The 72,089-nt window shown below is 37.1% G+C and overlaps 1 protein-coding gene across 1 annotated transcript; it reads left to right on the top strand.

The window, feature by feature from the left end:
• The first annotated feature begins 23,681 nt into the window (after positions 1-23,681).
• On the top strand, positions 23,682-60,378 carry SLC35F5 (solute carrier family 35 member F5). The gene is made up of 16 exons (XM_019454121.2): positions 23,682-23,972; positions 24,844-24,934; positions 25,083-25,224; positions 28,886-29,029; positions 31,843-31,905; positions 33,835-33,916; positions 34,702-34,892; positions 40,064-40,145; positions 40,750-40,837; positions 42,576-42,640; positions 44,571-44,675; positions 47,827-47,986; positions 52,388-52,478; positions 56,531-56,685; positions 57,201-57,294; positions 59,513-60,378. The coding sequence occupies exons 1-15, from the start codon at positions 23,933-23,935 to the stop codon at positions 57,274-57,276; spliced, it is 1,575 nt and encodes a 524-aa protein (XP_019309666.2). The 5' UTR covers positions 23,682-23,932; the 3' UTR covers positions 57,277-57,294; positions 59,513-60,378.
• The last annotated feature ends 11,711 nt before the right edge of the window (positions 60,379-72,089 follow it).

The following is a 72,089-nucleotide window of genomic DNA, read 5'->3' as shown; positions in this document are numbered from 1 at the left end:
TTTTGTCCTCTTCTAGAAGACAACCCATGGCTTAACAATGATATATTTAAGGTCAACTGTAAACATATGAATCGCTTTATATTTTTTTCTCCTTTCACATTAAATGAAAGTTAAGTGGTCTGCCAAGATGATCATTATATAATCTCAGAAATGTCCTTTTGGGAGAGCCAGTAAAATTTTCATAGAACTTGCAACACTATGCCTTCTCTCCCTAGATACTAGCTTCAGTACATCTGGTAACATAGGAAGATTTAGGAAGAGTGAAGTACAATTCCAAGAGACAAAACATTGATTTTTTTTCCCGAACAATTCTCTTGCTTCACTGATTATGCCATTTTGTCCACCCAAGTTGAACTGTGGTAGACAGAGAAAAGACAACTTAGCCTTCCTTCCAACCTTTAAGTTTGTTAAAGGGAAGAAGCTACATAAGTTTACAGTGTAGTTTTGAGTTATTTTGTGGCAAGCAGCAATATATATGCATTAAAGACCATTTGTTCATTGAATGTTTTGTTACATTTACCATCTTTGAGCAACAAGTGCTCTACAGAAGATGTGAAATAGACAATGAAAGATTTTCTTCCTTGAAATCAAAGGAGTCTCTGATAAGAAAACATTCAGTAGGGATACTGCCCAAACAAGAGATAAAGCCAAGTTGAGCACAGTTGGAAAATGTGGCACCAAAATTATAATATGAACAATGGACCAACAGTCAAATCATTGCTTTCAAATCTTCAACAAATACGCTGAGCAGCCATGGACCAAAAGGCTCAGTAAATATAAATAGATAGTAATCAGAATAAGGAAGATAAACAAAGACAAATGGAAACAAGGTGAGATAGAATATATTAAAATATTTAATGTATTTTAAGGGATAAATGAGGTTAAAATAAAAAACCCTATCCAAAAGTATGTGCTGAGATGTTAAAAAAAAAAAAAAAAGGCTTTCTCATTTTCTTTCCTTGGTTGACAGCTCTGAATTTTATTTTATTTTTTTTTTTTGAGGAAAAAATTTATTTATTTATTTATTTATTTATTTTTTAAATTTTTTAATATATGAAATTTACTGTCAAATTGGTTTCCATACAACACCCAGTGCTCATCCCAAAAGGTGCCCTCCTCAATACCCATCACCCACCCTGCCCTCCCTCCCACCCCCCATCAACCCTCAGTTTGTTCTCAGTTTTTAACAGTCTCTTATGCTTTGGCTCTCTCCCACTCTAACCTCTTTTTTTTTTTTTTTTTTCCTTCCCCTCCCCCATGGGTTTCTGTTACGTTTCTCAGGATCCACATAAGAGTGAAACCATATGGTATCTGTCTTTCTCTGTATGGCTTATTTCACTTAGCATCACACTCTCCAGTTCCATCCACGTTGCTACAAAAGGCCATATTTCATTTTTTCTCATTGCCACGTAGTATTCCATTGTGTATATAAACCACAATTTCTTTATCCATTCATCAGTTGATGGACATTTAGGCTCTTTCCATAATTTGGCTATTGTTGAGAGTGCTGCTATAAACATTGGGGTACAAGTGCCCCTATGCATCAGTACTCCTGTGTCCCTTGGATAAATTCAGCTCTGAATTTTATTAATGAATAGTAAGGCTTGGGTATATGTGACATAAAATGAAACCACTGGAAATATCTGGTGATATTACTATGGATCAATAACTACCCAGAAACATTTTTAAAATCAATTTAATATAGACACATGACTTTTTTGGAATGGTACCAGAAGAAACAAAAGTCGTAAAGGTTTGGAAAAGCATAGAAATGATCTGTCCCTTAAGAAAAATGGTAGGACTCTCCCCCAACCCCCATCCCAGCACTCTTTATCCTGCGCTTGTAATCTTTTAGTTGTTCCCTTTGTTTGTTACAGTTCATAGAGCTGTTTCTGATTTATCGGTTTTAGACATTACAGGTTTTTATCGTGGTTCATGGAGATTGAATTTTCCTAGCCTTACTTTTGATTGGGGAATTATATTAAATTCAACCATTGAATATATTAACTACTTTAAGCCATTAACACTTTAATGTGAATAAAAAGCCCTTCAAGTTTTTCCATATTTGATGGCTTTGCTCAGAGAACTTCGGAAAATGTTTACCATCTAGGCAGAAAAATAAGCCTAGCAGAGAGACACGGTGAAGAGAGAGGAAAATGTGGTGATTCTACTCTCTTATCTGATTGTTTTGGTGTTTACAGTCAAATTTCTAAGTAAGCTATCACAATTTTAGACATAGTCAAAGATTATAATGAGCTGTAGTATGGGACAGGAACTACTGTGTCTTAGCTGGGCACAGCGAATACCATCTTAGTTCTAATGCAGTGGGAGAAGAGAGAGCACCTACTGAGTAGGCAATGAGTAGTCACTTCCATGTTCGTGTGATTAAAAATATTTTTCCTGTTTTTAAAAATTATGGCTTCTGATTTTCTAAAGAAAAATGGTGGAGAATACTAAAGGGATTGAAAATGAAGAGTCCTTTTTGAACAGAATAGCTCTAGCTATCCTCTAAGAAAAATATTTTTATGTATGTTGAACACTACTTCTAGTAATATGCTTATAGAGAGTTATAAGCTTTCAAAGTTGTTTCAAAGAACATTATATTAAGTTGATGATCCTACCAGTCCCATGTGTAGGTGGGACACAGATTATAATCTTTATTATATAGATATGAAAATGGGGCACAGAAATAATAAATGTCTTCCCCAGTGTCACATGTCTTTGAGTTCTAATTTATTCTCTAGTTTTTCTACTTCAGCATCACGTGGAAACATTGTGAGAAGAATCTTCCATGAAGGGCTGTGGTAGCGTTGGGATGGGGAGAGAAGTTGGCGAATACAAACAAGGCACCAATGTCAAAGTTATCTGCATTCTCCTCAAGTTATTCTTCCTGTGAATCACTGCATATTTGTCAAATAAGTCTGGAATTCCCCTATCTGCTGTTCAGGACTCCCTTTCACTGTAGTGTAGCAATAGCAGTAAGCCTTGACATCAAATCCTGTTGTACAGGTATTGTGTAGTTTTGAGATCCTCCATAAGGCACAAAACCAGCTTGGTGGTTATAGACATTTGGCCATATAGTTAGTAATGTAAATGTTAGTGGCCTGTCCTCCATATTTTTATACATAAAGATAAATCAACAAGAATAATATTATTAAGAGTTGCAGGTTGTTCAAAAATAGACTTAGTGAATATGAAAACAAGTGGCTACATGGAGTTTAGGGAGAATGAAGATACTTTATACATTTTACACATTCAGATGTCCTGCAATTCTTGTTTTCATTTAGTTCACTTAAGCTGTGCTTGCATAAAGACTTTATGACAGATCTGAAAGGAAGGAAAAGAATTCAGTCATATTACGTCTAAAGGAAAAATGCAGTTATTAAACCATGTTAATTTTTAACTGAAAAATAGTTGATTGTTTCCCTGGATTTTACCACTGTAACTATTTAAATGTAAATTTTTAAAACCACATAAAAGCACCCAGTTAAAGCTTGTGCTGTACTAGGTATTAAAAGCTCTTTACAGGGGTGCCTGGGTGGCTCAGTGGGTTAAGTGTCCAACTTCAGCTCAGGTCATGATCTCACAGTTTGTGAGTTCGAGCCCTGCATCAGGCTCTGTGTTGGCAGCTTGGAGGCTGGAGCCTGCTTTGGATTCTGTCTCCCTCTCTTTCTGACCCTTCCTCGCTTGTGCTCTGTCTCTTTTTCTCTCTCAAAAATAAATAAACATTAAAAAAATAATTTAAAAAATAAAAGCTCTTTACAGACCACAAAAGTTACTGATAATATTTCAAATAGAAGACGTCTGTAAATTCACACCATATATACTATTGCATACTAGTAATCTGAGGAAATGAAACGTTCTCCTTCAAATTCCTATCCATAATAATAATTTATTTAGACCCTCTCAATGTGTAATATCATTGAAGTTACACCAAATACACACTACCAGAGGTATTTATAGTGGTATTTTCTTTCATATTACATAGCTTCCAGGTAAAAGAAAACTCTACCCTATATTTATAGCTTTCTTATTAAGGATAATTTTCAAACAGAATAATGGAAAATAGAAATAATATAATAATACAGGGAACCCTCACACACTTATCATCCAGTTTCACAAGTGATAAATTCATGGCTACCCTGTTTCATCTTTACCCTTATCCTGTGGTAGATTATAGATGGTTCCACGTTTTTTACCATACCTTCCATTGAGAGATGAAGCCTAATTCCCTTCACCTTGAATGTGGATTGATCATAGAGATCTGTTTGACCATAGAATGTGGCAGAAGTATCTTTCTGGTTATTTCCAAGGTGAAGTCTTAATAAGCCTTCAAATTTCCATCTAGATCCTTTGGGACACATTCTCTGAGAGCCCTGAGCAGCCATGTCAAGTCTGACAACCATGAAACTACACTGAACACATATAGGTGCCCTGATCAAAAGTCTCAGTTGAGCCCTGGCTTCCATTCTGTCTCTTCAAGGGATGTTTGTTTCATCCTCAAACAAACAAATAAACAAACAAATAAAATCGTCTTGAACCTTCTCAACTTGACCATGGGCTAATCAAATGCTACCTAGTGACTTCAGATGGAGTAGAAGAATCCCACAGCTGAGACTTGCTCAAATTCCTAACCCACAGAATTTTAAGATTTAATAAAAATGTTTGTTGTTTTGAGCCACTAAATTTGGGGTTTATTATGCTGCAATTGGTACAGTGGAACAATTACATTACCATTATCACCCCTAAAATAATTAACAATGCCCTAAAATATCAAATATCCAGTATTCAAAGCATAAATCATCTTTTTGTTGCATATTTTTTTAACTTTTTTTTTTTTTATTTTTAAGTTGGCTCCATGTTCAGTGCAGAGCCTGACACAGGGCTTGAACTCACAAACCATGAGATCATGACCTGAGCCAAGATCAAGAGTTGGACGCTTAACTGACTCAACCACCTGGGCACTCCTTAAATATTTTGTTTTAACCAAGATCTAAATGAAGTCCACACATGGCAACTGATTTTTATATCTCTAAATTTCTCAATCTATTGGTTTCCATTTCCTTTTTGTTTTCCGTCTCAAATCATTTGTTTAAGAAATTGGATTATTTGTCCTCAGTGTGTCCTACAATGAGGGACTTAGTGTTATTTAATGAGTTCTATCACCTGTGGTTTAGATATAGAGACTTAATTAATTTCAGGTTGGATTTCTGGCAAGGCTGTGTCACAGGTCGCATTATATACTTGTGTCAGGAGGCACATTACATCAGATTATCTCTTGTTTTGTGATGTTAGCAGCCATTAACAATCGGTGCCTAGATCCATCCATTAGTCAATGTGGGATTGTGAAATGGAGATTTTATCGGCCATCACTACATAAGAAAGGATCAAAGTATCTCTGCGCCATGACTTTCACTTCATCTTGTTTCCAAAGCAAGTCATGTGGCCAAAGCCAAAGTTAGGAGGTAGCAACACAGTTCTGCCTGCAGTAATAGGTGAAGAGTTAGGCCCCAGGCCACAACTCTGTGTGCGACCTCTCAGACCTATGGGCAATTACAAGGCTTTGCCAGGAAAGCCTCATAGGGGGGAATTGGCCCTCCCCACACCACACTTGGTACAAGGCACAGTCTGGAGGTGCAGAGAGGGACTCAGGCCCCTCCCCCAGAAGCCGTGCTCTCACACATGGCTGCTTTCTTAGCCCAGGTGCCTCCATTCAGACTTCACTTTGCAGGAAACTCAGGTGAGGCCCTTCCCAGGTATAGGCTCCAAGACTCATCAGGACCTTTGTTGAGGCGTTTTTCTCCACTTGGACTAGTACTTTTGTTCTCTGAGCCCTTCCCTCTCTCCTTCCTCTCAGTCCCTGGGTCCACAAAAAGGCAGGAACCTTGGGTCCAGGCTTGTTGGAGTGAGCTATTCTCCCCATCTTTAGGGCTTCTACTTGCCCCTGGGCCCGTGTAGTTCCCTAGGGAAAACCTGAACACGGGGGAGCTGGTGCCTTTCTCTTTTGCCTCTTACCTGCGTTGTTGCCATAAGTAAATGTGGCTGAACTGTTGCTGTCAGTTTGGCTGTTGCCCTAATGGACTACCTTGACAACTGTGGTTCAACAAGGAGCATTGCAAAGTCGCATGAAAAAGGATGTGGATCCTGGAGACAGTGAAGAATTGGGCCAAATGTATCAAATATTATTCTTTCCTTATTAATTAGCTAGAATATTTCCTTTAAAAGATTTTTAAAATTTTTATTTAACAATTATTCATTTTTGTGAGATAGAGAGAGACAGAGCATGAGTGGGAGACGGGCAGAGAGTGAGGGAGACACAGAATCTGAAGCAGGCTCCAGGCTCTGAGCTGTCAGCACAGAGCCCAACACAGGGCTCAAACTCATGAACCATGAGATCATGACCAGAGCTGAAGTTGGACGCTTAACTGACTGAGCCACCCAGGCGCCCCCCCGCCAAAATGTTTATTTACTTATTTTGAAAGAGAGAGGGCACACTTGCTCACAGGAGGAGGGGCAGAGAGATCGGGAGAGAATCCCAAGCAGGCTCCCTGCTGTCAGCACAGAGCCCAACTCACAGCTCAAATCCACAGACTGTGAGATCATGACCTGAGCCGAAATCAGGAGTCAGATGCTTAGCTGGCTGAGTCACCCAAGCGCCCCCAGAATATTTCTATAAAAAGAAACTTACTAGTTTTTCAAAATAGTTGGTTGATACTTAGCATGTTCAAAAGCTAACAAATAAATCTTGTAAGATTTTTTAAAAATTAACTATGGATTTCAAACATATTTGTTACTTCAAAATCTATTGCAATTATTAATCTGATTTTGCTTAAATGATTCCATCTTTTGCTAGTGAGAACTTTATGAAGTTACACCTGAACCTTTCTTATATGACCAAGTAGTCTTTGATAGCTTCATTGTTTCTGGTATGACAGGATGCTTCAGACTTCACATCAGGCATTCAACACTTAATTTTATAATATATAGACAGATCCAGGGATGGAGGGTCAACTTAATTTTTAATATATTTGAAGAGAGTTTATTTTCAGTTGGAAGATTAAGTAAGTTTGTGACCAGGACAAATTGTATATAAAATATGCTTTAAAAATTCAAAATTTTAAATGTGGTAGTGAGATTGTTTTCACCATGTTTCAGGAGAGTCAAGCCATGTCTGGTGAGGGCTAACTTCAGAGAGAATAAGGGGGACAATCATCATTGTGTCTTATGTCAGCTTCATCCTCCCTTCAGTACTGAATCCAGGGCCCAGAATGTGACATCTTGCTATCATTGCTAAAACCTAGTATTCATCTTTGGCTTTACCCAAACCTTTTAGATGGCACATACATCTCTCCTGTAGTCAAACGTATTTAATTCATCAAGTACTAACAAGTACTAACTGAGCTCTACCATTGTATAAAAGCAACCAACTGGGGCATGTGGGTGGCTAAGTCGGTTGAGCATCCGACTTCGGCTCAGGTAATGATCTTGCAGTCTGTGAGTTCGAGCCCCGCGTCAGGCTCTATGCTGACAGCTCAGAGCCTGGAGCCTGCTTCGGATTCTGTGTCTCCCTCTCTCTCTGCCCCCTCCCCTGCTCATGCTCCGTCTCTCTCTCTGTCAAAAATAAATAAAAATTAAAAAAAAAAAAAAGCAACCAACTGGGCTCTGTAAAATACAGAAGAAATATATGAGAAAGGTGAAATATATTCCCTGCTTATACAGTCAGGCTGGAGAGACAAGATACAGGAAGAATTAGATTTTGATCCCAGATAATATGTTATTATACGTTCAAACAAGTGACACTAATACTTATTGCTATGGGATTTCAGAGGACAGAGATTAATTAGCTTAGGATGGTCTGAGATGGATTTATGGAGGATTGTTCCTTGATCCAAATACTGAAAAATGAGTGTCATTTCCATGGGTTGAAGTAGAAAGGGAGTGGGGAACATGAGCAGTTTATAAAGATGAGAGTAAAAATGGCCTGCAGGACAGTGGGGGTGGCTGGCTGCTTTGCAGCAGAGGGCACAGGCTGGAAAGCTGAGTAGATACATTGGAATACATGGGCCAGAATCAATCTCCTGGCAATTTGAATGCTAGGCTGAAGAGCTCAGATTTCAGAAAAGCATTTGCCCTTCGTCTCAGCTGCCAAGGTCTTGTCTGTTAACCAATAGCTAGCATATTTATTTCAGAAAAAAATCCAAGTGTATGATTAAAGTAGGAAAAAACTATCAGAGTTTGAAGTGGTAATAGAGTTTGCAGAGTAGAGACTTAAGTGAATGGTAAGGAAAATAAGGTAGTAACCTCAAAGAGAAGAGTCTACTCACTTATGTAACAAATATTTATTTAATACAAACATGTGCAAATCATGGGCTAGGCACTGAGAATGGAGAAGAGTACCATTCATTAAGAACTTATTAATGGTTTGAATAATTGAAGAAGAATCAACACCTTAATATAGATGACTTAATAATTTATTTCCTAACAGTAGAATTTCAGGCTGTGTACTAGTCCACGGAGGAGGTGTTTTTTGTCATACTTGCCTTTCCTGTCATCTCAGGTGATCCAACATGCTCACGCCTACACTACACCCATGTGTTATGCCACACTTGAAAAGTGAATTGAACTCCTCCAAACTGTTAATCTCATTCTCTACACTCTCGTATTCTTGGCTTTTAAGAGCTCCCAGGAGGACAAGGGAGCAGTAGAGCAAGAGTTCTGAAAAGTTGAAGACAACAACATTAAGCGTAAGCTAGCTGCTCTGGAGCGGGGACCTTATTTAGGAATATTTGTCAGAGAGCATTTATCATGCACTCATTCCATCAGTAAATATTAATCTAGCTCCTTTTATATTTTAGACACTGATCTAGATGCTGGGTATACAGTCGTGAACAAGACTGAAAACCTTCCTGTACCCATGGAGCTGATAATCTGGTGGAAAACAAACGAATAGTGGTAAGTGCTATGAAGAAAAGTATACAGCGAGGCAGGGTGATGAAGAGTGACGGGGGTGGGAGTGGGTGCAGTGATGGGAAGGCAGTAATTTTAGATTGGGTGGATTGGGGAGAAACCTCTCTGAGGAGATGACATGGAACACTTCAGGAATAGTGTTCCAGGAGAAAGAATGGCAGATACAAAGGCTCTAATGCAGGAAGGGCTAAGCATGGCGGAGGTACTGCAAGAAGGCAGTGTGGATGGAATCCTGTGAGCAGGGGGATACATGGCAGGAGAGGGAGGTAGGGGCCAGTGTATCTAGGGTCTTGTAGGTTCTGTAGGAATACTGGATTATTCAGTGTGATAAGAACTGTGGATGGTTTTGAGAATGGGAATGATATGACTTGATTTATATTTTTAGATGATCATTCTAAATACAGTCTGGAGAAAAAGACTGTATAGGGGAACCGTGGATGCAGGTCTGTAGATGCACTGTTGGTAATCGAAGTGAGAAGTGACAGCGGTTTGGACTAGGGTGTGGGGGGAGAGGTTGTGAAAAGTGCCCAGACTTTTGAAGGTGGAGCTGGCAGAACTTGTTGATGTACTTGGGTGTGAGAAAAAAGGTGAATAAAGGCTAACACTCCCCTACCCCAGGGTGAATGGTACGCCCATTTTCTGAGATGGTGAAAGGCCGGGGGAGGAGAAGGTTTGGCACTTATTATTTGCTGAACGATCCAGTAAATCCAACAATCAATGATGGTCCAGAGTGAGGTAAGATGATAAGTGCATGTAGTGGCCGGGAATCATTCTAGATCATCAGAGAATTTCAGGCATTGGGATATAGAAACCCTTGAAAAAAGAGAATTGACGAGTGCCGTGGCAGAAAGAAAATTAGCTAGTAGTTAGCACTGGACTGAAGCTCAGAACATTTTCAGGGTTTGAAATAAGGGATGGAAGAGAAAGAATTAGGCATTTCCCCCTAAGGCCTCTAACTTTTACGTTGACCGTGTTCCTCCATTGATCTACTATTTTAGACGCTCAAGAAAGTAAATTTTTTTCTTGATTGTGTAGGAATAAGCTGCCCCTTCAGCTGGAACAGGGAGCTAGAGTATCTCTCCATCCAAGTTTTACAGGCTTTCATCCAAATCTAGCATTGGCATATGTTGCCTAATAAGAAAAGCACAACACTTCCTGAATTGGCTTAACTCCATCTCACACGTGAACCTTGCTGTAGCCACATAAGTAAACCATGCTTATAGCAGATGGCGGAGGTGTAGTTTCCATTTGAGCAAACTGTCTTTCACTCTTCTCAGCTGTATGCATTCAAGCAACTGCCAAGAGTAAGTTAATTTTCCTTATTTTATTTTGCACATATGTAATTTTAAAATTCTTTATTTTGAAAACTTTAAATTTCCAGAACATTGCCAAGAATTGTACAATGAACTCTCATATACTCTTCCTCTAGACTAATTGCTGGCATTCTGCTATATTTGCCTTACCACCATCTCTTTAGATGTATATATTCATATAACTACACATACACGTGTATTATTATTACTGCTATTTGTGTTGTGGAACCACTTAGTGTAAGTTACAGATACCATAACCCTTTATCTTTTCCTGATGTATTTCCTGATATTCTCTTATATAACCACAGACAATGACCAGGTCCAGTAAATTTAACTTTGATACCCATTACCATCTAATGCACAGTCCATATTCAAATTGTACTTGATGTCCTAGTAATGGCCTTTATAGCTTTTTTTCTTCTGATTCATTGCACTGTATTTAGTTGTCACCTTATGACATATTTGATGTTCTTCTTTTCCTGTCTCTATAGTCATAACTTATGTTGTAAGTCTTTCCCTCTTTATTTAAGTCACTAAGCCATTAACCATTTAAGGGGAGGGGAGGACAAGGCTAGGGGAGGACAAAAAAGTAGAGAAGAAATTTCCCGTTATGTTATTTCTTGAGAAGACAATACTTCCATTCATGACATGACAAGACTATAGATTCAAAGCTTCAAGTGTGAAATAAGGTATATGTAAGAGCTCAAGGAATTTGGAGAATAAGGGAGGAAAGAGAAAAAGGAAGGAGGAAAAGGAAGAAGGAGAGACAGAGAGGGAAAGAGAGGGAGAGGGAGAGAGGGGGAGAGAGAGAGAGAGAGAGGCAGAAGCACCATAGGGTCAGGGTTAGCCTTCAACTTAGAGAGCCCAACTCTCTGAGGTGGGCTGGGCATTTCTTTACTGGATACTAAAGTAGGAGTGTAACCTGCACCAAAGGTTTTAATTCATGTAATTCTACCTTGGTCCTTAGGTTGAGAGTCATTGTAACACAATCCGAAAACATCACGGTAAGCCAAACAAACTGTTCATCCTGTGCATTCTTCTGATGTTGGTTGGATCTATTTTGGTTTGCAGGTTTGAGACGTCTATATTGACCTCAAAACACATCATTCTACATATGCATTCCCAGTAGGGGCAATCCTCCAGGGAAAATTTAGTTTACTGTTCAGTAAATCTGTGAGTAACATATTTCCATTCATTACACCAAGGTATCTCAGCCTCAGCACTATTGACATTTTGGGATAGGACCATTGTTGGCACTACCGCCATTCTTTGTTAAGGGGATATCCTAAGTTTTAAAGGTGTTTAGTACCATTATTTGCCTCTACTCACTAGATACCAGTAGCACCTACCCCATTGTGATAACCATAACCTATCTCCAGAGGTTGCCACATGTCCTTTGCAGGGTTAAAATCAGCCCACTGAGAACCACATTAGACGGAACTCCTCAGGGATGGGGCCATTTCTGATTAACTTATTATTGTGTGATAAGCACCATGTTTGCTACAGAATAAGTATGTGGTAAAGAGCAAGCTAGTGAATTAAAGTGCTATATTTGTGCTAATTTGCTCAGTATCCCTATTATGTTTGTACTCCGTTGTCTCCACTACAGACTTTCTCAGGGATTGAACAAGGAAGGGCTGGCTTGGCTCCATGTAATCTTTATGATGAAAATACATTTCAATTGATAATCAAAGTCCTTGTTGACCCATCAAATGCAGATGAATAAATACAACCCAGTATGCAATTACTGATCTTCCTCAACTGATGATAGAGTTACGGGCTGATAAGCCCATCATAAATTGAGACTATTCTAAGTCGAAAATGCTTTTAATACACCTAGCCTACCAAACATCATAGCTTAGCCTTGCCTATCTTAAATGTGCTTAGAACACTTACCTTAGCCCACAGGAGGACAGTATCATCAAACACAAAGCCTATTTTATAATGAAGTGATGACTGTCTCATGGAACTGATTGACTATTGTACTGAAAGTGAAAATCCGAATGGCTACATGGATCCAAGGTGGTTGTAAGTGTATTGCTTGTTTGCCCTCGTGACTGTAAGGCCGGCTGGGAGCTGCAGCCCGCTGCCCAGATCACAAGAGAGGATCCTATCGTGTATCACTAGCCTGGGAAAAGATCCAATTTCAAGTTTCAAAGTACAGTTCCAAGTGAATGCATATCACTTTCACATCAACATAAGAAAAATTAAAAATTGACATATGAAAAATCATTAAGTCCAACCATATTTAGCTGGGGACCATCTGTATATTCAGATCTATTCATTTCATTTATTAAAGGAAAAGATCATTGACAGTTTAAGGGGGGGGCAGGGAAGGTGGTGGGACAAAGACAGCTGACATCTCTCACTGAAAATTCCTGGGTGGAATATACAGAGGGGCGGGTTTTAATGCCCTTGGGGGAATGATCAACTTGGTCTGTTGGGAAAATTGAAGGGTCAATCATCTAAACTACAAGAGACTCCTTTTTAGCTGTAACAGATGCACAGTGTGCAAAAGAACCTTTTGTTTATTTTCATCAGACTGGAAAGGCACGGAGAGATGGGGTGTATGTTAAATCACCGAATTTAAAATACTACCTTAATCTGCGCAGGATGCTAGTAGAGGGGGAGGCTGGGTAGGTAGGGGGCAGGGGTACACAGGAACTCTATATACTTTCTGCTCAGTTTTGCAGTGAATCTAAAACTGCTTTAAAAAAAAAGTCTATGGGGAAAAAAGAAATGTCTTAACATTTGCTAAGACATTAATGCTAAGTTTAGTGGACTCAAACTACATTTTTCAAATTTTCCTATTTCATGTGTCCTTCTCATACTTAATGACCTCAAAAATCATACGGTTTCAGTGATAACAGCTGCTCCAAGGAGATGATAATGATGCAAACTCCTGGCAGGGGGAGAAGCTGAAGTGAAGGTCATTCTAAGATGAGGCTTTTCTGACAGCTTCGGCTGCCTGGTTTTTTTCACCACCCGCACCTCCCTGATTTTCAAAGTACCTATTTTATACTAATTTAACTGCAGTTTAAAACCCTTGAAAGCACAACACAGAGGATTTTTGGAAGGTGAAGCAACACTTCAGGTATTTTAGATTTTGCAACATTCAGCTTTTAACATCTGGCCTAACAATATCCACATAAATGATAGCTCACTACTTAAAAAAAGGAGAGAGATCAAAGATTTAAATGCATCTTCTAGGAGGCAAATTAAGGAGATTTTCAGCAGGATTTATACTCCCCCCACCTCCTGCAACACAGTGTTCTGGTTGCCACACCCTATCATTACATTAGTTGGTTCCCCTCCTTTTCCTGGCTTGGAGCAGCACTCTGCTTTGCCACCTGTTAATCCCATTTCATGCTTTGGAGTTGCCCACTTGACCACTGGTTTTATCTTTGATATTTTCTAGCAGCTGTCATAGATAGCACAGGATAGGATTTGACAACACTGTTCTGTATTTCTTGCTCAGTTCTGACGCTTCTACCTGCTCAGCCAGTTTTACCCACTCAACAGATATGCGAATATGCTCCAGGGACTCTCTGAGGCACTGAAGATATGCACATTGTGCTGTTGGGAAGATATTTAATACTCTTGGTGGCGATACCACATCCAATTCATCGGCAAGTTCTGTTTCTAAAACCTATCTTAAGGTTGTCCAGTTGTCTACATTTTCATGCCTTCTCATCAAGCCTGAGACACCATTGTCTCAGGACTCCCAGTGACCTTCTGATCTCTCCATTTCCTCTTAACCCACTCCCTATGTGTGCTTCCTATGGCAGCCAGAGCAATTTCTTTTTTTAACATCACCCAGAATGTTGTCGCTTCCTTGCTTAAAACTGATCAATGGCTTCCCATCACACTAAGAAGGGAATCTTAACTTTTTACTATGAGCCTCAGGACTCTGCACATGGGCTGCCACTTGCCACTCCCATCTCATGTTCGTGTTGAACACCTGGTCTTCTTTATTTTTTGTTTAATGTTTTGATTTTTTTAAAGTTTATTTATTTATGTTGAGAGAGAGAGAGAATGAGCAGGGTAGGGGCAGAGACAGGAAGGAGAGAGAGAATTCCAAGCAGGCTCCATGAACCATGGAGCCTCGAACCCATGAACCATGATATCAGGACGTGAGCTGAAACCAAGATCAGATGCTTGATTACACCTAGTCTTTCTTAAACCCACCTGCTGATTCCTCCATGGGGTTGCTCTCCCCACAGACTGCAGTTCTCCATTACTGGCTCAGTCTCAGTCTTTAGAACCAAAGTCATCTGCTTAGGGCCTTCCCTGACAGATCTATTGGAAATGAGCCTTTCCTACTTAGTAACATGTCTCCATGTTTACTTCCTTCTGAGCATTTATCACAATCCATATTTGCTTATCTATGTACCTCTCCCTTCTAGAAAATAAACTTCATAATATACGGGCCCTATTTGTTTTGTTTATTGCTATATCTCTAGGTACCTTGAGGTTAAGGTCATTCTTAGATGGTCCAGTATCTTGAATAGAGGATGGAACACAGTTGGCCCTCAATAAATATTTGTAGAGCCGATGGATATTTGCCCCATATTGTCTAGCAATGGTCATTCAAGAGAACATCAATAAATACTTTTTGATCAATTGCCCTATGAGGGCCTATGATAGAAAACAATACCTTGGCAGAATTATGTTTTGAGTTATAGTTCTACATTTTGTTCTCCAGAGTTACTAGGAATTATAACATCATAAACTTATGGTATAAAATATTTAGTGTAAGTGATATATATATTATATATTATACATATATATTATATATTATATGTATATGTATATATTATATATAATAATAATATATAATATATACACATATACATTAGTACAAACATGTATTGCAACACTTTCTAAAGGATGTCCTATGCATAAAATGGCACACTTAAATATTTAAAAATTATAACATTATGAATAAACTTCACTTACTAACATGTATTTTTTGTGAGCTCCAGAAGCAAAACCAGGTCCTTGAAGTCTTGTCTGAAGCAAAGGTCCCAGAGCCATCTTAGGATTTCTCAGGGATGTAACTCTGGCCACAGAAGCAACTCCCCTTCAATAGAATCACTTCCTAGGAAACACCCTCTCACTTGGTTAGGGGTAACTTAGTGATGTGGTCATTTTCTGTGCCTCCCACACATTCTTGGGTACAAACCAGGAGAATGAAAGTGGTGATGGAGAACAGTGCTTTTAAGGAATGGGCTCAGTCATTTTAGGTCACTAAGTATAAAAGTCTCCCTGTTTAGACTTAGTATTAGTAAGTTGAATCTTTTTATGAATTAATCTCAAAGGGGAGAGGAACTCTTTCACGATTGCAAAACATAAGCCTGCCTCCATGTGACAGATGACTCTCAAAAGTCAAATGGGGCCTGGACAAATTGAACTCCTACTACATGAACTACCCAGCATGGACAACTTGTAGCAGGACACTATTTTTAGTACCTTTGGTTTATAACCTGAATTCACCCAGGCTTTTAAGTGGGTACAAGTTCACAGTATCAGCTAGATCTCTCGTTTCACTGGCTTGCACTCTTATCCGTACACATACATAATGCTGGGCCTCATGCCCTGAAAGATCTCCTATACCCCTCTAGTGATTTCTGGAGTCTAGATGCTCCAAACATGTGCTCACACAAGAGCCTTCTCTCTCTTTTGGATGGTGCTTAATTCATGAGGATGAAACCATAATGAATGGGATTCATGCCTTACAAAAGCAGCTCCAGAGAGAGATTAGTGAGATCAGTGACCATGTGAGGGCAGTGAGACACAGTCCTGTCTATGAACTAGGAAAAGGGCCCTCACTTAAATGCAACCGTGCCTTCATTTTGAACTTCCCAGCCTCCAGAACTGTGAGAAATAAATTTCTGTTATTTATGAGTTACCCAGTTTGTGGTATTTCGTTATAGCAGCCTAAATGGACTAAGGTCGCCTCCCTTTGGGCCACAGTGAATAGTGCTGCTATGAACATGCGTGTACCTGTAAGTGAGCTTTCTCTTACTGGGTGAAACCACTACATTTGGGGCACCACAGAGGGCTTCTACCTCTCAGCATCATTGTTGCACTGCTATGCACCTTCAACAATGACTTTGATGGCATTAAGGTTGTGTGGTTCTCATTTTGTGTGTTGTGTTCTATTCTTTTAGAATGCCGCTTGTTTCTCAATTTCTTACAGAATTTTGAAAGGAAGAGCCCTTTCTCTGTTACTTCTTTCTGCTAGTGTTCAGTGAGGCTGATATGCTAGAAATGAGAATAATATAAGATTTTACTTAACATTGCTCCTTTTCTCTGAGGACCAAGACTTTCTTACAGGGCCACAGACTTGCTTCTGGCTTCTTTCTTTCTTAGGATGAGCCATTTTCAAGAAAAACCTTGGTCTTCATGTGCCTGCCAATGAGTCCCAGATAATTCCAAATGCCTCTTAGACTCCAGCTAGAGCTCCTATTACATATAGATAAAAGGATTCATGGTTAAACCTTCAATAATGGGTACATAATGGTTTGGGTTAACTTGACTATAGCAAATACATGTGGTTGTTTATTTAGATGTTTACTGGTTGTGGTTTTAAAATATGTCCACGAATTTGATACTTCCCTCTATCAAAGGTGGAGCCTAATTCTCACACCCTCTATCCTTTCCACCTCTCCAGTATATGGGCTGGACTTGGTGACCTGTTTCTAATGAGTAGAATATGGTGAAAGTGATGGAGTTGCTCTAGGAGCTAGGTCATAGAAGACACTGTGGTTTCTTCCTTGCTCTCCCTCATACTGCTTGCTCTGGAGGAAGCCAGCAAGCCACCATGTCATGAAGCCACTTAAGTAGTCTGTAGAGAGGTTCACTAAGGGAGGAACTGAGGCCTCCTGTCCTTAGCCATGGGAGTTTCCCATCTTAAAAGCAGAGCCTTCAGCCCTGTTCCAGCCTTCAGGTGATGGCAGCCCAGCCGCCATCTTGATTGCAGCCTCATGAAGAAACCTTGAGCCAGAACCACTAAGCCAAGCCACTCCCAAATTCCTGACCCACAGAAACTGAAAATTTGTTATAAAGCAATATATAATTAGTATATTTATTGAATGAGCTAGACTTTGCAGGATGCAAACAGGTAATAAGAGTATTCTTTCTCGCTTTTTTTACCTAATAAATATGCCTTTTCTGTTTTTTGCTGCTCAGGATGAAATAATAGGCATGTTGTTTAGCTTTTCTGGACATTTTTGGGTATTAAAGAGTCCATTTTTGTCTAATAATCTTGTAATTTGAGCTCGTATACAATTTAAGTTTCATCCCTCTGCCAACTCAGGGATATATTTCAGGCCTGAAAGCATGTGGTTGGGAGGGAAGTGTGGTTGGTTTATTTCCCATCTTTCTCTACTTCCTCTCCCCCACTCCATAGGCTGTGTCTGATGCCTCTGCAGGTAGGGGGTTGGGTAGAGGAATGAAGCCAGGTAAGGAACAGAAAAGGTCTTGACTGGTTTGGTGGCATTATGACATTTGTGACTTCTGGGAATGGCACAGTGGTACACTCATTTGCCTGTACCAACTTTCAAGAGCTAATTGTTCAATTATCAGGGATATTAGGTGGTTGTTAAACCTAGCCATCATTAAAAATTAAATTATTACATAAACTTACAATTGTTTTAAAATAAAAGATAATAAATTCTTATCACTTCCTACTTAACTGCATTTGACTGCAATCTATGTTCCTGAGTTTACTCATGTCTACTGCATCTGCAAGGTGGAAGTACTTTATTGTGTGCTTTTTTTTTTTAACGTTTTTATTTATTTTTGAGACAGAGAGAGGACAGAGCATGAATGGGGGAGGGGCAGAGAGAGAGGGAGACACAGAATCGGAAGCAGGCTCCAGGCTCTGAGCCATCAGCCCAGAGCCCGATGCGGGGCTCGAACTCACGGACCGTGAGATCGTGACCTGAGCTGAAGTCGGACGCTTAACCGACTGAGCCACCCAGGCGCCCCAAGGTGGAAGTACTTTATAATGGTGTTCTACCTTGCATCTTTTCCCAATGCCACGCAGATGTCATGTGGGTAGCCTGAAGTTGGCTGTGGTGGGAGTCTGGAGCCATGGAATTATACCTTGTAAATCAGAAATGCTACAAGTCTGGATCCTTTTCCTGAAGATCTAGTTGTTAAACCTTTACCAGAACATCTCTGCTATGGTATATTCTAAATGCAGATCTTCATTCTCCTGGAACGCCTCTGGTGGAAAATGTGTTTTCTATAGTTGCCTTTGCATATGCTGTCTTATCTACTTGACCACTTAGAATTTTCCCCCCAAGTAGTTTTCTGTTAGGAATACCCCATTCCTCTAGGCAGCCCTAGTGTAGAGAGTTATCCAAATTGCTCCTTCCTATGGGGTTCCCTTCTGGCCCAGGAGGAACTCACCTTCTTTTGCCTCATCTGAAAGTACAGGCCGTTCCCATCAGAATTCCCTTTGCTCATCTTGCGGTCAGAGCTGTAAGCCTTCTGCAGGCTGCAGCTGCATCCTGTCACTCTCAGATTTGGACACCAGTCTTTGTGTTCCTTACTCTTGAGATAACATGTGCCACGACGTTTGAATGCTCTCTTGATGTGCCTGCCCCCTTGGTTGGCTTGAAGAGAAGCACACCTCCCAATTCCCTATGGGGATATTCAGATTACATGACAACTCTCTTCAAGTGAATATTTTCCCATATTTTGAATCCTTTCATGGATTCTTAGTCTGCATATACAGCTTGGATACAAATGGTGTGCTAATGGTACAATTGGAGTTGGACACCCCCTTTATAAGTCTCCCACAGACTGTTTTGAGACCTCACCTTGAAAAATGACTCTCTTTGCTACCTATTGTTTATTCTGTGTTTTGGGGCCTCTGCTCAAAGCAGGAGAAGACAAGAATAGTCACATCTAACAACCTGTTACACATGTCTTAGCCTCAATCTGTTTTTCCTTTCAAGTCTTTTCAGTTGGGAGTTGAGGCAACGCAGGCTGTACAAAGGCCACATGGGCTTCATAGGTTGCATGGGCTGAGAAAGGGTTCCAGGGACTATGAAGCTCAGTCTGAGTTGTTTACTTAGTGCCTAGCAGCATATGGGAGCTCAGCTGTTGGTGCAAATGATAAGAGAGGAAAGATCCAACGCTGTGCTGGATGAGTGCTATCAGGTATCAAGTATCAGGAACAGAGCACAAGCCAAAGATGGGGGATACAAGAATAAGTTAGAAGATGAGGTCAAGATCACATTGGGAAGTGGATATGGCTCTCAGAGAACTCATTACCATGCTCTAGCTGGCTGGCATGGGCCACTCAGCTGGCCGGGGCCTGGTCAGCTGGTTGAAGGCACAGGGTGGGCATGGGCAATGCCATTTTAAGTTCCTCGCGATTAATTAGATGGCCTTTAGTTTCTTGTCTAGTACCTTGCCGATTATGTTTTCAACGGAAAGATACAAAAGGAAGTAATATTCAAGTAAGACCCTTTTCAAAATGAGCATCAATCTGGTGGCTAGCATAGAGTGCTAAAGGGATACTAGAGAAGCACATTTAGATTCAGTATTTCCTAGCTTAGCAAATACTTGCCCTAATAACATAGTCAGTTTTGCCTATAACATGAATTTCTTGAAGGCAGGCTCCTCATTGTATGCAATGTCCCCACAGTACTACCACACTGGTAAGTGTCAAGTGAGTAGTCAGTAATTTCTGATTTACTAAAAGTGTTTCTCTCTTATTTAAAATTCTTAGTTTCCATCATATATAAAATAAAAGTCCAAACTCTCTAACCTAGTTTCCAGAGCATGCTGCAACATCAGAACTCATCTGATCTGTCTCATTTCCCACTGTTTCTCTACATACATGCTGTGCTCTGCCCAATCAGTTTTGTAACTTGCCTCTGGACACACCTTTTACTGTTGGTCACGTAGGGGACCAGAATATGCCACCCCAAAATATGCTACTTTGGCATAAGGATTATTTTGAGCTGGAGACAAAAGAGAATCAATAGATGTAGAAAGAAGTCTTCCCAAGGCTTCCCTTATCTGACTAAAAGGAGAAATTTGTGAAAAATGAGGACTGTCATTAATAGGAAGTTTCATGGCCATGAAGAAGGTGGAAGGTCAGTGTCAAAATGAACCAACACAAATTTTATTCTGTTAGTTTCTCTCGTATATTTACCTTCCATTGGTTTAGTGCTCTTGAAAGTTTAATAAAACTTTTTCTCTGTTGTTTTGTTATTTCTCTACAAATTATTGTTTTGTTAAGACCCTATACTAGCCCAAGTTCTAACCACCCCTTTGAGTTACTCTTCATTGAGGTTTCTCCTGAATGATGAGTATTGTACATGTTAGTAAACTATTTTTATTTGATCAGTCTGTCTTTTATCAGTCTAATTTTATACCGTCTTAGCAGGAGAACCTAGGAGGATAAAAGGAAAAATAATTTTTCCTCCCTTACACTCAGACTTTTACTCTCTTAGGAAAAAAAAATATCATTCTTCTCCCTGTTCCCTCATTAAATCCTACACATCACTAAAATGAAGCTCAGATTCTACCTGTTCCTAAAGCCTTCTCTACTTAGATGTTTGAAGTGATCATGCCTTCAGAACTCTAGTCCATGCCCTCAAAGACATGGCAATGAATGATCATCAATCAAGCACTGACTTGGCATGCCTATTCTATGTACATTTGGAACTTTTAGTCAAATTTGTGTTGATATTTTGCTCATCTAACCTGCCTTTAAACCCTTTAAAATCTAAGACTTGGTTGTATTCAATAAACCCCAGTACCTGAGATACCTCAGAACCTCCCAAGTTTATGACTTTCCCTGAAGCATATGATTTACCCCATAAAATTCAGTAAGTGACACATTCAAAAGCAGTCTTTTCTATACCACAATTTGTTTAATTGCAAACCTCAATCCATTAAACTATGTCTTGGAAGCAAATAAAATCAAATATTTATTGAGCTATATGCCCAGCATGCTGGTAGCTACTTCAGAGAATAGAATGACACATAGACTTTTGTGAGATTGAAAATACAAAGGGACAAAGACCAGAGCATATATAAAAATAGAACTCTGACCCACAACCATTGCAGTAGTCAGTCCAGAAAGCCAACCACAATCTCTGCAACAGCTGGCCCAAAATGGCCAGGATTTGATCAGTAACTCCTAGTCATGTATAATTTTACTAGAGCTTGAATTGAATTGTAGTCTTTGAGGCTGGTGCACAGGAGAGTTAGCTAGTGGCTGCTCTGTACATACACAACTTTGTTTTCGTACTCATATTGTGACATATGTATTTTGCGGGAGAAATTACACTCTACATTTCTGGTGGGTTTTTTTGAAGGTGTCAGGCTTAATACCTGATGAATTTTAAGGGTCTACTTTTGTGAGATCTCAGTGAAGAGTGATCAACTTTGAAGAGTAAAAAAGGAAATTAATAAGTTAACCGTTTAGTCCTGTGAGACTAGAATAAAGGTGGTACCAACTGACAGAAATGTAGACTTGGGAAAATTAGGTATAAAGGTCAAGAGACTGCAGGAAGTTCAAGTTCATTCAACAAATATTACTGCCAACTCTGTCCTAGGTATTGTTCTAGATGATAGGATATATGGAGAATGATATTGACAAAAATCCTTGCTCTTGTGGAACTTATATATGAAAATGTAGACAGTTGGTATTTGGTGTGAGATTTTGAAGTTACTGAGGACTTATCCTTGAGTATATATTATCCAAGATATATACTTGGGGTCCAAAGAAAGCAATGCCTGAAATTAAGATGGTATCACAGCACAGAAATCACACTAGAATCTGTTGTCACAGAGCAATACAGTGGAATCTCCTTCAGAGGGAACTGGGAAAATACATTAATGGACGATTAACCTAGGGTTGGAGACTGCTTGAAGACAGCTGGTCTGGAATTAACCTTATCTTCACTATCACAAGAGTATCACAGCATTGTCCTTTAGCAGATGCTGTGGAAACAGGTGGTAATAATGGTAACCTGCATTTACATACATTTACAAAGTACTATCATTTGCATTATTTAATTAAGAAAAAACCAACTGCCTCCCTATGTTTACAGATGGAGAACTGAGGCCAAATTGAGAGTAGAATCATCCTCAAGATTAGCAAACAAATTGTGGTCAGATTAAGAATTAGAAGTTTTCATGAGTATCCTTAGATACTCAGAGGTATTTATATTATTATTTTTTCGGTCTGTATATTATAAATGTAGCATATAATGAGCTTGACACCCTAAAGAATGTTAAAGAATAAAAAGGATGCTGATTATATTACTTACTATATGCAACCACATTTCCCCTAAGTAGTAATTTTAAGAACATGGTTAAGATTTTTCCAACTCTCAATGACAGGTTTCTGAATAATTCATTAGAGGTGCTTGATACTGATCATTTATTAGAAACTGGTTGAGCAACACAAAAAATGTCCATTGATATTGTTTCATTAGTCATCTGAATATGTAATTTCAGTGAAACAAAAGATTTAAAAGAATTAAAAAATGTAGTATATTGTCACTACGGCAAGAAAGTTAAATTCTTCCTATTTCTTACTATTGCACTTGAAGATGTTAAAAACGCACTGGTGGTGGATAACTCCAGTTAAATTACAGAACCCTTTAGTCTTGTTTTTCTTTTCTAAATACAAATTAGGACGTTGGTCAAGCATTTTTTATGGGATAGTCAAAAGACAGTTAAGAAAAAAATCTATACAGCTTACTATTTGTGGAGTTCCATGAGCCATGAATTGATCTAAGCCCTTCACATTTGTAAACTAATGTAATCCTGGCTTGCATATGTGTGTGTGTGTGTGTGTGTGTGTGTGTGTGTGTGTGTGTGTATACACACAAGTGTGCAGATATACATAAACAGATGAGGCAGGTGCCATCATTTTCTCATCATATGAGAAAACTGAGAGCCAAGGAGGTGAAGTACTTTCCCCTAGGGACACAGCTTCTACCTCCGAGAACTGGGATCTAGTTTTACACACAAAAGGTTCCAGAAAACAAAAGTTCTGCCAAGCAACTTTGCTTTCAGGTCCTATCCAACTCTAGGAAACGGAGCTGCTAGCTTTGGTTCTAGGGCGGGGCCATGTGGAGCCTCGGCCACCTCCCTCGTCCTTTATTCTGCCCCAGCCACCCACGCCCGCTTCCCTCTTCTTCCACCACACCCTGCTTTACTTCTTCTATCTGCGCTCCTCCCCAGCGTCACGGACCGGTCTTCGAGCTCCGCGCCCTTGCAGCCCGTAGTACTCCGCTCCAAGCAGCCAAGTCACCTTGGAGACGCGCCCACGCGCGGTGGGCCGTCGCGCCGCCGTGACGTAACCTCAGCGCCGCCGCCATCGGGCTGAGGGGGGCGGGGCGCAGGGGCAGGCTGGCCGGCTGGGGGCGTGGCCGGGGTCCAGCTTCGGGCCTCCGCGGCCATCGCTGCCTGCGCGGTCCCTTCCCCTCGCCCACTCCCGCCCTTCTGGGCCGAGTGGGGCTGGGTGGCGTCCGCAGCCTCGCCCCGAGGGATACCGCGGCTTCAGGTGCTGGGCCTCCAGCGCAGCGCAATGTCAGGCGCCGCGACAGCTCTGTGAGTCCGAGGCCGCGGCGCTGGGCGGCGGCGGGTCCGGGCCGAGGCCGCTCATGGTGCCGCCACGACACCATCGCGGGGCAGGAAGGCCAGGTAGGCAGGCAGGGGAGGGCCGCGAAATCAACCTGCGCCCAAACTGGCACCGAGTGTCCACGAACGGCCCCACCCCCAGCTGTTGGTGGCGGTCGGAGCGCCCTGGCCGAAATGGCACTGGTCTCCGAGGGGCGGCGTGAGGGGAAGGCTGACAGGGGCGTGTGAGCCTGGTGAGGACTCAGGCACTAGTGGGAGCTGCTCGAGCGCCGCCTCCGGGCTTTTTCTCACTCCCTGAGGAGGCGTCACCGGCTTAACTTTTTTTTTTTTTTCCCTCAAAGGAAGAGGATTCCCTTTAACAGCTGTTTCCTCACTCGTCTCGTGAATTTCTCTTTGGATCTAAAGAAACTAGATGCGGTGACAGGCAGGGGTGGGTGCGGGAGCGTAGAGTATCCTCCCCTTCTACCACGTGAGGCGTTTGGAAACGTGCCCTCAAGACTCAAAACAAATCACTTCCTCTCAAATAATCAAACTCCCCTGCCCAGAGACAGGGGACCGAGAAGACGCTCAGAAACAGGCGCGAGTCTAGACATTGCCCCCTGTGGTGGATTCCTCTGTAGGGAGAGGCGAATGGAGTTGTGTATTTACGAAACTTGGAGGAGCTATTTACCAGTCGTTAACTATTGTTAAATACTGCCGTTTGTTGAATACTGGCCTTTTTTTTTTTTTTCTGTACTGTGTACGTTTCTGAATATAATTTGAAATATACAGTGAATACCATTAGAGGCTAGAGAATAGTGTCAATTGTATTTAACACACTTAGGTATTTTTCTTTTCATTTGTTCATTTTGAATTTTAAGAGTAAAAAAGATGTGATGAACCTTATTTTGAGTCGTTGATGTTTTCGTAATCATCATTTTATGGTTGTTTATAGGTGCGCTGAGTTCTTTACCTCCTTTTAGACTCAGATCTGCCAAGTTTTCAGGCATTGCTGTTGAAGATCTCAGAAAGGCCTTCAAAGTAAGGTAAATCCAACTTTTAATTTACCGTGTGACCTTCAAACTGAACCTTAGCTAACCAGTGATGTTTATGTTTCTCTTACGCGAATTTCTCATTTTCTATGGTTATTTTTCGAAACCTTCTCTAATGGGATCTGTATTTTCTACAAAACAGACTGCAGATGGTGTGCGTATTTATCATGAACCGGATGAATTCCCAGAGCAGTGGTTTCACTCAGCGCAGGAGAATGGCTCTTGGGATTGTTATTCTCCTACTTGTTGATGTGATATGGGTCGCATCCTCAGAACTTACTTCGGTATGTAATTCTTGTGTAGGAATGATGTTGCATTCTAGTAATGCTGCGGTCAATCTGCAGTCTCTCTCTAATCATTTCTATCTCTCGAGCTTACTTCAAGCAGTATTTTGGGGGCGCCTGGGTGGCTCAGTCCTTTAAGCATCCAACTTCGTCTCGGGTCATGATCTCACGGTTTGGGAGTTCCAGCCCCGCTTCCGGCTCTGTGCTGACATTTTGGAGCCTGGAGCCTGCTTCAGATTCGGGGTCACCCTCTTTCTCTGCCCCTGCCCTGCTCATGCTCTGTCTCTCTCTCCTTCAAAAATAAAATAAACATAAAAATGTATTTTTTTTAAAAAAACAGTATTTTGAACGTTGAATTACTTATATTCTTTGATAAGTGAATTCGTGTCAATTCAAGTTGAAACAAAAGATACTCTTTTTTGTATCTTAGAGTTTTCATCTGTCTTCTAGAAGAGTTATTTTAAAAAAAAAAGAGTATGTGCATGTTTTCTTAATATTTGAATAGGTATCTGCTGTTTTCTTGTAAATTCAGGGTTTTTGCTGTTGTTTATAAATACTATTTTCTAGTGGAACAAGTATCTAGGATGCAAAACCATTTGTCACCATTTAGTGGATAGTAAGAATGCTTTTGGACAAATGAGTGAAAGTGATCAGAGTTTTCATTATTGTGCATATGCATGAGTGCATGCAGTTACACATTTGCCGATTCAAACATTGTAAAATACATGGTACACAGCGCATTCAGTTAAATTTTATTTTGCCTTTATCAGAGTACTCGTGATAGTAATGTGTTATTTTGAGTGCACAAAGTAGTTTTTCTTTCTAATTATATATGTAGTTATTTTTATTTGTTTAGTTAATCTCTATAAAAAGACATGCTTTTTATAAAGAAGCTTCACTTTCAGAAATTACTTTTCAACTTACATGTTGCAGTCTTAAGGCTAATATACAAAAGGAAACTAGCATTTATAAAATGAACTTAAATGTGAAAAAAAGCAGTTTGATACTGCTGGTCATCTCACATCATAGCTAAGTAAATAATTGATATTGACATTGTAGCCAATGAATAAATAAATTTTTAGCTGTTTTGGAAGTAGGCTCTGGAATACAACAGCCATTTATTTTTCACTCTTCTATAACTTTTTTTTTTTTTTTTTAGATTAACATTCTGTAGTTTAACCACAAAGAAATCTCTTTAATGTTGACAGGGAAATAAGCCTATCTTTAAAAATTTATTTTAGTTTTAAATAAATGGTTTTATTTTTATTTATCTGGTAATAAAATTTAGGACAGAAGAGGACCTGATCAAATTATAATTTAAGCAATTCCAATCTGTTGATAAGAGAACATTTTATAATTTTGTTATCCAAGAGCATATATGATGTGTCTAATTTTTCAGCCAAATATGCTCATTAAACTTTTGAGATATATTGTGTATTTCAACAAGAAAATCAATCTTTGTATTATAAAAACTTTCTAACATCTACAAAGTAGAGAGAATGGTATAATGGATCTTCATATACCTAACAACTATCAAATTTTGCCAGTCTTCTCTTATCAACCTCCCAGACATGTTTTCCTGGACTATTTTAAAGCACATTCTAGCCACTTATCCTTTCACCTATAAATTTTTTCATATTCACCTCAAACTGAAAGGTCCTAATTTTTAAAAATATGATCACTCTGCCATTAACATATCTAACAAAATTATAATTTCTTAAAATCATCTGGTTCCTGATCCATATTCAAATTGCTTTTAATTCACTTTTGTTCCTTAACTGTACTCTCCCACCCCTGCCTTTTTTAAAAATCATGCTATAAATTTGTCGGAAAAGCTGGATCATTTTTCCTATAGGATATATCACATTCTGGGTATCACAACAAGACTGCCATTAGCCTGGGTGACTCAGACAACAAACATTTATTTCTCACATCTGTGGCCTGGAGAGCTCAAGATCAAGGCACTGGCAGATGCAGTGTCTGGTGAGGATATGCTTCCTGGATCTTAGGTGGCAGTGTTCTCACTGTGTCCTCTCAAGGCAGAAAGGGCAGCATTCTGTGGTGTCTTTATAAGGCACTAATTCCATCCATGAGGGTTCTGTCCTTAGTTATCTCCAAAAGCCTCACCTCCAAATACCGTCACATTTAGGGGTTAGGATTTTAACATATGAACTTGGGGAAGACATACATATTCACTTCATAACACACATTCCAAATTTTGCTGATTGTTTCCTTGAGGTGTCATTTAACTTGCTCCTCCTTTTCTCTTACTTCCTGTAAAATGGTACTTAGGTTAAGTCTTGATTTGATTCAGGTTCAGTTTTTTGGGAAAAATACCTTGGTGGAACTGGGTACTTCCCATGATAACACATGAGTCACAAATGGCTGCAAGTCTTAGTTTGGGTGATGCCAACTTTGGCACTATAAAATTTCTTACCAACCTTTAGGTAGTAGTCAGTTATCCATATGATTATTCTCTTGATGGACTATTTCATTTAGGGGTTGTAAAATGATGATTTTTCTAAGGGTCATTACTTCTGCATTTCTTAGCTGGAATTCTTTACGGAGAGCTTTCTGTAACTACTATGTGGTTATCCTGAAACATGGTTCATATAGGAAGGGTTGAATAAATCTTGATTCTTTTCTTTTGTTCATTTTAGAGTAATGTTGCTTAGCAACTTCCATTAGTAACCATAGAGTATCATTATACATTCATGGATTTTTGTATATTTACTGTGTTTCAGATAGTTGTAGTTACTCCGTTTTATGCTTAAACTGTCCTATCTTTGACCAGTGGGGGCCCCTTCAAATTGACTCTACTGTCCTTTCAGTATGATCCTATTAATCTTTAACATCCTATTTGTTTTCTGGTGCAAGATGCCCCAGGCTCATCTGGTACTTTTCCTGCTCCATACTTGGATTTGGTCATTTCTTTAAGAACCCATGGTTTCTTTTAGTGCAAGATAATACAGATTACCATCAGGATTCTATAGGTGCTTACTCCTCCTGGGTCATTTTTTCCAGGCCTTTCAGTATACATAACTAGGAATATTTTTTTAGGAAACAAGAAAATCATGAGTTCTAAGTTAAATGAAGGTGACAGGTTTTATATAATTTCCTAACAATATTAAACTTCATGCAATTTTATTCATACACTGTTCTGCTTTATTACCTTCCTTTATGCTGTTTCCTCTGGGCTATTATTCAGTCCCCCACACTCAGCTCAAGAATAGCTTCTCTTAGGAAACTTCCATAATCCTCAAAATGGTCTGTCTCCCTTTGGTAATTCCATGGTACCTGTATACCCCTATTGTGGTACTTAACACATTATGCTGTTCTTTTCATAAATATATGAAAAGAAAGGCTGTCTTATTTTTCCTTAGCCTTTAGCACAAGTATTCTTTCTTGCATAGTAGGTTTTTGATGAATGTTGAACAGAACATTTTTTTTGGAAGTTGTTGCTGTTTTGTTTGGGAATATTCTTTGTATACAAGCAAATACAATATTTAGAAATGAGTATAAAATATTTTCATAATCCTTTTTGATTTTCTGTTTCACTTGAACTTCTAGAGTTAAAAATCATGTAATAGGCTTATTTTATTAGAGATAAGTAATAAGGTTTAAAGTCATTTCATAGTTTCTGTAAATTTTTCCTCTACAGTATGTTTTTACTCAGTACAACAAGCCGTTCTTCAGCACCTTTGCAAAAACATCTATGTTTGTTCTATACCTTTTGGGCTTTATTATTTGGAAGCCATGGAGACAACAGTGTACAAGAGGATTTCGAGGAAAGCATGCTGCTTTTGTAAGTTTTAAATTTTAAGTGCTTGTTGGAGAGGGGATTTATTTTTTCAAAGTGTAAAGTTAGTAGTGTCTCAAAGGACTGTCAAATTTCAAGTTGTTAAAATGAATGAAGATAACATAAGAGAAACCGACTTTTGTCCAAAATTTTAAATTCTTCTTCTAATCAACCTGGTATCAAAATATCTTATGAGAAATCAAAGGTGCATAATCACTTTCTTGCTGTTACCTCATAACATCCTTTGAGTTGTTAAAAATTATTGAGCTGGCCCAAAGCAATTAATGTGGAGATGAAGATGAAAGTGAGGAGTAAGAAGAATATCTGGAGTCTTTGGTCATTTGCACACTGGTTGAATAGCATCTAATTAGTGGTAAAGTTGATTGTAGAAATGAAATAATTCAAGGTTTTATTTATTGAAATGAGAATAGCATATTTAGACCATGTTTCAGATGTTTGGCTAACCAAATTATATTCTTTCATTGATAATCAGCACATAATGTGCTGATTCATAGAGTTGAGAGAAATAGCAGTTTATATAGTGATGTATCTTCCTTGTAGAAGTAGACACTGAATTTTTGAGAGTGAAGAATATTAAACTGCCTCTTACATTCTCTTCTTTTTCCCATCTTTCCTTTCTCTTCTTTTAAAATTGTGATAGAATATGCATAACATCAGATTTACCATTTTAGCCCCTTTTCTCCCCCCCCTTTTTTATTGTAGTTAGATATAGATGGCATAAAATTTACAATTTTAACCATTTTTAAATGTATAGTGGCATAGAGACACTTTGGTGGCTCAGCTGGTTGAACGTCCCACTTTGGCTTAGGTCATGATCTCAGTTTGTGGATTCGAGCCCTGCATCAGGCTCATTGCTGTCAGCACGGAGTCTGCTTCAGATCCTCTGTTCCTGCTCTCTCTCTGCCCCTCCCCTCATTCTGTCTCTCTCTCTCTCCCCCAAAAATAAATTAAAAAATAAAAATAAATGTATAGTGTCATATAATGAGCATTTTAAATGCTCGGTGGCATTAAATATATTCTCTTTGCTGTGCAGCCATCACCACTATCCATCTCCAGAACTTCTTCATTATCCCGAACAGAAACTGTATCCATTAAATAATAACTAACTCCCATTCCCCACTCTTTCCAAATACTTTCTTTCTCTTTTATTTTTTTGGTGTGTGTTATTTTTTGTGCATTAGATTAGTATTATTTATTGTCTTTTCTAATGAACACGTTCTATTTTTTACTTTGCAAAGGTAATGTACATTATAGAAATGTGTATACATTGTAGTATTACATGTAGGAATATGTTATGTGTATATAATACATGCACATTATTGAAAATTTAGAAAATACGGAGGGACAAAAAGAAGAAAATAAGTAATTCCAACATTCACAGAATAACCCCAGAGTATTTTGGCATATATCCTGCCATTCTTTTTCATGTATTTTCATTTTATATTTTATAAATTGGAATTGTACCATTATGTCCTGTTTTACAACTGGCTTTCTGTTCTTAGTGGTATATCATGAACAATAATGTAGTATTCCTAGAACATTTTTTAATGTTTTTTTTTATAGTAGTGATGAATGTTTATTGTTGAAGACAAATTATGGTAATAAGAAGAACAAGAATAGTCTGTCCATAATCTCACCATTCTAACAGCACTATATATATTTGATACTTTCTAGAGCTGTGTATTTATGTGCATATATTTAAAATTATAGTAGAAATAAGTTTAATATCATTGTCTAACCTGATTTTGCCTTTCATGTAACAATATATCATAAATACTTTTCCAGGCCAATAAATAAACGTTTGTTATTATCTTTTCTATTTTATTTAACTGTTCCTTGATAATTAGGTTGTTTTCACTTTCTCTTTTGATGTAAATAAATAGGAATATTTTTTATACACATCTGTAGTTATTTACTTAGGATAAATTTTGCAAAGCCTAATTGCTGGATAAAAAACTAGTGCCATTTTTCAGGCTTTTGCTTCTTACTACTAAATTACTGTCTATATTTCATATCACTGTTAGCAATGCATGCGATTGAATCCTTACCAAACCCCAACATTTATTAATTTGACAGGTGAACAGTTATACTTTGTTTAATCTGCCTGCTTTTGGTAGCTTTTTCTTTTATTTGTTGTGTAATAGAATTCTTTTTGAGTTGTCTATACCTTGTTTATTTTTCTACATTGACTCCTTCTTATTGACTTATAAGAATTCTTTTAAGAGCCTGGGCTTTGGTGTTTGAATCTTGTTCTGTCATTTGCTTATTGCTGACCTTGAGCAAGTTATTTAACTTCTTCAGACTTTAAGCAGAGATAATAGGGTAGCTGTGGGTATGAATAAAAGTATGCTTCTGCAGCAGTAGCCCAGAGTTCTCCCAAGTGCAGTCCAGGCCCTGAGATCCATTTAGGGGATTCTTGGTGTTAATACTGTTATCAGTGTAACACTAAGATGTTTTTTGTCTTTTTCACTAACCCACTTGTCCTTTCCCTGCCAATCTGAAATGTTATAATAGTATTGTGAAAAGGTTGTAAGTTTTGTATTTAGACTGACTTGAATTTTAATCCTGGCTCTGTCACTTAGATGAAATCTCTCAGCTTCAGTTTCTTCATCAGTAAAATGAAATTGATAATACCTACCTTGATGATTGAATACTTGGCATTAGCTGCTATTTTTATTAATAATTATACTCTTAAAGGTCTACTCTGGATTCTTGATTCTGTTCCTTTGAGCTGTGAATGACAGCAGCCTTACTTTATAACATGAGTTTAATCATATTTTATGTCCCATTATCTGTAGTTTGCAGATGCTGAAGGGTACTTTGCTGCTTGCACAACAGATACAACTATGAATAGTTCTTTGGTAAGTGCTTTTTTTCTCATCAGAAGTGGAATGGGTGGAATTGAGCCGTGACAGGAAGGACTGAAATAGCTTTATAGCACCACTATATTAAGATATAGATATATCTTAAAACTGGGTGCCTTCCATAAGAATTATAACTTAGTACTTTGTTTCCTGGGACCTAGAAGTAAGCAATTCCACCTTCTAAAGAGAGAGGGGAAGAGTATATTGGTTATGGAGTGAAAATACTAAGGGACAGTCCTTTGTCCTTTGTTTCTTGCTAACTTTGTCACTTTGTGTTCATTATTATTATTATCACTTAGAAACAAATATATTTGCTGGACACTGACAATATATAAGCAGATTATTTATTCCACAAATTTTTATACAAATTTTAAGAGCACTTAATATTTGTTAAGCACTTGTTCTAGGCTCTAGAGATATAGCTTATGTTCTAGTGTGTGAGAGTGTGTGTTTTGGGAGGGGGAAAGAGATAATAAGTGAACCAGTAAAGTAATTAACATATTCACTTATTTTAAGCATTTATAATCTAGTTGGAGAGAAAGTATGTAGAAATCTGGGTTTTTGTAGATCATTGTTAAGGCCCTTCTGTAAAATGTATTGGTCCAAATGTGGCATTCTATCTTATAAAAATTTTAATGTTACTCTAAAGTTTAACACCAGTTTATAAAGTACTAGTGTGGTGACTTTATTATTGTTTGCCTTTTTGAACTGTAGTTGTATGCAGGATAGGCTACCAGATGCTCTAAAGAATTTATGAAGCTTAGAGAAAATGTCATTTCTTTTGTCTGGGATCTTTAAAATCAGCAAGGTTAATATCAGTTGCCTCTATCAGCGTAGAAGAAAGAGTTGAGGTGGCAGACTATTCTTATAACTACTCTTCTACTGATTTTTGCTGTTATCTGTGAGATGGATATGTCAACATTTTCTAGACCAAATGCTGTAATGAAAAGTTTAGTGAATGAAGAGACTATGTCTTTTTTAAGACCCTGTTGCCTCTTCATTTACTGAATATTTTTCATTGGCAGAGTTCTATGCCAAGAGCTAAAGGGAAATTAAATTAAAACATTTTCTGTTAATTTAAGAAACAGCCTAGTTAAAGAATTGTGCCTTAAATATAGATCATTTAAAGAACATTTGTAAAAACAGAAGAATTCAGAACCATTTAAAAACATAGACCTTTAATGCATGGTTAGATAAACCTGGTAGTTCTGTTGTCTACCACTTGATTATTTTATATCTCGGCTTCTATAAAAGTATTTTTTTAATGTTTATTTATTTATTTTGTGAGTGAGAGGAGTGAGTGGGGTGGGGAGAGGCAGAGAGAGCTAGAGAGAAAGAATCCTGAGCAGGCTCAGCCTGGAGCCCAACTCTGGGTTTGATCCCACAACTGTGAGATTATGCCCTGAGCTGAAATCAAGAATCAGATGCTCAACCACCTGAGCCACCCAGGTGCGCCAAGTTTTTTTAAATACCATTTTATGAGGTTGTTATGAGGACTAATGGGAAATATATGATATTTACACATTATATACTTGATTATCTCTTTATTGTCTGCCTTCCCCTTTAACCTACATGACTATTGATGACAGAGACTTTGTCTTCTTTCACTTTTATAGCCCCGTGATCTATAACGGTTTCTGACATAGTAGAAATTTAGCATGTATTTGTTAAAAGAATACATGAAAAGGAATAGGAGATAATCTGTTAGCTTGAGAAAGGGGTCTGTTTTTATAACATTTAAAGGCTAAATATCGTAATGTACCAATGCTGTTCCAATATACTTTGGAAAATTCTCTGTAAATATGGTGGTGAACAGCTGTGTTTTGAGCGGTATATATGACTATATACTCTCATCTTAAATTTTAGACAATATATCAACTATTATATTTGCTGTTTATATTTGTTCCTGTTTTTCTTGCATTCTAGAGTGAACCTTTGTATGTTCCTGTGAAATTTCATGATATTCCAAGTGAAAAACCTGAGAACACAAACATTGATACTGAAAAAAGTAAGCAAAATTTAGAATTTTATAACTTAGAAATGGGAAGAAATTTTAGTTTCATTTAAACCATCCCCAAACTTAGTGATTTTGTGGGTTGACTAGGATCACCTGGCATTTCTTCTTTTCCATGTGGTGTTGGCTTGGCCTGTAGTCTTCCAGAAGTTTTGTCTAGAAGGTTTTATTAATTCAACTAGAAATAATTTAAAAATATCAGAAATCTGTATGGTTTTGTTATATATATATTTTCAAATGGACAGTGTCCTCTTCAGCCATGCCACTAAACACCCCTAATAGCAAATTATAAGAGTTTCTTGTATCTGTGAATGGTGCAAAAAATGTCAGCTTCAGTGTAAGACAGTGTTTATCCATAATACTCTCTTGCAAAGAGTGAACCTCTAGAGGAGTGTTCCGCATGCTTGACCAGGAAAATAGTTCTCGTAAATTGGGTATCTATGAGGAAAAATCCAAGAAAAGTTATACAATAAATGCTAAAATAATAACCATACTATAATCCTGGCCAGGCAATATATGTACATAATTGCAGAACCCTTGTTTGAATATTTGGTCTCATTTTAAAGCCTTTAAAACATTTTTATAGATGAAAACCGTTTTCCTGTTAATTCTTTGAGTAGAGCTGCTCCAGGTAATAATATAACTGGTTTTCTTTGCTGTCCAAGTCTGATCATATATGGATTAAAGAATACACATTTATCAGTTAATTAAAATTTATGGGTTTTGTTGGATGTGAGGGGAGACATTTAATGATTTTGTATTATACTTTTCCTTTTAAGCTCCCAAAAAGTCTCGTGTAAGGTTCAGTAATATCATGGAGATTCGACAGCTTCCATCAAGCCATGCATTGGAAGCCAAGCTGTCTCGCATGTCACATCCTACTGTGAAAGAACAAGAATCCTTACTCAAAACTGTAGGGAAACTTACTGCAACTCAAGTAGCAAAAATTAGCTTTTTTTTTTGCTTTGTGGTAGGTCTTCTCTTTATTATATGTTTAGAACTTGAATTTTAAGACAGTGTACATACCAACAGAGTGCTATTTAAGTGTAATACTGTTAGTTTGCTTAATCGTGACTTTAAACTCAGCTATCTGGCATCATTGGGGAATTTGAGTATCAGAGTCAATAATTGCTTGCCATACCTCAGAGAATTTGGTAATTACTATAACATTATAGCTACTTCTGTATATATTTGGAATTTGACATTGCTTCAGGGTCAGAATAATTAATAGTTATTTTATACTATGATGTATACAAGGGCTAATAAATACCCAGATAAGAGTTTACTGTATGCATTGATTTTGTCAAAAAAGTGGTTTGGTGGTTGTATAATAAATTCATGTAAATGTGGTCAAATATTTTAGCAACTACTCATAGTAAACATTTCTACAGAATTTTTTGTAGTATTGTTGATAGCTTCTTTATTATATTAATATAGAAACTGAAAAATGTGCTTAAGATTTCATGATAGAACAATCTTGTAGCAAATACTCTTTTTGAATAAGCTGGGATTACTTGTCTGAGTTAGTGAAAACTCTGGAGTTTAGAATTTAATAATGAATTTCATTGCTCTTTGCTGTGTATGTCATTGGAAGCAGCCTAATCCAAGGTTCTTTAGTATGAGCCTATAAGATTTAAGTTTATATTGAACTTTTTTAAACACTAGATAATACATGCTAATGTCAATATCATTAGCCTGATTATAAGATTTTTTTACTTCCCAGTTTTGCCTCATTGCATAGCCCACTTTTTTCTATCCTCTTCCTGGATAACATCTAATTGAGTGTTACTTTGATTAATATATTCAGCAGTGCAAATCAGAAAATCTTTGTGAGTGATGATAATTACATATATACTAAAAAGCTCATACATTTGGATTATGCTGTTAATATGGATTTCCAAATGTTTGCTTATTTTAAAAGAATGTAAGGTAAGAGTAAGATTTATTAATTATATGTTACCTAATTTTCAAATGAGACTTGAGGTGGAGAATAATAAAAGTGTCTATATAGTAAAAGTTAAACCTGGGTGGCTCAGTTGGTTAAATGTCCAACTCTTGATTTTGCCTCAGGTCACTATCTCACACTTCATGAGACTGGGCCTCACACTGGGCTCTGTGCTGACATCATGGAGCCTGCTTGGGATTCTCTCTCTCTGTCTCTCTGCCCCTCCCTTGCTCATGGTCTCTCTCAGAATAAATATATAAACTTTAAAAAAAAAGAGGGAAAGATAAGAGCCAGATTAAATGGGTAGTGTGTGTGTGTGTGTGTGTGTGTGTGTGTGTGTGTGTGTGTGTGTGTGTGTGTGTCTGTTTGTGGGGGGAGCTGGTTGTGGAATAGGATGATTATATCAGGAACTTCAATTTAAAGGAAGAAAGCTACTTCAAATGAGCACACAGTTTATCCCTAGGCAAATTGGTAAAAGGAAAGGCAAATAGGAAAACCTCATGAATTACACAACTTATTGCCTATTAAAAAGAAATACTGTATTTCCCTTCTTTGGATAAAGCAATTTTCCAACTCACGACTCTGAGAGAATGTATTACATAGATTAAATACATTACATAGGTACTATTCCATGTAGCAGGTTTATATACAGATAGATATGTGCATATAAAAAGCCTTTTAAAAATGGTGATGAAATATATGTGCTATACATTTGCTATTTTAACCTTTTTTTTTTTCATTTTAACCATTTTTAAGTGTATATAGCTTTAGTGGCATTAAGTATGTTCACATCGTTGTACAACCACCACCATCTATCAACAGAACATTTTTCATTGTGTAAAACTGAAATTCTATGTCCATTAAATAAGTCCCCTTTATTATCTTCCCCAGCCTCTGACAACCACCATTCTACTTTCTGTCACTATGAATTTGACCACTCTTAAGTACCTTGTATGAATGGAATCATATACTGTTTTTCCTTTTATGACTGGCTTACCTCAGCATAAAGTCTTCAAGGTTCATCCTCATAGCATGTGTCAGAACTTTCTTCCTTTTAATTTTTTTTTAAGTTTATTTGTTTTGAGAGAGAGAGAGAGAGAGAATGCACACACGCCTGGGGGAAGGGCAGAGAGAGAAGGGCAGAGAGAGGATCCCAAGCAGGCCTCCACACTGTCAGTGTGGAGCCCAAGGCAGAGTTTGAACTCAGGAACCATGAAATCATCACCTGAGCCTAAATCAAGAGTTGGATGCTTAACTGACTGAGCCACCCAGGTACCCCAGAACATTCTTCCTTTTAAAGGATGAATACTATTTCATTGTATGGATATACCATGTTTTGTTTATTTATCCGTTGATCTGCATTTGGGTGGTTTCCACTTTTGGTAGTCTTTAAAATAAAATTAAAATAAAATAAAATAAAATAAAATAAAATAAAATAAAATAAAATAAAACAAAACCTAAATAAGTTACAAGCCTAGAAAGCTATGTTAGTATTTAATAAAGACACTTCTATAGAAAGAATAATAAAGCTTTTTGGAAACCTTATTTAAGAGAGTGATAAGCTTTGATAAGGTTTAGAGCAGTGCTATTCAATACAAATATAATACGAGCCTGAAATGTGGTTGTCCTATGTATTTTTGAATTTTCTACAATTAGAAAAAAATTAAAAAAAAATTTAAAATGTTTATTTATTTTTGAGAGAGAGAAAGAGAGAGACAGACAGACAAAGCATGAGCTGGGGAGGGGCAGAGAGAGAGGGAGACACAGAATCCGAAGCAGGCTCCAGGCTGTCACCTGTTAGCACAGAGCCCAATGTGGGGCTTGAACCTACAAACCCTGAGATCATGACGTGAGCTGAAGTTGGATGCTTAACTGACTGAGCCACCCAGGCACCCCCCAAATTTTTTAAATGATATTTTAAAAATTTTTTAAAGAGAAATCAAGTTAAGAGAAACAAGTAAAGTTAATTTTAATACTATATTTTTATTTAATGCACCATGTATAAAATATTTTAACATGTTATCAGTGTAAGAATTGAGATAGTTTATATTCTTTTTCTGTACTAAAATCTTCTAAGCATTTCAATTTCATTTAAATTTCTATTTTTATTTAAGTTTCTATTTCTTTTCAACTTCAGTTTTTCAGTTTTAGTTGCAAAACATTTCAGTTCAGGCTAGCTACTTTTCAGTTCCTCAGTAGCTACATGTGGCTAGTGGCTAATGTACAGTGCAAGACAGAAGGAGTTAGTGATTACTGTATTTGCCAGTCCACCTTGAATGTCTTTTGTCTCATGAGGACTTGTGGTCTTTTGATTTTTCTCTGTAGGATATAATTTGGGTCATATAGTACTTATCTAGAGTACCTTTTATGATAATTTTAAAATAACTTATCACTCATGAAATAATGAAATATATGACTTATTTGTGATAGATTATTAGTAAGTGGTTGTCCTCAACTCTGGAATAATAAAGTGAAACACTGTAAGGTTAATTTTTATTGGAGGGTAATTGAGATGAATCTTCTTTTGTGATAAGAGTGCGTTGGGTTTGAAAGCCAGAGAATGGGGAGAGGTGAAGAATAGGAAGGTCTTTCTAGGAAGAGTTTATGTATAACTCATGATGAATTCTTAGGAGTTTTGAATGGCTGCTACCTAAGTGATCTGTTTTTATTTCTGTATCTTGTATTAGCAGAGACAGTGAGATTGTTTGGAAAATGAGTATTTATGTGTTAAAGTGGTAAGGAAAGTGGGTCCAGAAAGCTAATGATCACCCTGTAAGTTTTATCAAGGTTCTTGCAGACAGATCTCCAAAAGATAATTAAGAGTAGAATCTTACTTTTCTAGCATTGAACCACAAGCAGATTGTGGCTTTTATTGCCATATATGTTTGATACTGTTCATCTTAGCAATTGCTACCTCATTTTCTCGTTTAGAAAGTCAAGTGAAATTATCTAGGGAGTCAGAGAACTACAGATGGTGTCAGAATCACTTTGCTATAGTTTTAATCTGGCTTTCACTTTGAGTACAGTGTAGACTACATGAATCTACTAGACTCAGCTATCTGCTGCCTTCTAGCAGTGGTCTAAGATATGCCTTTGTTGCTTCGCTGAAATGTGTATGCTAATAATTATAGTACTCACGTAACTAAAAGTTCTGAGAGAGATCAAGAGATGTACCTTTCTTAAGAGGACATTCGTTCTTCAGTGGAATATGAATGTCTTAAGTAACAGTGATGCCAAAAACAGAGAGGAGTTAATTGACTTTGATCCAGCAGTCTGCTTCTTAGTATATATATTAGTGACACTCATGCACATATGTACCCAGAGGCATGCACTAGAATGTTCATAGTATCATTGCTTGAAATAGTCAAAAAATATCCATTAACAGAAAAATGGATGAGTTGTGATAATAGGCATTAGGATATCTAATAGCAGTGAAAGTAAATGAATTTTGGAACACCTGCCCCCAACACACACATCAGGCTTCATAAAAAGAAGTCTTACTTCTTATTCCTTAAATTAGGCACAGTATTGAGGATATAAGAATCTCCTAGCCTGGATGAGCCTAAGAGAAGAAAAAAAAATCCTCAAACTGGAAAACTTCCTTAAATTATATCCAGTTATGAGAACTCTTTGTATTGTGTCTCCAAACTGAGTATCAGAGAAATAATCATAATTAGCTAGCAAATTCACATTTTTTATTGGACTTTTTTAGATTTCCAAAATGAATGTCTTTTTATCTATCAGTCTACCTAGTTGGTAGCTACCTTGATCCATCCCCATAGGCATCATCTCGTTGAGTAGATTTCTCATCATGCTGTATTTATCTGTACATATTTTAATATTGGAGAATTTCCCCAAATTCAAATTTGATTTAGATAAACTTTAATAGAATGCTAGAAGTGTTTGGATAAAGCAAATTTTAAAGTTGATACTCAGTTTTACCCTCATTAAAAAAAAACTTGAATACTAATTTTAATGAGCTATTGTTAATTTCTTAGGGGAAGTTGAATAGCAACGATCTTAGATCTAATTGTAAATGCCCTCTTTTTTGAGCTTGTGATTTTTCAATAGAAAGCAACTTTTAAAGGCTCTTATGATAAAATATTTAGGGGGAGAAAAAAAAAGGAGGGTCCTATAAACTGTGACAGATGTAAGCATGTCATTCAATTGGGTTCACTTTGTTTCTTTGTCTTTAGTGGTTTCTGGCAAATTTGTCATATCAAGAAGCACTTTCGGACACACAGGTTGCTATAGTTAATATCTTGTCCTCAACCTCTGGTAAGAAATTTGTCTTCAAAATTTACATTATAACTTGAAACCTTTTTCTGTTATATGTGTATGTACATATACACACATTTTTATCTTATTACAAATTACATTCATTCTAATAATGCACATTAGTGTGTTGTAACTACATAAATGTTTGTAGTTTTATGCTGTGGCCTTGTACTGTTTACATTCCTTCGACTATGTTATGGCATTTTTTATATAACAACATATTAAAGTTTGATGGGCTGTTTTTTTTGTATTGTAGTTGTCATTCCTTTCACATATTCTTTCTGAAGATCTTTTTCTGGACCCTTTGGCTAAATGTAATTGCTTTTTTCAGAACCATAATTTACCCAATGAAAGATGTTTTATTTTAAAAATTGAATCACCTTCCAAATCTGGGAGAGAAAAAGTATTTTTGAAGCTGTAAAAATAACTTGAGCACACATGCTTGATTATGATGAGGTCATAATGTTACTCTGAATGCTCAATTTAACTCTATTAGTTTAAAATAAGTAGGGTTATACTTAATCTGTATTGTTGAAATAAACATGATTTAGTTTAAAGGCTGCTTTCCACAGTATTAAAGCTGATGTATCTTTTTTCCCTGCAGGACTTTTTACCTTAATTCTTGCTGCAGTGTTTCCAAGTAACAGTGGAGATAGATTTACTCTTTCTAAACTACTAGCTGTAATTTTAAGGTAAGAATGTAACATAATAGCTAGTTAATTCTGCTTAAAAATATAATGTTTAAAATTTTTCTGTTAGTGACATAGGATAGTTTATATTATACTATGGCAAAGCAAGATGAGGATGAAAGAAGGGTTTATGTGGATATCATGCTATGCAGCCTTGGATCAGGTCCTTCTTTAGTTTTCTAAATGGTCCTGGGGAGAGTAACTGGAGGGAGGGACCCCAAAGCAGCTTTGGTTCCCATTCAAGTGAGGACAGACAGTATACTACTGTGTATTGTACTGATGTTTACATTTAACTTAATGTGGCACCTTAATCCTCATCACCTCCTAAGTTCCTGTTTCCTTCTCCTAAAACAAGTTCCTCTTTCTGTTTTGGTTTTGGGTTTTATATATCCTACTTCTAATAATCAAACGTGCAGTCTTCTCTGATTATTTCATCCTCACATGATCTTTCAGTTGTTTTCTGTATAAACCATCTGGCAGTTTTGAATTAGTGTGTAACATCAGTATTGTCAATAACTGTATTTAAATCTTTTATGTAACTTTGTGTATGTTTGTCTTGTCTTTTCTATGGGTTATAAACCTTTAAAGGCCAGAGCCTTGTTTGCTGCTTATTTGTGCCGCCTGCAGTGTAGCGTAGGGCTTTGCTTACTGACAGTACTCAACAAAGATGTATTGGTTTGATAAAGCTGTTGTCTTTATGAGAAAAAATCAGAAATCAGAGAAGAAAGTTGAATGATTTAATGAAGAGAGTAGTGTTTCTTAGCTGTCAGAGCTGGGTTTGAGTCAGAGCTTTGTTCTTTTTTCCTGTCAGTTTCCTTAAGCTCTCTGAGATAGTTTCCTAGGTGAGAACATGATGATCGTATTAGCCTCGTTTGAAAGTTTGGAGCCAGTGTATATAAAAAGCAATTATCACAGGGACTGAGGTACTTGGTAGTCACATACGTGGTAGCTCTTATTACGGTGTGTTTTTCTCTTTTAGCCATAACCGTGGTAGTTTTCAGGGGTAGGCCGGTTGACCCAACTAATTTATTATTTAGATGTTATGCCCACTAGAAGTTTATTATATTGCATTCATGATTAGCTAATGTTTTAGCTAAACCTATTCTTGTGTTAGGGGAATACAATATATTTGTATTGGGGAAGTAAATGAAGTTTAATTCGGTTGAATTTTTTGTCAATTTATAATTAATTTAATCGTTCAAATATTTAAGTATGGTTTTATTGTTAATTTAGGTTTTACCAATAGGCAGCATTTGTGCTACCGTTAGGTTTGTGTGGGTATACTGTATGCATATCTTCAAAAACAAGTTTGGAAGAGGCTGAAAAGTTAGTTACTTCTTAACCAAAAGCAGTAGGTAGCATAGGAGGTAAGAATACTTACCTAGAAGCAGGCTACCGATAGATTCAGTCCTATCTGTGTGATTTTGGTCAAGTTACTTCATATGTTTGTGTGTGAGTTTTCTCATGTGTAAAATGGTAATGGTAACAACAGTAATACCTTTATTATAAAGTAATTTGTACATTTTGCAAGAATTAAATGATTTAAATACAAGTATAGCATTTACACTGTCCTGTTATCATTGTTAAATATTATTAATTAAATCACTAAGTTCTTTGACAGTTTAAGTTTTGCTCAGTTTTGAGCATAGTCTTGATTACTTGTAAATAATTTTTATCTTCATTACTAGCCCTTTTAAGGAATGTATTATTTTGCTTATTAGTAATGCTCTTACTCTCACAGCATTGGAGGTGTTGTGCTGGTTAATTTGTCAGGGTCTGAAAAATCTGCTGGAAGAGATACAATAGGTAAGTAAGTACTTGACTCTGCATTCTTTCTGTTACAGTATACAAGACAGTTTGTACATATCAGTGTTTATGTCCTTGTGTGCATGTATGTGCATGTGCACACACACACACAGAGGGTGCGCACTAATGGGGCCTTTTTTTTTTTTAACGTTTTTTTGGAAATCATGTAAAAAAATTAAAAAATAGTTAATAGAATTCTCATATAGCCATCACTCAGATTCTCCGCTGTGTACATAGCTTCAGTATAGTTATAAAAATCAGGAATTAACATTGATTATAATTTAGTTAATTTGTATATCCTTTTCATATTTCACCATGTTTCCCATGAATGTTCTTTTTCTGGTCCAGCATCACTTGTTGCACTTAGTTGTCATGTCTCCTTAGTTTCCTTTAATCTAGAACTGTACCTCAGTCTTTTTTTTTTTTTTTTCTTTTATAACCTTAACACTTTGAAAAGGATACTGTCCAGTTGTTTTGTGGTATGTTCCTCACTCTTGGTTTGTCTGATACTTCCTTATGGTTAAATTTATGTTGTGTATTTTTGATTAGAATGCCATGGAAGTGATATTGGAAGTGTCCTGATCGGTAAATCATATTAGATTCTGGCACATGGTGTTGTCCCATTAGTAGTGACTAATTTTAAGGTAGTGCCTGCCAGGATGCTCCAGTGTCAAGTTACTAACTTTTTTCTTTGCAACTAGTAAGCATCTTGTAGGGAGATACTTTGAGACTACGCACATACCATGTTTCTATTATACTTGCACCCACTAATTTTGTGGTTCACTCATGATTCTTGCCTGAAACATTTAGTGCTATGGTGAACACTCAGTTTCGATCTATTGTTTAGACTGAACAAAAACAAAGATAGTAGAACCCAGTTTTATGGCTTCCTTCTGGATACTTTGTTTAGATATTTGAAATTCATTGAATGGAACACTGCTTTCTAAACTATCCCTGGTTATTGCCCAGGCATAGTTCATGCCTTGAACTGCTTATGTCTTTCTCACCCTTGAACTGATAGCTATGCCTTGAACTATATCATTTCTTACCCAGAGCAGCTTTGTATATGTAAAACGATATATGTATTTGTTGTGTATGTGTGAGGTTTTATTGATAGACTTTTTTTGCTTTCTTAAAAAAGTTAAATTTTTAAAAAATAGATTCAATAAAACATTGGAATTTGGGATAATTAATTGAAGTATTAAATGTGGTCACTTGGCAGACAGCACATTAATTTAGCTGTTTTTAAAACTTAGTTAAATGTCTTTGAGAATGAGTTAATATTAAAGAGAATCAGCATTTATTATGCCCGTACTATACGCCATGTATTAGATATTTTAGAAAACATTAAAAAGTATGTTTGTACTTTTCAAGTTCTTGACTTTAATCATTACCTAGACTTACAAAATAAAAACACTAGAGAATAAAATAATGTTACATTTAACCATGTAAATATTAAATTGTCTAAAATAGAAGACCAGGAGGATGGAAATTCAGTGGAGTAGGAGGAGGATGCTTTGTGGCAGACGTGGGACTTGAACAGGGCCTTGAAGATGGTAGTACAATATATACTAAAGATGATACATGACAGTGGGGAGGACTGTATAAGCAATGGCTTAACCATATTACACCAGACAGTGTCAGGTGTCAAACTGAAGTAGCATTTCAAAATTAAAAAAACAAATAGTTACTTCCATGGTTTTAACATTATGTGTGTTTGTATAGATCATTGGATGTTTGCACATGTGTTTGTTCACTCTTTAAACTGCTTCCTGAACTCCTGGAGGACATGGAGGGGGTGGGCTATACTTTATCTTTTCATATTTGTGTACTTCTTGAAATAGTATCTGACACCGTATTAGATTTTAAATAAGTGTGTGTTGAATGAATTAATGAAAAATGCATGAACTCATTATGTTGATTTTTACAGGTTCCATTTGGTCTCTTGTTGGAGCCATGCTCTATGCTGTCTATATTGTTATGATTAAGAGAAAAGTAGACAGAGAAGATAAGTTGGATATTCCAATGTTCTTTGGTAAGAATATGTTTAACCTGTGAGGCTATTTACTCTGAATGATTAGCTTAGGGTTTTGTTTTAGAGGGAATAAGGAAGCCTTTCTCTTTTCCTCCATATGATTCTTTAAAACCATCAGATTTTAAGGCTCATGAAGTCCAGTCTCAGTGTTTTTCTCATACCTTGCCCCGCATAACTGTGTACCTCTGACAGAAGGCCAGTTTCCTCAGTGTGAAGTAAAGAAAGAAATTCTTCCTAATGCCTTTTTTGCATTCATGTTTCAGCCTGTGAATCAGATATTTTCCTCATTGATAGGAAAGAATTATGCTATTACAAGCATGTGAGAGAATACCTGTTGTATTACACATTTTACCATTTTTGACTTTTTAGAAGCAAAGAATACTATTCTAGTCTATGTACTTTTCATTAAAACTCATGGGACACTTAAAGGCTTTCCATCTGCTCTTTAAGATATAGGCTTTTTTATGACATAGATTTTTCAAATTACCAAAATGTAGTTTCTGGCATCAGTTCTTAATTTTTGTAAATAAAATACTGAATATGAGAACTTATAAGTTCTCATTTGCCTGATATCAGCTGAGTAAAATAGTTGTGTTATCTGTCAGATATCTGTAGATATCTTCTAAAAGATATCTGAATATCAGTAGATTAAAAAAAGCCTGGATGAAAGTTCAAAGTACAGCTTATGGGGAATTAGGAGACCAGGAATATAGTTGTTATAATTTCATTTATTTCATACTCATCTGAGAAATAAGGAGATTGGACAGATGAGTAGCTTTCAAAATGATTTGCAGAGGATCCTGGGATGGGTGGGAGGAGGTGGAGTTGCATGTATGGTTCTGGTTCTTAGAGCCCTTTGTTGCTTCAGCCGGAACAGCTCTGTTTTCTTGGGCTTTTGCATTATAATTTGATTTGTAGAAAATATTTTTCTGCTAAGAAATGTTTGAATATCTTCACCTAAAGTTTAACAGAAACAAAACATTTGGAAAGCTACCAGACCAGGTGATCACTCAAGTTTAAGTATGGAATTCAATAAATATGCCTTAAATATGAAGGTAACTTTAATAATGTCTTATTTTAGGGTCATAGAAAATTCCACCTGGAATGGAATGAAATGCTAATATTTTCTGAGTGTGTGTTTTTTTTTAAGATTGGCAATTTTCAGGAAAAATTGTTTAATTTATTCTTATTACATACAGACAAAAAAATCATATGTGATTTTTATATATCATATATGACATGATCTATAACACAATATTGATTTGATCTGGGCTTTATAATAGGCAGGACCAGAAAGAAGTTAGGATTGGGTTGTGGAGGGTTCTTTGGGGATGGAGATGTGAGCAGAGCATAACAGGGAACAGTGAGTGGATCTGTGCGATTGTGCTGGAAAGCCCACTTTAGGGAAGAACAGGAGGGTATACAGGCCAGATTCTGGAGGGTGGAAGCAATTGGGACCTTTGTTTTTAGGTTCAGAGGTTGGTAATACATGTGGGATTCCATAGACTTGATAGTCCAGGGACAGCAAAGTAGATTCGGTTTTTGATGATGCCAAATTTCGGTGTTTTGATTACGACAACTTCTTAATGTTGTGTAAGCTTTTCAGATCATGAGTCCGTTCTGTATGTGTGTCATTTTGTTTGTTTTTATTTTTATCACTAGATGTCTTAAATTGGGTATTCTAAAAGCAGGATATGAGACAGGAATTTCTTATGGGTGATTATTGAGGGGATGCTCTGCAGGGAAACCTGACAAGGGAGTAAGAAAAGCAGGATAGAGTAGGGGAAAGAACTGTTATGGTCTCAGTATAATTGAGGTTTGGCCCAGTTCATGGCATGTTGGGGCAGGAGATGGAGGGGGAAAGGAGCCGGTAATGTCTAGGTACTCCTCACAGACGTCCTCACAGACAGTAGGATTTCAGCCATGAGAGGAGCCTTGTGCATCCTCTATGGGTTAGTTGTGGGATGCAGACGGTGTGGGGTGATCACTTCTTGGGAAAATTTGGCTTGTTTGCTCTCCGAGACCATTCTTCAGAGGAGGCAGGTAACTGTGAATCTTTAGGAGCAGATAGAGACTAGGTGCTCCAGTCCTGTAAAGATTTAACTAGGCATCCGAAATACTAGCCTATTATTTAGCAACAAATATGAAATATATATTTACTATAACTTAACTTTGAAGAAAGCTCTATAGTTATCTAATGAATCTCATAGTGGATCTGCAATGTTAAACTGTATAGAAAGTGCCATAAAAATTACTATAAAATTGTAATTTTTTTCTTTACAGTCTTTGTATTCATAGGGACTCATAAACTTGCATTTCTATAATAACAATAATAGCTCACCTTTTATTAACTTTTTACTTTATGCTAGTACTATGCTGTATTTTGTAAGTGTTAATCTAATTCTCCCACTAACCTATTTAGATATGATTTTACACTCATGGATTGGAAAACTGAGGCTTCAAAGAGGTTCTGCATCTTGCACAAAGTTTACACTACTAGTGAATGGTAGAGCTGGGATTGGAACCCAGAGCAATTAGACTGCAGAGCACATACAGTCAACCACTAAATGTTACAGCCTTCCTTTATGAGTAGTCAGTCTGTCCTTAGTTCATATGTTGAGTAGCTATTTATGTAGGTATGTTCTCTCACCAACTAGTTTATAGGCTCCTGGAAGGCAAGAACCAAGAATGTATTGTTTTGGAAACTTCCTTCATTATTCCGAGCATGCCACAGGTGTTTTATACATAAATATGAGTTGAATCAGGGAGCAGCCATCAACTTCCTCATAATTTAGGCTGAATATCCATATACACACCATATACCAATTGTTTCTTTAAGTTTGAAGACACTAAATTATTGGTAGCTAAGGTTAGCAACCTTTCTTTCTGAATTAAGTAGTTTATTCCATAGGAATTGCTCCATGCAGTGAATAGTTGAACCTTGAAGATTCAGTGATCACCAGCTGCTAGTGTAGTTTTTTCTGGTGTTGAGTTGTCCATAGATATGAACCAAAGAAACACAAGTTCCAGTTAAGAAAACCAGTTAGAACTCTTTGTGTAAAATATAATGTTCTCTAATTATAGAGTTATAAGTTTGAAAATTTTAAATAAATCACAATTACTAACTTTTGTCTCTTTTATACATATTTAGGTTTTGTAGGTCTGTTTAATCTGCTGCTCTTATGGCCAGGTTTCTTTTTACTTCATTATACTGGATTTGAGGACTTTGAGTTTCCCAATAAAGTAGTATTAATGTGCATTATCATTAATGGCCTTATTGGAACGGTTCTCTCAGAGTTCCTGTGGTTGTGGTATGTACTATTTATTACACTATCATTTATTAGTTACCAGTTTATGGACTTTGGGATAGATTAAGTATTTTATATTTCTTCTGTCTTTTGATGGTTCCTCCTGTGCACCTTCCCACCCCGCACACTTCACAATTTAATAAAGTAACTCTACTAGAGCAAGAACTTTGTCTTTTAACTTCTGTGCACCCATTGTGTAGAGTATTACCTTGCACATAGAATGAGCTCAACAAATATTTGTTGAATAAATTTCTGATGAACATAAATGATCTACATTTGTAAAAGTGTTTTAAAGGTAGAATGTTATATAAATGAAAGGTGCCATTACCTAATGGACATCTAAACTTATGAGGTTTATATTCTAAATATGAATAACATGAGTTCTGAGTGAGAATCTAGGGAGCTTTGCTTATTTAGGAGACTTTGGAATGTCTGGTTGTTCATAGATGCTTTTTGTTTTTTTATTCTTAGGGCTTTTCGTGTAAGTGAGCCAGATGTGTAACCCTAAACCTCAATTAACTTGGAATGATAATATGCTTTGAAATGTTATAATACCAAGTATGTTGATATGTCATAATGATCCTAAAATAGTTTGAAGACAATATTATGTGTGGTGTTTAAGAAATCTTTCAGATATAGAGCTTGATACTTAGTCCTGTTTCCATCTAATAGGAACTGAAAAAAAAAAAAAAAACAACAACAACACAAATTGTACCTAAACTCCTAAAAGGAATTTTTTATTATATGCTAGTTAAGACTACTAACTAGTTTTCCCTTGCAAAAGACTACAACAAAAGTAGCCTTTTCCATGGATTTCCTTAATGCTTTGCCTGTACTTTCCCCCTTCCTCAATTAAGGAAATTTCTCTGTTTTCTTGATAGTCTCCCACACTCCCTTTCATTTGTAGTACTGAAAGATTAACTTTCATTTGTAGTAATTTATGTATTTAAATTCCTTTGCTGATCTAAAACTCTTTGATATCAGAATCCATTTACTCATTCATTCTTCCATCTTTCATTGCATGTATTTTAGGTGCGCATCAAAGAGAGTTATGTATTTTATTTCCTAGATTATATATCATATATTCTCTTTCATCCTATTCTTTTCTATCAGTTTTGGTATTTCTTTTGTCTCATTTCTCTTGCCTCTCTCTACTCTTGGGTCTGGACAGGTAGAATTACTTAGTCTGGTAGAGTTTTGGTTGAACTCAGTTGAGTCGTGAAGAATTGTTGATCTTCAGCCATTTTTTACTGCAATTTAAATAATTATGTGTACTTAACTATATTTCAATACAAGTTCATGTTTTCTAGTTCTTTAAGTTTAGTTTAAGTTAGAAAATTTCAAAGCAAATGAATATATTTCAAAGCAATAATTAGATTTTTCTTTGGGTGTTGGCTAGAGAAAGCGTTTAGTATGATGCTTATTACATTAAGACTCATAGTAAACATGGACTGTGCCACCTGTAAGTATTAAAATGCTCATTCTTTATTGAGAGCTTTATTTTTAATAAACATATACAATAGAGTTTTATTATGTTTAGCAGAATTTGATGTAGGTTCTGGAGGATGATCAAGCATGACATGTAATTTCTCTATGTGAGTTTTTTAGTTGCTCCCTTGGAGAAACTTTACATTTAAATAAATAATAACATGTTTTGAAATTTTTTTAATATAACTTTTTTAGAATGAAAAGAGTAATTCATGCAAAGGTATACAAAAGAGTGTACAATGAAAAGGAAATCCTATTATCTCTTTTTCACTCCAAATCTCCATTCCTTTCTTTCATAGACAACCACTGTTAACTACTAAGCCTTCTACAAATTTTTCTGTACATGCAGAAGGGTGTGTCAGTCTCCTAATTACCACCCCCCACTCCAACAAATTGTTTTATTTTTAAGACACAAATGGGAGCATACTATAGATAGTGTTCTGTACTTTGGTTTTTTTTCACAGATTATCTTATAAGTCTTCACATATCAGCACTTGGGTTCAGTTCATTTTTTAAAGCCTGTGTATAGTTCTAATATATTATGTTTCAATCCATTATGTAACATAATAAGTAGAATATAATGTATGTTACTGGTTCCTTATTGAGAGGCATTTTAAGTTTCCATTCCTTTACTTTGTAAATAAAATAGCGTTGAATATTCTCCTATATGTCTTTGGGTATATATGTAAGCATTCTATAGGATAAATATCTGTAAGTGGAAAAGACTGAGTCAATTATAGGGACTTTAGATTTTGATAGAGAATTGCAATGTCATTCTCCACAGAGGAAACACAACTTATATTCCCAGCTGTGTATATGTGAGTATTGATATATGAATATATGAGTATTGTTGAATAGTTAAACTATACAAAGTCATATATTATGATAAAAGCTATATTTATCCTTACCTAGAATGGATTTTTCAGGATCTCAAGAAGGTTTATTTTTCAGATACACTCTAATACTTGAGTGTTTAGAGTACTAATGATAACAACTCAGTAGCAGCAAACCAGTCAGTGAAGAAACAAACATATCCCTTATACTCTGGGTGTTCTTGGCAACAAAACAAGTATAAGAAACATGTCTCTCTATATTTTACCTTTTTTTAAATTATAAGAAAATAGACATTTCTCAGAAGTCATAATTTGCATGTATAATGATTCCCTTCTTTGGGAGAAGCAGGGTTATTGTATGTTTAACTGTAAATGGAACAGTAAACTTCAGTGTACATAATCAAGGGCTGAGTAGTAAACTACAGATTTAAAAGTATGGTTGTGAACTTTTTTTTGTAAATTAAAGATGTGTTCTTGTCCCTCATTGTTTATTTTTTAAAAATTGAGGTGTACTGTAAAGCGCATATACTGTACCATTTGTATTAGATGTTGAATGGTAGCACCTAGTTCTCTGTCTCAGCATTTCCCAGAGTGTGCCCCTGAAATGATAAAAGATGATAAAAGGATTCAACCATCAGCCAAATTAGGAAAAGGCAGTATAAGTCAAATAGTTTTCTTTTTCTATATTTATTTTGAGAGAGAGAGCATGCACATGCAAGCACAGGCGGTGGAGGGTCAGTGGAAGACAGAGAGAATCCTAAGCAGGCTCTGTGCTCTGTGCTAAGCTTGATCTCATGACAGTGAGATCATGACATCAGCTGAAATCAAGATTCAGATGTTTAACCAACTTAGCCACCCAGGCACCCCAAATAGTTTCCTTTTTAATACTTCATCTCAGACTCTTTATGATAGTACTTTGTGTTACAAATCTCTAAGTACATATGCTGCATTAAAAAAGAAAAAATTGACCTCCTGAACTGTCTTTTCACAGAGCAGCTAGCTCATAAGTAGTGGGAACCACTAGTACTTGAGTTCTCTTTCCTGCATTAAGAACTAATGGTATAGCCTCTAGTGAATATGTTGAGTGACACTTTATCAAGATAGCCTCTTCTATTGCAGGATAGCATTATTAATACTAACATATACTGAGCTAGAATTTACTAACCTAGAATTTCCATGGGTCTGTAAGTCACAATTACATGCATTACAGTTTTATCTTGGCTTGTAATTTCTTTTTTTTTCTTTTTTTCTTTTTTAAAGTAACCTCTGCCTGCAATGTGGGGCTCAAACTCATGACCCTGAGATCAAGAATCTCATGTTCTACTGACTGAGCCAGCCAGGCGCTCTGTTTTCTTGTCATACAAATTATTAATCTGTATAAATGGCTTATCTATTTGGTATAATGCTTTCTTTCATTTTTTTTTTCTTTCAACTAAACAAAATCATGTGCAGATTGCTATTTCAAAATTTGATACCAACATTGGTAGTTCAAGGGGAAAATAAAGTGAAGAGCTTAAGTTTGGTTAGGACATTTGCTAGAAAAATGGAAAGCAATAAGGAAGTACATTAAAAAATAACCAGTCCTTTTCAATGCTGAGCCAAACCAAAAGAACAACACAGGTCAGAAGACTATTTTAGTTTTCATGAGGGTGAGATATTTTTGGTTTGGTGAAAGACTCACGTGTTGGCTTATCACTTTCTTAGAAGTCTGTGGTGTGAAGTGTTGTCCTGCAGTTTAATAAAGCTGTTTCCTTTGTTAGCTAAGTATTGTCATTACAAAACTATGAGAACTCTTTCAGCAATTTTATTAAAAATGTTAATGAAATAGAAGCTATGCATCCAAATTGAATAATATCTGTAAGCAGATCTGGAAAACGCCATAAAGTACTTTGAAAGTTTTATTCTTACGTATTTGGATTTTTGGTATTTGAAGGTAAACTTTAAGAATCTTTCTAGTTGCTTTATTGTGTCTGAGTCTGTCCTAAGCTTTTGTTTTTGCTCCTGATCTCTCATGTCCATATTTCGTTTGGTTGTTTTACTTTTCTAATATGGAAACATGTATTTTCTTCTTTTTCCTTTTTAGGGGCTGCTTTCTTACCTCATCGTTGATAGGCACACTTGCACTAAGCCTTACAATACCTCTGTCCATAATAGCTGACATGTGTATGCGAAAGGTAAGACACACTATTTATTAGATATTTTAGATGTAGTTTTAAAACAGAGACAGTGAAAGTTAGGGCACATGATTAAATGTCTCAAGGTGCTTTACTACATAGAGATATATAAAAAGTACCAAAGAAATGGATAATCTCTTGCATTTTTAGCTTTTCAATTTTTTTTTTCTTAATTTCTTAGTGAAGAACAAACAGTATCTTTATATGTAGTTCTCCAGTTTTAGAGCTGATTATTGCATGTTTTCTTTGGTAAGTCAGTGGTATAGAATAGAAAATGGGATATATCTTATTATATAATTAGTGGTGTTTTGATTTCTAAGATAAATTCCAAAGTTTCTTTAATAGTGTGATACTATTATCAGTCTGAGCAACAGGAATAATGTTTCTCAGCAAATGCTCATTTCTGTCTGGTTCAGGAGGGGCAAGTGCTCTGTTCCTCTTCTGTGATGTCCTGGTCTGGATGCAGGGACCTTTATGATGAACATTGGCAATGATAACATCACAGAAAAGAGAATACCTTGTAACAGCCTGAAGGGAGGAGTTTCTTTAGTGCTTTTGGGGGTAAGGGGGAGAAAGGCATGCCATATATATTCAACTAAAAGATGTAGTGTAGTCATTTATCAGTTCAGTGTTTGTAAAACTTTGAACTCCAGGTATTAAGTAACAAAATTGCGTGTGTGTGTGTGTGTGTGTGTGTGTGTGTGTGTGTGTGTGTGGTTTGGTTTAATACAATTTGAAGAGGGAATACTTGAAAGCCCTAAGGCTTATAATGTGTAGAAATTATAATCAAAGTTTTAAAGATATTTTTTTTTAGATCTTTGTGCAGTTTTTAGGATAAAGGCAAAATACTCTCAGTGATATGTATTTTCTTTATTTAAAAAACGCTTCTGTTGCTGATACTTTGTTTCATGGCTCAGTAAATTCTTGCTTATTTGTCATGGTTATTAACAGAGTTTCACCTTAATTTAGGTTATCTTCTATAGCATGCATTTTCAAAGAGCAAGAATATTGTAACATATACATAACACTAAAGTTATACATCATTAGATTCTTTATAGGTTTAAATAATATCCAGGTCCTTCCACATCTCAGGATCTTGAATATCAACCAAAATTGCTCTAGTGAAACTAGGGGAGTGCTGTATAAGAGGATTTTGGTAGACTACTATGTAAATGAGCTTTTCTGTACTGATATTTTGAAAATATCAGCTTTTGCTGATTTGAAAAATAAAAATTGAAGGTTAATTTTAGGATTTTTAAAACACTGTCACAGGGGATCTAATTTTATTTAATGAGTATGTAATTTATGGATTCAGATATTTTAAGATGAGGGCAAAACATAAGGAAAATGAAGATAAATGATTGATTGATTAGAAAAACATAACCAGTCTTTTCTCGATTGTCTTCACATCTCGAATTGGACAGCCAGTTAAATGAGTTGGCTGGGCCTCCAGTGAGAATCAAGGGTAGGAAGATACTTTCTAGAAAAAGTGGCAGGGTGTCCCAGAACTGTAATAGAAACAGGAGAACTCTACTTTCATGTTTTTTTTTTTTTTAATTCTAATAAGCAACTATTTATATATAGTTTCTGAAATTTCAGCATTTATCAATATTTTTTATTGTGCTTAAAATAAATTATTTAAACCTATTTATAATTGATATTTTGTATGATAGGAAGCATCTCTGCTAGTATTCACATTTATATCCAGATATGGTCAGGTTTAGACAGTAATGTAGACAATTTTTTGTCATTGTCTTCATTTTATTTTATTTATTTTTAATTTTTTAATGTTGTTATTTATTTTTGAGAGAGAGAGAGGGCAAGCAGGGGAGGAGCAGAGAGAGAGGGAAACACAGAATCCTAAGCAGGCTTCAGGCTCTGAGCTGTCAGCACAGAGCCCAACGTGGGGCTTGAACTCACAAACCACGAGATCATGACCTGAGCCGAAGTTGGACACTCAACTGACTTGAGTCACCCGGGCACCCCTCAGTGTCTTCATTTTAAAATGCTGTCTTCATAGCTTGTTGGAAATAAAATCAGAACTTTTTTATTATGTGGCAACACATAAATAACTGCATTGTTACAGGTGAACTTTGCTTTTAAAGGTCAAGTAGGGTTCTACCCACCTTTACAAAGTTTACTTTTACTCAGTTGTAAAATAGGGTTTTAGCTGAATATTCATGAAATCACTCTTATCTACTATATCTATATCTTTAACTTTCATTAGTCATAAGTTTTCATACTTTTTCTGGTCTTGGGTCATTTAAATATGTCGTGGCTTTTCTAGATTATTAATATTCTGGCAAATATTCCAAGAATATGTTTTGCCAAAAATTTGATAGCATTGTGAAGGCTTTTTAGTATCTCTTACTGACTGCTCTTTCCTGGGTATTCTTAGGCTCACAGCCTGTGTGTGTATCTGCAAGCAGGACATGCATATTAAAAGTTGTCAGTGATTATTCTTGCATTATGCATTGTGAGTCCTTCATAAAAAATATTCTCACAAAACCCCTTTGCTCTAATGGTGCTGTGAACTGGAGTAGTATATGTTTCCCACCAGAGGGAGTCTTGCTTATGATTCTAAACTGCACTTTTTTTTTTTTTTAATACTTACAGAGAACAAGCACAGTTTTTCTTATTTTAAAGATAGGAGTTACTATTTTCATCAGTATGTTGAAAGCAAATCACACCACTGGGTTGCAGCTGAGTCTCAATCAGTGCAGCCTTCTTTGACAATTGGTTTTGATTCTTAGTTGAATCTAGATGGTAGAGGTAAACTAATGAAGGGAAAGATTTTTCTTCACTTTATGGCATCTCATTATCTTCAATTTTCTTGACAACCCTGATAAAATGATGGATTGGAGGCTCAACCTTGATGATATCTGATGGGCTTTTCACCCCTGAGGCCCTGCTTGCTGCTGTCTTCTCTGGCTCACGTTTCTTAGTAAAAGTGTTCTTGTTTGTTGTCTTTAGTGTACTTAAGCCATGATTTCGTTTTGGAATTTTTTTCATTTGTTACTACATAATCAAATTATTTTAAGAGTAAGCAGGAGAATTTGTTGCAAATTTTTAAAAAAAATTTTTTAATGTTTATTTATTTTGAGAGAGAGACTGAGAGTGAGCAGCAGAGGGACAGAGAGAGAGGGAGACATAGAGTCCAAAACAGGCTACAGGCTCTGAGCTGTTAGCACAGAGCTCAACGGGGGGCTCGAACCCACGAACTGTGAGATGATGACCTGAGCAGAAGTCGGACGCTTAACTGACAGAGCCACCCAGGTGCCCCTGTTGCAAACTGTTAATTAAAGGTTTGCACAAGTTGCACTTAAGGGTTTTTGGTGCTGTCTTTGGGAAGGAATGGTAACATAGCACAATGTATCACAACATATTATAGCATAGTTTTTTAAAATGTGAGTTTTTGGAGCACCTGGCTGGCTCGGTTGAGTGTCTAACTCTTGATTTCAGCTCAGGTCATGATCCCAGTGTCATGGGATTGATCCCCCATGTCAGGTTCCACACTGAACCTGGATTCTCTTTCTCCCTGTGCCACTCAACCCTGCTTGTGCTCTCTCTCTCTCTCTCTCTCTCTCTCTCTCTCTCTCTCTCTCCATCTGTAAAATAAAAAAGTAAAAATAAAAATGTGAGTTTTTGAAGGTGACTTCAAAACTGAAGGGAGGATCTACTTGAGGATCGGCAGTAATCAGTACAGGAAAAAAATGGGCAATGTGTTGTAGAAGACAAAGCTAAATGGTTCGTAATTCTGCTCTCAGATGTGCTATGCCTAATACAGGAAAAGCATGCCTTCTGGCTTTCCTAGGCCATTTTCCAAGCAAGACATGTTTTTGTTGGTAATTTAAGCAAGTGGAATCATATGCTGAAGTTCTGAATCCTCATATTTAATAATATACTTAATATATTATTAATGCTAAGTATTATCTTCTTGGTGTTTTGACTTATTCCTGCAGATTTTCATAAATGGAAAACTTATTTTAAAGAATAAAGTTGTCTTAATGATAATGGTGGATTGTTTTTATTTTTCTATCTTTTATTTTTAGGTGCAGTTTTCTTGGTTATTTTTTGCAGGCGCGATCCCTGTATTTTTTTCATTTTTTATTGTAACTCTCCTCTGCCATTATAATAATTGGGATCCTGTGATGGTGGGAATCAGAAGAATTTTTGCCTTTATATGCAGAAAACATCGTATTCAGAGGTATATTTGGTTCCAGTATAAGTTTTTGAAAATATAATCCTTGCTAATTAAACTGGAAATCGTATCATGCTGGACTAATTTGTAGACACTTTGTGAAGAATTACTGAAAGATTATAATTTTATATGTACTATGCCACATAAAATTAAAATAAGTTGTTTAGATCCTTTGTGTGGTAAGATAGTTTCTTCACAACTACTTTAAAAAATATTTTGATTTATAGGTAAAACCAAAGTGCTTACTGTTTTGCTGTGATGAATTTAAATGTAGAAAACTTTCATTGGTGTGAACAAAATTTAAATAAAATATGATAACACTGCTCCAAATATCTTTCTTTTTTAAGAGAGAAAGATTTTTACATACTACTATAAAAAGAACTTGGGGCATGTTGTTGGGAAGTCTTGCCTTAGTCTTAGTGTTGACCTCACAGCTTCAGCCAGTAGAATAGATAATTTTTAAGGGCTCCTTTCCATTCAAAAGCTTTCCTTAACTATTGCCTTAAAAACATTTTTTTAAGGGTTCCAGAAGACAGTGAACAGTGCGAGAGTCTCATTCCTATGCACGGTGTTTCTCAGGAGGACGGAGCTAGTTAGCTGTTGTCTGTAGTCCAGGTTTGTATGTTAGCTAGTATTCGTGCTGAATAAGGTTCTTTATTCCTGTAATCTCAAATACTGTCTAGAGGGTAAGGGAGTCAAGCTCTGGACCCATACTGCCTGGGTTCCAATTCTAGCTTCTCTCTGCACTAGCTGTGTGACCTTATACAAGGTTCTTCACCTGTCTGTGCCTCAGTTTTCTTATTTGTGAAGTGGGGTTGTGGTAGTCCCTCCTCTCTCATAAGATTACTGGGAATATTAAATACTTGGTAAGATTTAAAGTGTGCAATAGTGCCTGACTCAAATTAAGTGATCCCAAGTTCAACTATTACTTTTATTCACGCTAAGGATCATAATTTTATTTAATAATACATGTTAGAAAAATGTTTTTCCTCTAGTATAAAAGTAAGAAAAAATATATTAATTTGGTGTATATCCAGTCTTTTCTCTGTATGTCTGTGTGTGTTGTCTACAACTGGCATAGTGTATATCCTGATTCTCTGACTATGCTTTTTCAATTAATGTTTCAAGAACATTTCCCCATTTTTAAAAAATTGTAAGAAATACTATCTTTTATATTTCTGACAAGACAGATGAGTACGTGGTATTTTTATCTTTCACTGCATCAATGCTTGAAATACATCTAACATATATTTTTGGCAGCTATAAAAGTAGTTATGTACTTATTTAGAATGAGAAATCACAGTAAATTACTGAAATTCTGCAGATTCAGGTCCCTTTCTTCTTAAGATAACCTGAGGCAGTTTATATTGAAATGTTTCCTGACTCAGCTGGGCTTCCCCTCCTCACTTAGAACATTTAACAACTCCTGTCAACTCCTTGCACTCAAATTGGCCTTTGAAGGTTAAGTGTCATCATCTTTGTGGCAGATACACCTCTAACCTAGGGCTAAGTGTCTTCGTCTTGTGTTTTCCTTTGGTCATTTTGTATTCCAGCTTTTCTGTTACAATGGTCACCCATGCACATAGTTGAGAGAGTTCGAGTTCTAGTTCTACGAGATTGCTCGTACAGAGCAGCTGCCGCCTGCCCTGCCCACCTGCTTCTGCTCTCCCGCTCTAAGAAGTCAATGTTAAACTCGTCAGTTGTTTTGACCCCCCTCTTCCCCCCCTCCCCCCACCCCACCTCACACACTGTCTTCAAGTACCACACTTATACTTCTGTTTCTTGATTTCTCTGTTTTAGGCATCTTCAGTTGATGTTCCCACTTTGGTAGATGAGGATAGATTACATTCAAGCTTCATCCTCCTCTCTCCCCACCCCACTTGCCTGCTTTTCCACCACCTCCTCATCCCAGTGTACTTATTGTATAATTATGGATAGATTTGTAAGCAGTGTTTGCATGGTCATGGTGATGTAAATGTTACTTTTACCTGAGTCATGGTGGATTGTGCTTGGCATTTCCACAGTCCAGAGACCCTTTGTTACACTTTTAGAGAATACACCTCACATTTTCTCTGGGGATAGAGAAGGGGCACTTGACCAGCTGTAAAAAGTAAGGCAGGACATTTGAATGTCTAACTGCATTTTCTATAAACCGTGCCAGTCTTTCTGTTTTAGCTGTTTCTTCACTCCTCCTTTTAGAGATACCTGCTTCGCTGTTGTTTTCTAGTCTCTGCTCTTCCCTTTGTCCATGTGACTTTTTCCTTAAGAAAAATCCCTTTATTTTCTTTTTACTGAGGTTTTGGCAGCAAAGTAGAACCAAATATGTTTACTTACCATCTTTAAATTTTAAAAAGTACATATAGTTATTTTTTAAAGCTTTGTAGTGCTGTAACGTATGCACTCTTTCCCTACTGTGTGTGCATTATTCCCATGGTCACACTCATGCCCCCCCACCCCCACCCCAGGCAAGGACTCAGTAAATTTGGGAGTGAGAACTGGATAAGAGGAGATAGTGAAGACGACCTCGGCAGAGTGTAAGGGAAAGGTGTGGCAGGAGTCTTTGTTGCATCGGGGTAATGGTGGGTATGCCATGAGTCAAACTGTCACCACATGATCTGTAAGCAGTGTTGGCCTTAGACACTGCTGTGGAACTCACTCCCATGTGCTTTTAGTGCTCACCTCCAGTTCCAGTATCCAGTTGTTAAGTGTAATAAACTGTGTTTGTTATATATTTCAATGTTAAGATAATTTGCTTTTTACAGTATAAACTGTAAAAATTAAAGCTATGACAGCTATAATCTAATGATGATTTTGTGTTTGTTTTTATTTTTAGCTTGATAATGGAACATTATGCAGCGAAGAGACAATCCCTGGCAAGTTTTTGTAGAAAATGTTTCAGTGCCTAGTCTGAAAAATAACAGTTTCAGTTCTTTGGAACTCTAAAATATATTTTCCTCATACCTGTTTTCTTCATTTCATAATGAAGTACTTTGCTATGTAGCTGTGTACATATCACCACAGTTATAGGAAGTTCCAGTCCACAGTCCCGCTAAAAGACCAACCTGCCTTACACATCTCAAGGAATTCAGCTGATGAAATAATTTGAACTAATCAAGGAATAAAATTCTGATGTTCTGGAGACTTTATTTTCACATTATTTGTTAAACACTGGGCTATATTATGAAAATGTTTTCAAGAAATCATTTAAGTATATAGATCAGTGTTTCTTACAGATAAAATGATAAAATAAGCTGCCTATAATAGGTATGGATTATACTTTTAAGTTTCGTAGAATATTGCAAATTAACAACACAGAAAAATGTTTAATTTTATGCAAGTGTGTCCATGCAAATTTAGTGGGACTTTAAAGAGAATCAATCTTTGAGAAAAATCTGGTTCACTCACACTACATATGCTGTATTACCCTTTCATAGCATTAGGTGCCTTGTATTTTAAATCTGTGACAAACTATGACAAATTTTTAAAGGGGAAGTATTATTGTAAAATGAAGAATTATGTATTTCTAAAGGCTGTATTGCTGTAAATTTAATTGATAAAGCTCTGCTTAATTTAGAGTTTTGAAGAAATATTCTCTCTTCAATTAAGACATTTTCATAATGGAATGATTTAAATTGAAGTGATGAAGAGTATTATTGAAATAAAATGTTTATATATATGTACTTGCGTGCTACAGATCTATGAATTGGTTTCTGATTTTTTTTTTCATATATGTGCCAGATTACTCTAGAACTGGATGTCTCTTAAATAATTCTAGTTTTCCGAAATAAATGTTTAATGGTTAAACATTTTACCTTGTTTGTTAAGAAGGTAAAAAATACTTTAAAAATTCCATTTGAATTTTTCCGCTACCAAGCTTAAGTTAAATATAAAATACTCCTAATTACAACTCTTAAATTTGAGTTTTATATGTACTTACTTTGCAACTGCCCCTGTTCACTGCAGACGTCAGTGAATGAACAGGTGTCTCAGGATTCATCTAGACTTTTGATGAATCACCCATTTCCTTTTCAAGTTTTGTGAAAATAGTTCATTTCTCTTCAAAATTTCCTAACAGATCTGATTTTTAAAATTCTCTTTGCAGTGTTTGGCTTCAGTTTGTGTTATTCACACTTTTAAAGTTGTTTTGGTGTTACCATAAGTCTAAAATGGAGTTTAACCATCTTTTTGCTTGTCCTGAGATCTTTTATATTAGCTTAAAAGATTGTTTATGACGTTAAATTTAAAAAACAAATGGTTGTTCTCCTATTTAGTGCCACCAATAATTCTTGTAAAGCTAAAAGTAGTATTGATTTTGTTACTGTGACCCAGGGTAAAGGCATTGTAAAGAATATGGACCTATAATGAATTTTTGAAAAAAATATTTATTTAGTTTTGGGAGAGTGCAAGTGGGGGAGGGCGGGGAGAGGGGGACAGAGGATCCTAAGTGGGCTTTGTGCTGACAGGCTGACAAGCAGCGAGTCTGATGTAGGCTCGAACTCATGAACTGCGAGATCGTGTCCTGAGATGGCCGAAGGTGGACACTCAACCAACTGAGCCACCCAGGTGCCCCTGCCTATTTTTTTTAAGTAGGCTCCATGCCCAACATGGGGCTTGAACTCATGACCCTGACATCAAGAGTTGGATGCTTTACCGACCAAGCCAGCCAGGCTAAGGAATTTTTTCTTAAAAAGAAATTAATGAAGTAACATTTCATTTGCTCAAGCTTCAGTTGAGGTTTATTATCTAGATACCTTTACTTTCTGTTTTTTTCTGTTTTGTCACCAATACCTTCAACAAATTACAGGGTAAAATCGTTGAAACAGTGAAGGCAGAATTCAAAATTTAAATTATTCTGTAAAAATGGTAGGAAATGAGGTTGAACTTAGAATTTTTTGGGTTTTCTTATGCTCTGTGTTCACATGTCTTACAGATCATGCGTTGTCACTCAAGGACTCAGTAATAAGCCTTAGTTAGCATGCTGGTTAGACTTCCACTAGGCTACTATGTTTTGTTTTTTGTTTTGTTTTGTTTTTTGTAATTTAAGAACAACCTCTTTAGAAGGAAGCATCATTAAATCAGTTAACTGAAAGTACGAATTATTGCTGCTTCACTCATCTACCTATTACCTTTTCTCTCAGGTGTTGTCTGAATGATTTTTTTGTTTGAATACTGCAGCCACAAAGAGTGAGCAGTTGGGGACTTCCTTTCTGCACCTTTGTAGTCAAGGGTTCATCTGCTCAAAAAATAAAGTTGTGGATTACTTCCATTCTGTGATTTCCCAGACATGTAGGTCCAAGGCCCTCAGATTGCAGCAGCCTAATTGCAGGCCTCTGCAAATGTTGGCAGGGTTACATTCTAGTAACTGCTCCTGTTCTCCCTCTGTTAGAGCAGTACTGGTCCACAGTTCTATTTTTCTGAATCCAGAGACCACATGGAGCAGGGGCGCCTGGATGGCTCAGTCGGTTGAATGTTTGACTTTAGATTTCAGCTCAAGTTGTTATCTCAAGGTTTGTGGGATTGAGCCCCTCGTCCCTGGCTCTGCACTGAGTGTGGAACCTCCTTGGGATTCATTCCCTCTCTCCCTCTCCTCTCTCTCTCTCTCTCTCTCTCTCTCTCTCTCTCTCTCTCTGTCTTTCTCTCTCCCCCCCCGCCCCTTCCCTGCTCACACGCTCTCTCTCTAAGATAAGAAAAATTAAAGTAAAAGACAAAATAGGGATTTCTGATTCCTTCTTTCAGTCTTGGACTTTTCTTCCTATATGTAATTTAAATCTCACTCTTAAATGTTTCAAATTATGACCTTATGTTTGATGAACATCAGACTCTGAATTGAAACAAAACTGAAAAATGAAGCAGCCATACAAGTGCTTCGATGAATGCTTGTTGGAGCTCATAGAAGCCATTAGCTGTAGGTGATACACCTATACTTGAAATAAATTTTGAATTTTTAAGAAGTTGATATATTGGCTTCTATCAGCCTGGCTTAGTTAATTCCTTACATTAAACTGATTTTCCTCTGGTAGCTGATGAATAAAGTTTATTGTTTCTATAGAAGTGAACTCACAAGGTTAAATGTTAATGTTCTCAAAGGAATACTGCCTTGTTGCAGGAAGAATGCTAATATCCCATTATGGTCGTTCATGCAGAGCTGATTTGCGGTTGCAAGGTATTACTTCTCTGGAAGCTAAGGGTTTTCGGATGTCAGTGTGGTAAGGTATGTAAGCACTAATCTTCAGTGTGCTGGTTGAAGAAACAAAGTATCTGGAAAGAAGAATAAAGTAGGAATTAATTAGAAAATATTTTTTTCCAGAATCATATTAGCAAATAAATGAAATGTTATTTTTATTTTAAGCAATTCTAGTTGTTATAATTCTTCATTTCTCCCTGCTTTCCTTTTGAAATATTCTTTATTACTGAATAATATTTTAGGAAGAATTCACAGAAATAATTAGTATTTGTGACATCTGCAGATTTAATTTCTACTTTGTAATGGTGATGTGACTAATACGAGATTTTCAGTTTACAGAATTTGAAGTTAGGGTTCTATTTTAATATGTCATGTACCAAAAGTTTCATTTAGATAAATTGAGATATACTTTTTGCATAGACTTGCAATTTTTAGACACCCCCCCCATTTCCTTATTTTAATATTATCAGCTTTATCGGTGTACACAAATTTTGTTTTGTAGTTCATGTACTGTATTTACACAGGTAATCTCCCTTTAAATCTTTAAATAAACTGGGGACACAGATGAGTTCATTATAAATTAGAAGCAAATAATGACTTGGGAATTCACTGTTACATTGACATGAAGCTTTTCTGTTTTGCTGTCAGACAATGATTGCATGATAATTGAAATGTTTATTTTAACTTTAAGTCTTATTTAGATTACCTTATTTTCATTCTGATTTTTGGTTATCTAGAAAAATTGTGGTTTATCTGTTTTAAAAACTAAGCACCACTTTAATGTCATTGCATTTAAAACAATGTTTTCTGGTAAAATTGTTCATGTGCAACATATGTTATTAGAATCTCAACAATGAAATCATTGACATATATTTAAGGAAAAGTTACGTGGGGAAACTAGTACTCTGGTTAGGCATATTTGCTGAAATGCTAAAAATATCTAATGAGAACATTTTGAGTTTTCAGTAAGATGAATGTGAATTTGAGTTGGGAATTTGCAGTGGGGAAGTACTCACATGAAGACATTCCCTTCATGATATTTCAAAGTTGGAAAAGAAATATTTCAAAATTGGAACTTTTAAAGAAACTTTTAACAAGGAATATCATGAACTTTTTAGTTTTTAATTTTACGTATTGTTTCATTCTTAGGAGTTAACTTTTATTAACTTTAACTTAGATCCTATATACTAAGCCTTCAGTATTTCTTTACTTGGTCTCTCTCTCTCTCTCTCTTATTTTTTTTAAGTGTTTATTTATTTTGAGAGAGAGAGAGAGAGAGAGTACACTAGCAGGGGAGTGGCGCAGAGAGAGAGAGAGAGAGAGAGAGAGAGAGAGAGAGAGAGAGAATCCCAAGCAGGCTCCACACTGTCAGTACAGAGCCCAGTGGGGGCTCCATCTCACAAATTGTGAGATCCTGACCTGAACCAAGATCAAGAGTTGGACACTTAACCAACTGAGCCATCCAGTCACCCCTTTACTTGGCTTTTCTATAATTAGTTTTAATGAGAACAAGTAATTAAATAAGATCAGTCAGGCAAGAGTACTTATTAATTTCAGCGGGTCCTTGAAAGGCAGGCAGATTTGTTTCAAGAGTCTTACTTTTTGACACAAGGTCAAAACAGTTCTTTAGAATCTTACTACCAGTATTTGCTTATTTGAAATAGCTTTCACATTTTTTTCTTAGGAAAAAAATCAGTGTCAGTTAAACCATGTAACATCAAAATAGAATTTTGTTGAAGGCTATCCTTGTCTTACTCTGGTATAAAGTATAGTAATACATTTTGTGTGTGGTAGCTTAGTGTAAGATTATACTTTAATATACATTCTCCAAGGAAAGCTTATAAGAGACAACATGCTAGAGAGCCGTGGCTCTCACTGCACGTGCATCAGCATCACCTGCAGGGCTTGCTGGATGCCCCCCCACCAGGGCCCCCCACCAGGGCCCCCCCCCACCAGGGCCCATTCAGTAGGTCTGGGAGAAGGCCTGGGAATTTGCATTTCTAACAAGTTTCCAAGGAATGCCCTGGTACTGGTCCCAAGACCACACTTTGTAGATACCCTGAGGAAAGGGCATTAACTCTGAAGTTGGATTCTCCCTGTTCCTATTAGCAATCTAATTTGGGGGCAATTATTTAATCTGAAATATGATAGTGAAGTCAGAAGTGCCCAGCCCCATGTGCCTGGGTGCTTGATAAATGCTGACTTCCTTGATTAGTGCCCCATCACTCTTCTCAAGTGAACACTGAGGAGTGACATCAATGCCCTCTAAGTTCCTCCCCAGGTCCCAAATCCTGTGATTCTAAAAGTTCTCTAGTTCAAGCGAGAATGCCAAACAACGTAAGTGTGTGTGGTGCTTGAGGGAGTAGTAATAGCAGTAATACTGCTTAGACCATAGTTCTGTTTTGCTTTTGTTAGGGCTTAGCAAGTGGACTCTAAAAAGCTTTCAGTCAGATTTATAAAGCAACATTGCAGAAGTTAAATTCCAGCACAGTCTGCATCCAAGACTGTTTTATGGAGCCTGAGTATATCAGATAAATGTGCTAACTTTTCTAAGTGACCGGCCTTATTAGAGTCTCACTACATTGCCTCCTCTAACACATGTTTAAAATATGTAGTTTTCATTACTTGCTTGGCTTCTAGATGGCATTAAATAAGCTGCGAAACAAATCCAAGCTAAAATTGTGAGCACATGATTTTTATAGCATGAAATTATTCAATGTTTTATTTAAAAGTAGTCACTAGTGTATTCAGTATTGTGAATTTATAATCTTAAAAATTGGGATGCTAATAATACCAGGGTAAGGTACTGTTAGATTTTTGCATCTTTTAATTCCATCTTGTTAAAATAATCACAGCCAGGGTCCTTTTGCTTTCTCCCCACCATCATAATCTGCTATACCATAAATATGGAGATGAGTACATGTAATAAAAAGCTTGTGTAACTAATTGGTTGGGGTTTGGAGACATCAGTGGAACTTGAATAAAGCATTTGCATCTGTCCAGAATGGTCTCCTCAAACAACTGACTGCTGGGCGTCTGCAGGATGAGCCCCAAGGGCGGCATGGGTTGGGAGGTTTTCCCCACACAGTGGATACTGCAGCTGCATTTGAAATACCTACTTTTGAAAACCTGAGTGAAAGAGGCTAGACAGAATGTAGACATAGCATTGAAAATGCTAATGCCTTTTATTATATGACATGAAATATGAGATAATGGCAAAAAGATGTCAAGATACAATGTAAGGTCAAGTTCAACTAGTATACTCTAAAGTGGGTCTTAATATTCAGATTAGTGTTAATATTCAGATACTTGTGTGAAGCCAGGTATGTGTACTTATTTAGTTTTCTTTATAGTAATTCTGGCAAATTCTTGTGCAGATTTGTTTTACATCCGTGATACTTCCCATACTAAAATTTTATAGTATATTCTTAATCCCCTTAGGCAGGTAATTAAAGCTGAAGTTATTGAGTGTCAGCATACTGTGATTTATATTTTTATATAAGGCAAGAGTGCATCATTCTGATAAAGTGGCAGCGTTTTAATTTTATATGATAGGTCTGTATTAAGTAATCGGGAGCAGTGTTCAAATACTCCCTGGGAAGTAGTAGTATAGAAGTAATTTTCTATAAAAGTCAGCTTCAATTACCAGACCCGGAAGGCCAGATGTAATGAAAGAGTACTTTAGAAAGATGAAATGTTTATGATAAATTAAGGACATACTTTTTTAGGTATGTTTTTCTTGGTGCGGATAATTTAATGCAGATTTTTACCTGAAATTTGTTATTATAAACTTGATAATTTTATTCATCTATTTAATAATATTTTAAGATCCTGGAGTATTTTTAAATTTAAACATAATTATAAAATCAAATCTAATTATTATGTTACTAATTCTGGTATAATTTTGGGCCAAAACTATCCTGGTTTTGAAGGCCATTTGAAACACTGCTTATTTTTATGCTATATTATTTGGGGAAGATTATAGACTACAAATAGTCTAATGTAAAATATGAATGATTTCTTTTAATTCATTTTTTTGTAAAATCATTTACACTTATAGTATCTATTTTCTATTTCAGTAAAAATACATAAAAAGTTCAGGTCTGTCTTGTGCAAACAAGCATTTGATTTCTAAAGCTTCCTTTTATTAAAACATTTCCACTCCATCATTCTTTCATATCTGAATTTCTAAATGTGTCTCAGGTATTTGATCAAGCAGATCTCCCTGTGGAACTCGGTTCAGCGTGGAGAGACCAAACATGAAGCAGAGTGAGTGGCATCTTATGGTGAGGTCTAAAGCCAACATAAAAGGTGAAATTTTTTAATCAAATCACTTTTAGGAAGGTTCCCTGTAGGAGAGATCTACATTCCATCCCATGAATAAGCCCTTCCAGTGAGTTTTTTTTCCATAGTTAGAACAGCTATTTTATTGAGTATAACAGAGTCAGGGTTCCACCAATAAAACAAAAACTACCCTTGAGTATTTTAAACAGAATTTAAAACAGAATTGATAGCTCAGGTATTAAAGGCGCTGAGAGGACAAGCAAAAGACCCAGGTAACTCAGAAATTAGCAAGAGCAGGATTCCAGGCTGGCCCTAGGCTGATGAGGCAAAGCCTGAGGCCAGGGCTGCCCAGAGGAAGCCCAATCACAGCAAAACCACAGCAAAGAGCAGGGGCCTTACAGGTGATGCCACTGAAGGCAAAGGAGGCAAAGAAATGCTCTGGCTTCTCTTTTCTTTATGCCATTCACACCCATGGGCAGGATGTGACTGGAAGCCAGCAACCAAAAGAGCTGGGAAATGGAGCCTTTGGGTGTGCATGCCTCAGCGTTGGAGAGGAGATCATTCATAGGTGCAAGCATTGAGTGGCTAGCTTGGATTTGGAGGCCAGATTTTATGGAAAACACTTATTGTTAAACAACAGAATAATAGCACGTGAAGATGGAACAGTACAGGAAATACCTGGGAGCCTCTGCTGGCTTTATCCATGTCAAGTCCACTCCATGAAGAGGAGTTGAGGGAAGATGCCTGCCCTGGCATCTTTTATTTCTCATACCCTTCCCTCTTCCTCCACTTACTTCCCACTTCCTGCCTTCCCCTTTTCCCTCTCTCTTCACACTGGGATAAAGGAAAGGCGAGTAACAGGTTTGCTTTTTTAAAAAACAAATATGAAAATAGCACATGAAAAAATTTTGTAGTGCCTGAGAGGAAGAACTAAAGCATTCAGGACTGTGTATTCATGAAAGTGTTGGGAAAGAAGAAGAATAATTTCTTAATTTATTAGAAGACTTATGAAAGACAAAAATAGAATCTTAGAATCTTAGGGAGATAGTGTTCTAAGTCTTAGGGGGCACCTGGATGGCTCAGTCAGTTAAGTGTCCAAACTCTTGATTTGGGCTCAGGTCAGGATCTCACAGTCCGTGGGTTGGAGCCCCATGTTGGGCTCTGCTGACAGCATGGAGCCTGCTTGAGGGTCTCTCTTCCTCTCTCTGCCCTTCCCTCACTGGTGGACACATGCTCTCTCAAAAGTAAACATTGAAAAAAATCTTGCTGTCAGTGCTTAAAACTTCTGTTTCCTGGGGAGCCTGGGTGGCACTCAGTTGGTTGAGCATCTGAACCTTGATTTTGGCTCAGGTCATGATCTCATGATGCTTCATGGGATCAAGCCCTGGAGTCAGGCTCTTTGCTGACATCACGGAACCCTACTTGGGATTCTCTTACTCCTCTACCCGCCCCTGCCCCCTTCTCTTTCTCAAAAATAAATAAATAAACAAAAAATAAATAAAACTTCTGTCTTCATCTACCTAATTATTTTGAAATGTCAATCATTTGTCAACCCTAACCTTCAGAGATAAAAATTTAAAACTAGTTCACTAATCATGCGATCATTGTTTTACAACTGCAAGAGTCTCTAGAGAATATCTAGGGACAGAATGTGGATGATGATGTGTTCTGATTTGCTGAGGGCAGTCCCAGTTTATAACTGCTGTATTGGTATAGTTACTAACAGTGTCTGCCATCACTGAAGTGTCATAGTTTAGATTATTATGTGACCACCATAATATACCCTATATTTCCTGACAACTAAGCTGCTGACAAAGTTCACATTTTCTGACTCCCAATCTAGTGTTTTTTGTTTGTTTGTTTGTTTAATATTAGACTTATGTGCTGACATAATGGTGCTGGCCAAGAATTAATCTTGGATCTTTTTTTACAAAAAATTTTTTTAATGTTTATTCATTTTTGAGAGACAGTGAGAGACAGAGCACAAGTAGGGGTGAGGCAGAGAGAGAGGGAGACACAGAGTCCCAAGCAGGCTCCAGCTCTGAGCTGTCAGCACAGAGCCCAATGCAGGGCTCAAACTCAGGAACTGTGAGATCATGACCTTAACCACAACCAAGAGGCAGACACTTAACTGACTGAGTCACCTAGGTGCCCTTAATCTTGGGTCTTTTGATCAGGAGTTGAGTCACACCTCAAATCTGTTTTCCTCCTGGAGTGGGTTGCTAAGGTGCTTTGTGGAGTGAAGAACCAGATTATCCAGCTTGCTGTATTGGCCTGAGTTTTCCTTCCTAAGGAAGGCCATAAACCAGTTGTTATTATCAGGAAACAAAAGTTAAGCAAATTATTTTTTATTCATTACTTTTCCAGCTTTACTGAAGTATAATTGAGAAAATAAACGTTAATATATGTAAAAGGTATACATGTACATGGTGAAAAGATTTCCACCATCAAGTGAATTAACAATCCAACACCTGACAGGTACTTTGTGTGTGTGTATGCACTTAAGATCTATTCTCTCAGCAAATTTTGATTATACAATAAAGTATTATCAACTATAGTCACTATACTATACATTAGATCGTTGAAACTTATTCATCTTATAACTGAAAGTTTGTAGTGTTTTAGCAACCTCCCCCCATTTTCCTGGTCCCTCAGCCCTTGGCCATTACCATTCTACTCTCTGTTTCCAGGAGTTGGACCTTTGGGGTTTTTTTTGGTTTTTTTTTTGTTTTGTTTTTGTTTGTTTTAATATTCCACATGGAAGTGGTAGCCTGCAGTATTTGTGTTCTGTCTGGCTTATTTCACTAGCATAATGCCCTGAAGCTTCATCTATGTTGTCACAAATGGCAGGATTTCCTTTTGAAAAACGTCTGAATATTCCGTCATATGTATAAACCACAGCTTCTTTATCAATTCGTATGTTGACAGACATTTACGTTGTTTCCACACCTAGGCTATTGTGAATAGAGCTGCAGTGGACATGGGAGTACCTCTCTGAGCTAGTGATTTCTTTTCCTTAGGATCATATACCCAGAAGTGGGATTGCTGGACGACATGGTAGTTCTGTTTTTTTCATGTCTTTAAAAATTTTTTTTTAATGTTTATATTTTATTTTTGAAAGAGAGAGACACACACAGTGCAAGTGGGGGAGGGGCAGAGAGAGACAGAGGGAGACACAGAATCCTTAGCAGGCTCCAGACTCTGAGCTGTCAACACAAACCTGGACTTGGGGCTCAAACTCACAAACTGAGATCCTGACCTGAGTTTAACCAATGGAGCCTCCCAGGCACCTGTATTTTTTCATTTCTTAAGAAGTCTTCTTACTGTTCTCCACAGTGGCTGTGTGAGTTTACACTCCAGTCAACAGTGTACAAGGGTTCTGAAAGAGCAGACGTAGGCCGGCTGACTCCATCTTGAGTGACTATGTCCCCGACATGGCCGCAGAAAGAAGTTCCGGCTCAAACCTCAGACCACGCCTCTTCCCTTTGAGTAACTTCCCGCTCACCCGTTCAACATGAGTTGGGGCCTAGGCATAGATCTGTGGTCAGGGAGCCATCCTGAGGATGTAGAACAGGTGGAGGAAAGCCTTGAGTTTCCTTGTTTCACCTGGGGGTGGGCTGGGATGAGTCACTGGGGAAAGGAGAGCTCAGATGAAGGTGGAGAGATGGCAAGAGAACCCTACAATCCAGCACTTACTCTCTCTGCACCCCTGAGAAAGAGGCTGGGTGACCTGAGGGCCAGACTCTTCTGATTTGGGGGAGCAGGCCCAAGACCACTGACACTCTGAGAGCAGGAGCTCAAGGACAGGAGGGGGATGGGCTTTCCTCTTTGTAATCACTCTACTTTAAACCTTTCAAACCACGCCCGGCAACCTGCGTGCCAGGACTCTGATCCTTCCCCATCCAATCGGCTGAGGCCACGACCCTTCCCCAGCCAATCGGCTAAGGCCATGATCCCTATAAAACCTTTGTGCTCTTGAAACCTGCTCTCTCTCTTTCTCTCTCTGGTATCTTACTGCTCCTTCGGTGCAGGTAGGGGATTGAGCTCGAGCTAGCTCGAATAAAGGCTCTTTGCTTTTGCATCTGACTAGGCTCCCTGGTGGTCTTTGGGGATCATGAATTCTGGGCATAACAGTTCTCTTTTCCCCACATGCTCACCAGCTTTTCTTCTCTCCTGTCTTTTTGAGAATAACCACTCTAACAGGTATGGCTGCTCACCTGACTGTCAGGAGCCCTGTGGTGGTGGGGGGAGGGTGCTCTGTCTCAGCCTTTCCTACTCATTTCAGGGTCGGGAATTTCTCAGTCACCCAATGTGTCAGGGGCACTCAATTAATTAGTTTCTGGATCTCTTTGGGAGGGAACTGGGAATTGATCCTAGTGTAGCTATTTGATGTATGGTGGGAGAAGGGAAAGTCAGGAGTCTCCTATCTAGCCACCTTGGTGATGTCCTCTCTATGGTATTCTTAAGGGGCAACTATCTCCTCCTCTGAACACACAGCCTTTCCTCTTGTCTGAGCACCTCTATGTGAACCTTGCTGGACACCACAAATACTTGCATTTGCATTAAGGAGACACAACTAGAATCGCATCTAGCCACATGGACCCAAATCACCCCAAGAGCTAAGAGAAACAAAATTATACAATGCATACTGCTTTCATAAAGGTTAAGGAAAAAGTCCTAACAGGTACCTTAACACACTGTAGCTTCCAACAGAAAATAAGAGGTAACCATGATTTTGTCAAATGACCAAACTACGGCAACATAGCAACATCTCGGAAGTGTCTTGCATTCCAGAATGAGCTGAGACCTAATCAAAATGACAAGTCCTAAAAAAAACCAGTATGACTTTGGTAGGTGCATTTGCAAATCACTTTAATGAGGGAGCAGTAATTACTTCCCAGGCCAGTAAACATTTCTGGTGTTACTCCCAAATAATGCAGAC

This window comes from Panthera pardus, unplaced genomic scaffold (genome assembly GCF_024362965.1).
Source record: "Panthera pardus isolate Hobbes unplaced genomic scaffold, ASM2436296v1 HiC_scaffold_10, whole genome shotgun sequence".
Taxonomy (NCBI): Eukaryota; Metazoa; Chordata; class Mammalia; order Carnivora; family Felidae; genus Panthera; species Panthera pardus.
Note: the sequence above shows the minus strand (reverse complement) of the source record. Positions and strands in the feature narration are given on the sequence as shown.

Coding starts and splice junctions, on each gene's coding strand:
- SLC35F5 (XM_019454121.2), top strand. CDS start 23,933: ATGGTGCCGCCACGACACCATCGCGGGGCAGGAAGGCCAG. Junction 42,641..44,570: donor TGCTGGAAGAGATACAATAG/GTAAGTAAGTAC, acceptor TGATTTTTACAG/GTTCCATTTGGTCTCTTGTT. Junction 56,686..57,200: donor AGAAAACATCGTATTCAGAG/GTATATTTGGTT, acceptor CATTTTTTTAAG/GGTTCCAGAAGACAGTGAAC.